General features: G+C 41.9%; 2 protein-coding genes across 2 annotated transcripts in view; one reads left to right on the top strand and one right to left on the bottom strand.

Annotated features, from left to right (window-relative positions):
• Positions 1-16,673: 16,673 nt before the first annotated feature.
• Cmpk1 (cytidine/uridine monophosphate kinase 1) lies at positions 16,674-48,169 on the bottom strand. The gene is made up of 6 exons (XM_050136216.1): positions 47,902-48,169; positions 26,386-26,532; positions 21,405-21,557; positions 20,145-20,221; positions 19,850-19,946; positions 16,674-18,902 (listed from the first exon to the last, which is right to left on the bottom strand). Exons 1-6 carry the CDS (start codon positions 48,067-48,069, stop codon positions 18,861-18,863), a joined length of 684 nt encoding a protein of 227 aa, XP_049992173.1. The 5' UTR covers positions 48,070-48,169; the 3' UTR covers positions 16,674-18,860.
• Positions 48,170-60,715: 12,546 nt separating this feature from the next.
• Stil (STIL centriolar assembly protein) overlaps positions 60,716-72,089 on the top strand; it is a 51,994-nt gene continuing 40,620 nt past the window's right edge. Inside the window, exons 1-4 of the mRNA XM_050136432.1 lie at positions 60,716-61,932; positions 64,917-65,001; positions 66,905-67,012; positions 71,905-72,017. Coding sequence (XP_049992389.1) covers positions 64,991-65,001; positions 66,905-67,012; positions 71,905-72,017 — 232 coding nt within the window. The 5' untranslated portion in view covers positions 60,716-61,932; positions 64,917-64,990. The remainder of the gene's footprint in view (positions 61,933-64,916; positions 65,002-66,904; positions 67,013-71,904; positions 72,018-72,089) is intronic.

Raw genomic sequence — 72,089 nt, 5'->3', positions numbered from 1 at the left:
GAGGGCGCCAGATCTCATTACAGATGGTTGTAAGCCACCATGTGGTTGCTGGGAATTGAACTCAGGACCTCTGGAAGAGCAGACGGTGCTCTAAACCACTGAGCCATCTCTCCAGCCCAATGTGGGCTCTTCTTAATTTTATTTTTGAATGTGCATTGGGTATTTCGCCTGCACACATATCTGTGTGAGGGTGTCAGGTGAACCACCATGTGGATGTTGGGAATAGAACCTTGGATCCTCTGGAAGAGCAGTCAGTGCTCTTAACTGCTGAGCCTCTCTCCAGCCCCTGCATGGGCCTTTCTTGACCTGCTTCAGTGCCCTTAGTGAACTCCCAAAGCAAAATTAGTCCCCTCCTTTTGTGACCCTTCCCTACTTTATTTCTGTTCCTAGTGCTTGTGCCCTTCTGAGACATATCTGCTGTGGTCAGCATTTAAAGGTCTCCTACAAGCTCTTGTGTTTGCATACTTGGTCCCTAACTGTTGACTAAGTTTAGGGAGGCTGTGGGCCTCTCTGGATGAAGTGGCCACTGGATCAGAGCTGTCTGTGTTATGGCCTGTCTGGATTTTCTCTCTGCTTCCCAGCCCACTGAGATGCAGGGGAAGCTGTACCATATATCCCTCATGCCACAGATCTGCACCATGCCTTCCCTGACAGACTGTATCCCCTGGACCAGGAGCCAAGATAAGCCTCTCCTCTTTAAGTGACTTCTTGTCAGGCATTTAACTACAGAACAAGAAAAGTCGGTACGTTAACACCATATTGCAAGAGTCCCTTTATTCCTGCCTCCTGTCTGTGCGCCTCCACTAGGAGATGAGCTCTAGGGAACAGGAACTTTTGTGAACCCCAACCCCACCCCTGTTGTTTCAAACATTTAGCTCAGTGCCTGTAGCATAGCGAGTGCCCAGTAGTAATAACTGTTGTTGTGTCCAGCTAGGGACAGCATTTATGTATGTCCCCATCTGCTCTTCATGCCCTTTTAGCTCAGATGTTGCAAGCAGCCTCAGCGGTTGGCATCTACCCTGATCCAAGCCTTCTTGAGACTCAAGTTTGATTCACCTTCCTGTAGGCACACCAGCCCTAGAGGGGAGGAGCAAGTCTACAAAACAAGAAAAAGAAAAACCACCGCCGCCTGCAGAATGTTCAGAACAGTGTTTGGCTGGGGTCAGGCACTCTGCGGAAAGAGTCCTGGGTTCCAGGGAGCCAAGGACAAAGCAGGCCAAGAACTCTTTGCCTTAATTTGTTGCCTCTAAATTCCTCCCAGAAATGAGGCGTGTCAGCCTTCAAACTCTGGGTTTTATGAGGTAATTATAGCGATTACTATAAATCTCCTGTGTGTTGTTTTCAAAGGGGCAATTTAGTGGAGGAACCAGGCACCATTTTCGTTTCTCATTAAGTGATTAGGTTTGTTTGGCAAATCCCAACACCAATGGCTGGAGGCAAAATCTGCTGGACTTGGCTGGGGCAGTTCCTAGCCTGCACACAGTTGAGCATCCAGCACTTTCCCATTGCCCTTGCCTCTCAGCCCCAAGGAGTTGGAAGACGCCTTTCATTAGGTAAAGGAGGAAACTGACTGCCCATATTACACGGAAGTAGAGCCAGATCCTGCCTCAGAGCACATCTGAGCCAAAGCAAAACCTTGCCTCTTTTTAAACTGCCCCTCGTAGTATTTGACCCTCAACAGAAAGTTGGACTGACACAGTGAGGTTCGAGGAAAGGGCCACAGCCCTTGGCCACCAGCTACTGCCCCACCAGCTACTGCCCCTCCAGCTACTGCCCCTCCAGCTACTGCCCCTCCAGCTACTGCCCCACCAGTACTGCCCCTCCAGCTACTGCCCCTCCAGCTACTGCCCCAGGCCTAGACGTGCCCTCTGGACTTGGTGGTGGGCAAACAAATAATGTCCCGGAAGATCAAGGCCAATGTGAACTTGGTTTTCTGTGAAAGTTCAGAACAGGGAGCAAACAGGATTAGAAGAGTTGAGACTTCAAGTGGACCTTGCAAGGCCCTTTCCAATTCCCAGACTTCCACATCAGGCACCGTCTGGTGCAAGTCTCATTCCTGCCACCACTGTCGTGGGTGAGCCTCTAAGCAAGTTAGCCCGGCAGAACCCCACTTTCCTCAGTGTGAGGGAGCTGACAGCTGCTTGTGGCTTCACGCTGAGGTTCCGGAGACGTGAGAACCACAGTCAGACTTGATCCTGAGGAGGAACTGATACGTGACCTGTAAGTCTATTGTCCTTTTTCAACCCCGCAGTTAAGTGAGATGAGGGAGGGGAATCCAGCCTATTCTGGGCGGTTCCTGGAGTCATGCTGGGAGCCCTGAGGAAAAGATTCAGCTGCATCTATACACCCAGCTCCCATCCCGTGGGTATTCAAGCAGAGCTGGGGGTGGGGGATAGTGAGGAAGGCTTGCAGATGGCAGTAGCTGGGCTGTCCATCACAGTTCAGAGATGAGGAAGAGCTAGGAGTGTACTGGTGTTTGAGGCTCACCAGGACCCTAAAAAGTTAGCTTAGAGTAGCTAGCACCAGCAGCTGGTACCAAAGTTTACTTTGTGGAAACTAACTTAGGGTTAGACAGACAGGGGACATGTCCTCTGCAGCTAGGGTAACAAACTTACACTTCTAAATCTTTCTGGATTTAGCACTGATATCCTCAAACGTAGGCAGATCAGGCTGACGGGCCATACCCTGTCTTCAGAGGATCCTTTAGACACAGCCATCTAGGATGCATAGAAGCCTGCTGTCCCATTCTTGGGGCATCACCCAGCCCAGCAGATCTGTCCATGAAGCTCTAGGATACAGAGCTACCTCTGGGGTGACCAGGCTTTATGATCCCATGGGCAGGGAACAGCAAGAAGCCCTCAGTGGCTGTAGGTTGTATAGCCCAGTATAAGGACAGAGGATGAAGAGCCAAGCACGAGTCCTTTTCAGTCATAGGTCTCAGCCCTTTGGCAGAGCCAGCTTTGGGGTAACTAGATGTTATTTTAAAAAGCGTTCTGATGCCTGAGACTGTGTTGGGATTATGTTTTGGATGCATAGAGCCGACAGCAGTCTCGGGGTACAGTTCTTTCTGGAGAACAAGTTTTTAAAAGTGAAGGAATGGTGCTTGGGTTGTGGGGAGGAAAGAAGCCTGGGGGCCTGGAGTTGTCCCTAGAGAGCCACCAGTGAAGTGAAGAGAGGAGAAAGATCTTTGGCCCATGCCCTGGCTGTGCTAAACCAACTGCTTGCTTTATCACCCTTCTCTTGAGAGCCTCCAAAAATATTTGAGGAATAAGGAGGTGTCCTAGTTAGTTTTAATTTCCAATTTGACATTATCTAGTGTCACCTGAGAGGAAACCCTTGATTGATCAGATTGGCCTGTGGCCATGTCAGTAGATGGGGTGGGGGTTGTCTTCCTTATCGGTTGATGCAAGAGGACCATACTGTGGGCAGCACCATCCCCAGATGGTCCTGGACTATATGAGAAAGCTGGGTGATGGATTACTCCAAGGAAAGAGTGTCCTCCAGACACAAGACCCACACATGTGTGAACTCACAGAGACTGCGGCAGCATGCACAGGACCTGCACAGGTGCCAGTCACATGGGTCCCAACACTGAGAAGGGAAAGTGGGCAGAGTCCCAGCCCTAACCGTGAAGCTATCTGCAGTAGGTGTTCACTGGCTAAGGAAAAGTGGGTTTTCTCCAATGCAATGTAGCTGGATATATCAACTACACTTCAGAGTAGCCAACACTAAATGAACTCAATGGTATTTTGTAGAGTTCTTTTTTTTCTCATTTTGCTTTGTTTTTGCTTTTTTTTTGTCTTATTGGTATTTTGCCTGTTTTTGATTTTCATTTTTGTGTTTTTGTGGGGTTTGTTTCTGTTTCTTGCTTTTTGTTTCGAAAAAGAGAGAGGGAAAGAATATGAAGATGGGTGGTTAGAGAGGTAGGGAGGATCTGGAAGTAGCTGGGGGAGAGGAAACATGATGAAAATATATTGTATGAAAAAATAATTAAATAAATATATACATTTAGAAAGGAAGGAAGGGAAAAAGAAAAAAGGAAGGAAGGAAGGAAAGAAGGAAGGAAGGGAGGAAGGAAGGAAGGAAGGAAGGAAGGAAGGAAGGAAGAAAGGAAGGAAGGAAGGAAAGTATGAGCCTATGAACAAGCTGGAGAGTTACCCAGCAAGCAGTATTCCTCCATGGCTCTGGCTCCAGGCTACCGCTTTTGAGTTCCTGCGCTGACTTCCCTCAATAATGGACTATGACCTAGAAGTATAGACCAAATAAACTTCTTTCTCCAAGTTGCTTTTGGTCAGAATATTTTACGACAGCCACAGAAAGGAAGCTAGAACAGAAGGGTACAAACTCACAACAATAAAGACAGTGGGTGAGGAGGCCTTAGTTGACAAGTTGTTGTAAGAGATTTTAGGACCATAACAGTGGTGGAAGACTAGGTTCCACACAGGAAGGCGGGGGTGTCTGTGTCTGGGGGTGCAGAGAAAGAAAGATACAGCTAAGAAAGGGTAATTGACCTCCCTGAGAAGAGCCAGAAAGTCCCCAGCTGTCCCCTGAATTAACAGTCTGTCCAGTCTGTCCAGGCAGTCCGTTCTCCTCTGCACAGAACACCAAAGGATCTGTATTGGCTCTCAAGGGGAGGCTACAGGCTTCTGAAGAACTTGACCATCCACAGAAGACCTTCCCTGGGTGGGGAGAGGAGAAGGAACTCAGCTGGCGGCTGACAGGAGGTGCAGTCACCAGCTCGTGGAGCCTTGGCTTGAGCATTGACTAACAAAGGTGACCACACAGTAGAGGAATGCCTCCAACCCAAAGGAAGACAAACACACAAAAAGACCTCAGGAGACAATGCAAGATGCAGAAAAGAACTAAAAGTAGACTTCTAAAATGCTATTAATACCCTCACAGAGGCTCAGTAAGAAACTGGACCCATCAAATAAAAACTGTTCAGCATGGAAGAGAGGAGAAGAAATAGCCAAGAATACTTAAAAATGCACACATTTTAAAATTTAACACAATGTTTTAAGACCAAATAACCTTCACATGACACTTATTTTTAAACACACAAAAGCAAAGGAGGGAAAAGCTGTGTATGGGTAATCAGAGACTGCCATATCCTGCCTGGTGTAGTTGTTTTCTATTGTTGCACAACAAACCACCAGCAGCAAGCAGCTCCAAACAGCATCGGCTCATGTCTCACAGTTCTGCCTGTCAGACTTTGGACAAGTTCACTGGATTCCACTCACTAGAGCCCAAAGGCAGGCTTTTATCTGGAAGCTCTGCGGAAGAGTCCACCAACAGGCTCGCAGGTGAAATCAGTTCCTTCGAGGTGTGGCCGGCTACCCCTGAGTCTTTGCTGTCAGCTGCAGGCCGCTCTCAGCTCCCAGACCTTCTCCCTTCCTGGCACAAGGTCCTCTCTGTCTTCTAAGCAAGCAACAAGCAAGTGTTCCTCGTGCCTGAACCTCTTTGACTTTCTTCTCTCCTGCCAACTAGAGAAACTTCTGGTTTATAAATGGGCTCTTACAGCTTGATTGGGTACAGTACGATAATCCACCCTTTGCCATAAAGCAGAATCGCACGCTCAGCGCACACTCAGAGGGGAAAGGACGCGTGAGGGTAAGGCCTGGGCAGAGTTCTGTCACGAACAGACCTTCACCCTTAGATAACTCCCTCCTCTGAGAACTACACAGTAAATGGGACTTAACAGTTGCAGCTGAGAAACTGGCCAGATAACTCGAGATGTGGAGATACTGAGCCCAACCCAATACTGTTACCTGAGCCTTTTAATTGAAAGCTGAGAATTTTGTCCAGTTGGCAATAGAGGTAACAGACACAAAACAAGAGGAGGGGTCTTCCTCCTTCGCTGTGCTTAAGATAGAAGGGCACGTGGAAAAGACCTGAGAGCAGCCAAGAACACCCGATGATCAGCACTCAGCAAGGGGATGAGGGCCTCTGCCCATCAACCATAAGGAAGAAGCTTGCAAGTGAATTGCCCAGGACCTCCAGGAAGAGCCTGCATCAGCTGACATCTTGATTTCAGGCTTATGACACTGTGGGCTGGGAAGCCAGCTAGCTCTACCTGGACTTCTGACCTGTACAACTTGAGGTAATAAGCGGGTGTTTTAAGTCACCTTAGTTGTGGTGACTTATTGTGAAGCCATAGAAACCAAACAACCTAGTGTGCCTTTGGCCTGTCAGTCTCAAGCACATCCTTGGTTTATGTCATAAGAGTCATTCTGGACTGGCGGTTAAACTTTGAGGCCTCAGACAAGCAGACCTGGGCTTCCTCTGTGAGGATCAACGAACAGGGATGCAATGCCCATTCCTCAGCTCTCCCTCCTTCAGCCCCACTGCTCCTGAAGGTTCCTCTACACTTGGTCTGCTGTTGCGTGTCCCATGCAGTACTGCTGACATGTGCACAACGGACCCTTACATCTTCGGAAGGGCATCACTCTTGTGTTTCCGGAGTTGTGCAGGCCCCTGTGGAAGTGTCTGTTGGAGGAGAAGTCTGAGCTATTTAGTGAGGAGGCAAGAGTGCTTCTGCCTGAGAATCTAAAAAACATCAAAGGTTTCATGACTTCTAGTCTTCCTGTCCCTACCTTGGGTGGGGGTTCATATGTGTATGTGATGTGTGTGAGTACTGGTATGTGTGCCACGGTGCATGTGTGTAGGTCAAGCAGCCTCATCTTGTTTGAGACAGGGTCTCTTTGTTCATTGCTGCATATGCCATGTCCTTGAGCTCCTGGGATGCTTCTGTTCTGCTCTCCTTTCTCCCAGTAGGAGAGCTGGGATTACAAGTGTGCCCTCTGTCGCACAGCGCCTTTGTTTAGGTCCTCAGGGGACTCAGGCCCTCAGCCTTGCACAATGAGTGCTTCACCTCCTGAGCCATCCCCTCAGCCCCTACCTTGTGCTTAGAAACCAACACCTGTTACCCTGAAACACAAAAGGCCAGGTGAGCATTGAAGGCCAGAGACCTCTTCATCCTGATGGTGTGTGTGTGTGTGTGTGTGTGTGTGTGTGTCTGTCTGTCTGTCTGTCTGTCTGTGTAGGCTGTATTTGGCTGGGCACAAGCTTTTTTACTCCATCACTTGAGTGTGTATTTGTGACTCTGGCAGTTCTGCACTGGAAGAGAGAGTCTGGGAGAGGCTGGAAACCTAGTGAGTTTGACAACTGCTTCCAGAGAGGGGTTAGATAGGAGTTCTATGTCTATCAAGATGTGACAAATCCACTTATGTAAGGTGCTTTGTTCTATTGGAGGGGACTTTGTTTCTGTAGTATGTTACAGGAAGAAGATAAATGAGTGCAGGGGACACTGGGAAAAGTCAGGGTTGGGCCCACAAAGCTCTGCACAGAGAATGAGAACAGGAAAGTGCCGGTTTGTGTACGTACAGAAACTGGAGCGCGAGGTAGATGGAGAATGGACCCTGGGCGCCCCTTGGTGGCTACGTTGATAACTACACCTAACCCAGACTAGATACAGCCTGAGCCCGTGACAAAGTGCTTCACTCAATTTCCAATTGTGAGTGCCACTCATTTATACAGGAACATCACTCGTGTGACTAGAAAGAAGATTTTTGTAAATGCCGTGGGTTTGGTGGTGTGTATCTGTGTGCTTTTGTTGCCCAGATATGTGGGCGTTTTCAAATACATATATGCATGTGCAATTTATGTTATGTACCTTGAGAGCCTGTATAGGTGCATAATGGGACTTGTGTGAGAGTTGTGTGCAAATATGCCCTAGGCGCTAGTACAAAAGCATGGATTTGTGTGAATTTGCGCCAAACCCTGCGTGTGTATGCTCTATCTGGTAGTATGATCGTGCCTGTGCTTGGTGCACTAGTGCCAAACCCTGCGTGTGTATGCTCTATCTGTTGGTATGATCGCTCGTGTGCTTATGTCTGAGCGCATGTGTTAATGTAACTTCTCAGGGCTTGGCTTTCTTTTCTGTTACACATTGAAACAGTTAAGCTCCATAATCTTATTGTTTGTTTAAAGTTTGCTCTTGGATGACGGCCTGTTCTAGAATAACTAGCAGATGCAAAAAGCATCCATTATGTATTTTTGCAATTAGCCAAAAACCCAGAAACTTTTCTTAAATAACAGACACAATTCTGTGGGTTTCTTATTGCTGGGACCCACCTCCTAGCCAGCTTGCCTTGGGCCCAGCCCCAACATAGGCCAAGCCAGAGAGGGTTTTCAAAATGTCCCAAGTGAGATGGAAAAACCCATTAAGGGTTTCAGAATAGAATTCAAGGGAGTTTACAGGGAGAAGGAAGAGAGGGGAGGTGGTGAAGGGGGTAGGGGAGAAGTGGGAGATAAACAGGAGGGCAGCCTCCAAAATCCAAAGTGCTTTGTGGCACTGACTCATACAGCCTAAGAGCTCCCCAGCTTTCTAGTCTGGGCTCAGTCACATAACCAGAGGACACCTTCTGCACGCCTTAACCTTTTACTAAAGACTTCCCAGTGCACTTATCTTTGCCGTCTTCCTCTTCACACGGACCTTCGCTCTCGCTTACCAGGAGGCTCTCCCATAGCCTTCCTTGCTGTCTTTTTCCGGTGCTAGTTTTCTATGGCAGCACACAGTTCCTCTTCTCCATTACAAAGTTGCCTCCCACCCAACCACTAATAGCAGCCCTTCCCGGAGCCTTTGCTGAGCAGGTGCCCTGGGAGACAGGAGAAGCCAAGGGAACATCTCAGCATTTAGGCTCCTATGAGAAGGCACACAACCCCATGCTGTCTTGACTCTTTCCCCCACTTCTATGGCTAGGGAAATCATGCGTCCTAGATCTCAAGAAGGCCTGAGAATATATCTGGGGTCCCAGCTGGACCTCAGACTCAGCTACAACTCAAACGTGATCGCCACTGAACCACGGAACCTCAGGGATAGAAGACTATTTGTATGTGTTTAGGGTGGGGGACCCATATCCTCGAGAAGCCCAACTCACTGCGGGGCCCCTTAGGCCTTCCTTGCACTGCTTCTGAACCATCACGCTGTCCTCAAGCCATGCTCAATACATCTACTCCACCTCCCTCTAGAGTTTTGGGGTCCCTTGTGCTCTTCCAGCCTTTATCTGACATCCTTTGGGCAACTCTCCTAGGGGAAGAACATTAGAGACCCTCTCACAGCCCCTTCCCAAGTCCTGGAGCTTCTGGAATGGCAGACTAGGTAACTGTTTCATTTGTGAGCTCTCATTAAGTGCCCACTGATTGTCAACCCATTCACACTGAGAACCTCCTCTGCCCTGGGCACTGTGGATAGACTTGGCCCCTTGCCCACAGGGCTGCATCGATCTTGGTTATCTTTAGTATAGAGATTCTCAGAGTACTAGCATCATCTAAAAGTTTGTAAGGAATACCAATTCTAATGTGTGAGTAATCCCAGTGCTGGGGAGAAGGAGACTAGTGGGTCCCTGGGCTCACTGGCAACTAATCTAGCCTGCTTGCTGAGTTCCTAGCCAATGAGCGACCTCTCTCAAAAAGCAAGATAGACAGCACCTGAGGAATGATGCCTGTCCTTTGTCCTTCACATGCACACATGTGTGTGCACGCGCGCACAGAGAGAGAGAGGGAGGGAGGGAGGGAGGGAGGGAGGGAGAGAGAGAGAGAGAGAGAGAGAGAGAGAGAGAGAGAGAGAGAGAGAGAGAGATTCTTGATCATACACTAGATTGACTCAGAAGCCCACATTGTGGGACATATTCTGAGTTTAACAGCCCTCACAAATGTCCTGTTTGAGAACCACTGGTTGGACTCATCCAAGGAGCCTTTAAAATTAAATTAGATTTCCTGGAGGTGGAGCCTGAGGCATTGCGCTTTGTTTTAAGTGTGATTTAAAATACATAAATTCAATAAATGCTCATGAAGTCCCGTAACGGCAGTTCTGGAGCATCATGGGATGACTGCTTCGCCTTTCCAAGTCCTTCACTGGAAGGTGGTGGGAAAAGTGCTGGCGCTGGAGGAAGAACCAGCAGACAGGAGAGCACAGTTCTCAGCCCAGCTCTGGTTCCAACCATCTGAACAGCCTCGAGGACACTTTCCTCTTCCACTACACAAAAGCTTACTAAGAGTCTGCACTGACCCCCACCCTGTCAGGAAGAGAATATGGAAGACATATAACTCATTCTTTTAAGCATCTTTCCACACTCAACAACAGAGCAAGATTCAGTGTTTGGGGGCTGGCTACATGGCTCAGCTAGTAAAAGAACTAGGTGTCGATCTAACAACCTGACTTCAATCCCTAGGACCCACACATTGGCAGAGCAAGGACACTGTACATAGTAATGCTCACCCTCACTCAATAAATAAATAAATCTATTCTTATTTATAGATAAATAAAATTTTGAATAAAAGAATCACAATGCTTGGAGAGATGTATTGGAGAGATGGCTCAGAGGTTAAGGGAGTCCTTCTTGCTCTTCCAGTGGGCCTGAGTTCAATTCTTAGCACTCACTTTGAGAAGCTCACAACCCTGAAGCCCCAGCTCCAGAAATTCTAACTGCACCCTCTCTGGCCTCCATGGGCACCTGGACACATGGAGCATACATGCAAACACACATACACATACATTAATTTTTTAAAAACATCAAGCCCGGCAATGATGGCACACACCTTTAATCCCAGCACGCAGGAGAGAGAGGCAGGTGGATCTCTGTGAGTTCAAGGCCAGCCTGGTCCATAAAATGAGTTCCAGGATAGCCAGGACACAGAGAAACCCCATCTCAAAATAAATAAATAAATAAATAAATAAATAAAATAAATAGATAAATAAATAAATAAAAAAGAAATAAAAGAAGTGCCAGCTGGGCATGGTGGAAATCCCAATACTCAGGAGACAACGGCAAGAGGATCGTTGTAAATTTAAGAGTAGCCTGGTCTACATATGAGTTCCAGACCGGCCAGGATTCCACAGCAAAATACTGTCTCAAAACAAAACAACAAAAATAAATACAACATAACATAAAGGACTAGAGAAGGAGAGTTCAGCAGGTAAAAGGTCTTGCCAACAAGGCCAACGACGTGAGTTCATTCAGCAGGGTCACAGAGTGGACGGACACAAACTGTCCTCTAACCTCCACATACAGACATGCATGAACATGCCCCCCCCCCAATAAATTTAGTGTAATAAAAACAGAAACACCACAGTGCCTGACTCAAGAGAGCAGGCTGCAAGCATGCCAGTCGGTTATTGCCTAGTTTTAATAAATACAATCATTGTTAAAGCCCTGAAGATATACTATAATTTTATAAGGTTTCAAGCAGACATTTGTACTAAATGGTTTCAACTCTAAACATAAAGCAGAAATTTGCCTTTGTACAGCAGAGATTTTCCATATCCCAACATAGTAATAGTGAAATAGAGGTGTGACAGGTCAAAACAAAACTGGCCAATAAGATTGCGGGTCAGGCACTTGCCACAAAAACCTGACGATCAGAGATCCGTCACTAGAATTCAGATAAAGGTAGAGAGAGCTAACTCCACAAAGACATCCGTTGGCCTCCACATGCACACTGTGACAAGTCCCAGTCTCTCTCTCTCTCTCTCTCTCTCTCTCTCTCTCTCTCTCCCTCCCTCCCTCCCTCCTTCCCCCTTACACACACACACACACAATACATTTTTTAAAAATCTAACATGGATGATGTCTGCCAGAATGGAGTTTTCTGGTTGTGGTTCCTTTTTTTAACCTCTGAGGGTCACATTTGAAATCTTTCTGAATTGTATGCTACAAGCAGAGTGGAGCTGATGGTGTCCAAAGTCCACTTCCCTTTCTACTCCTACTTTATGTCCAACCACTCCCAACCTTCAGGGGCAATGACAATAAAATCCTGAGGGGATCACAAGCAGACCCTTCTGGGACCAAAGTTCAGACATGAACCTCGAAGCCACAGTTACTGCCAATCTTTTTTCTTTTCGGTGTCTTCTTTCCAACGGGTATTGAGTGTCCACTATGAACTGTGTTGGGTCCTGAGAGACAGGACTTATAAACTGATGTGAGTTTGGGGTGTTGGTTTTGTTGTTTTGTTTTTGGGACAAGGTCTCTCTCACCTTGTAGCTTTGGCTGATGTGGAACTCACCATGTAAACCAGGCTGGCCTAGAACTCACAGGAATGCACCTGTCTCTGCCTCTCTGGTGCTGGAACTAAGGCATGCACCACCATGACTGACCATAAAACTGATGTTTTTGATTGTGGCATAAACATATGGAACTTTCAAAGAATAAAAAATACCAAATAAAAATAATAAAAGACTGGTGCCTTTATTCTCCTGGCTCTTAAATCTAGCATGATGTCAGCAATAAGGAAAAAAAGTTACATCTTATAGTGAAACACTAGACCCCATCTCATAACAACACAAGAAATGTGAGATCTTTCTTGGACCGACAAGGTAGCTCAGCAGGCAGGGACAACTGCCTCCAAGAATGATGAGCTGAGTTTAAGCCGGAACCTACATGGTGGAAGGACACACTGGACTTCCAGAGGTTGTCCTCTAACTTCTACGTAAGCTATGGCAGTGTGTGTGTGTGTGTGTGTGTGTGTGTGTGTGTGTGTGCACAGCACAACTAAGTAAGACTGTTATTTGTTTTTTTGAGAGTTTCACTGTAGTCTTGGCTAGCTTCAAACTCACAGAGATCCACCTACTTCTGTCCCCTTCCCTGAGTTCTGGTATTAAAGTCATGCATTACCATGTCCAGCATAATATAAAAGGAACGGAGGGAGGGAGGGAGCCAGGCATGGTAGCTCAGGTTTATAATCCCAGCATTCAGAAGGTAAGAGGACCAGAATTTGAGGGTCAAACTCAATGATGCGTTGGAATTTGAGGCTGGTTTAGACTACAAAAGACCCTGTCACTCAGTCAACCAGCCAATGGGAAAAGATGGAAGAATAAGGGGGTAGGTGGGCAGTAGGTAGAGGAGGAGACTCAAGGTGAATGCATCAGTTGTACCTCAGTTCCAAACCCCCAGCTGCCCACTTGTAAAGTTCATTAGGTAGTTTACTCGGACTTCTGGGCCTCGCTTTCATTGTCCTTGCAAAAGGAAAATGACTCCCAAAGTGCCTCAGAATTGCTAGAAAAACAAAATAAGACCACAGTAAAAGCCAGACAGCATTAAAAGCAGACTGGCTGGGTGCAGCAGCTCACACTTGTAAACCCAGAACTCAGGAGGTTGAGGCAGGAAAGAGGACTGCAGCACGTTGGGGTCACCTAGGATACACAGGGAGCTCCAGGCTAGCCTGGACTACAAAAAAAAAAAAAAAAAAAAAAAGAGGGAGGGTGACTCAATGGATAAGGGACTTAAATGAGGATGAATTCAGAGCCCCAGAACCTATGTCAAAGTCAGGAATGGTGACTGCCTACACTCTCAGCACTCAGGAGGCAGAGATGGGATCCCTGGGGCAAGCTCCAGGTTCAGCAGGAGCTGACTGAGAAAAATCCATTGGCTTTCCACTTTCACATTCACAAGCATATATACATGTGTACAAGCATCCTCATATATATGAACCCCCTCACATATGAATACGCCTAAGACATCCATACATATGCAGAAAAAGCATTTTCAAAAGTGTGGTTAAGAAACCACTGGACCTGAGTTTGGCTGGTAAGCTTGTAGGGATTGGGTATAGCTGATTGACGGTTGTATCTTTTTCTCAACAGCCTTTTTTTTTTTTTTTTTTTTTTCTTGGAATGAATAGCAGACCAGTTCTTGTAACATGAAAATTTTGGTGCTGTTACCATCCTTTGGAACCAAGCCTCGGAATCAACACCCCTGAAAATCGGCTTGTGAGTGACCAGCTAGCCGAAACTAAGAGGGCATACTCTTGTATAAATGTCAGTAGACTGAGATACTCAAGCCTATGTGTATACAGTTATATGTGGTCACGTAAGACAGTGGTTTAGCTCTGAGTAACTACTTTGAGTCAAATTCATAAATATCCATAAAATCACTCAAAACATAAAGAGAAATGAAGACAGACGGTGTTAAGATGAAGTACCTTCCTGAAGAGGTTCTTGTCACTAAACAGCCAGGAAATGGGTGGGAATGTGGTCCACAAACACGAGCATTTGGGGAATAGAACAAGAAGTGGCGCCTGATGAGTGACGCTGGGAGGACAAACCAGCCCCAGCAAGGACCATAATGTAAGTACAGTGAAAAAGAATTTTACTCTCCTTGCCCAGTGCCATTCCAGCCCCCAGATTTTGTATTTTTCCATTAGCAAGTAGCAGCAGACTCAGGCCCATGCCTGGTGTTCACCTTCCTTTCTGAAAGAGCACTTATCAAACCTAAGTAAAGGCTCTAAGCAGACGAAGGGATACACTCTGCTCAATCATGCTGGACACTGTACGACACATTCGGACACTATTTGAGGTAGCTGGCTTTATTGCTCAGGCTTACTGTATTGCTCAGGTTGTCCTCCTGGACTCACATGATCCTTTCCTCTTGCCTGAGTCTCCAATATAACCAGGATGATAGGCACCTGGCTATATATACCCAGCTGTTTTAACCCGGTCATTTTATTTAGTTCTCGTGGTGCTGGAAATTGAACCCAGGACCTTGATCATGCTAAATAAATGCTCTATTACAGAGCTACACCCTGAGGTCAACAACTTAGTCATTCTAAAGTCAAAGTACTCTCTCCCAATCTAAAAGCTAGCCAACTAAACTTTATTTTTACCTTCTACATAATGTAAAGAATGTGTCCATTTAGACCGCCATCCCAAATGAGGACATGGCAATGACAGTGTTTGCTGTGCTCTTGGTGGAGAGCAAGCGGCCTGACATCATGAGGCCACTTCGGTACTGTCTTACCAACGTCAAGTTCTACCAAGTTCTAAGAGCTTGTAAAAAATGTTTCTTTAAAAAGCCTATAAACCACTCATGGTGAGCCAGGGCATGTAGCTTTGTGCCTTTTAAGGTACTGATTGTTGAACCTGGCCAATAGCTTTGCCCTCTGGCTCTGGAAGTCCTCAGAGCCAAGCAGTTGGCAGGAGGCCACTTCAGCTGCATCCTTACAGGGATCCAAGAGTTTAGAACTCCCAACACAACTTAATGAAAAAGTTTTCTTGGAAGCGCATCTTAAATTCAGGAGTCAGGAGTGATGGTACACCTCTTTTATCCCAGCACTTACTCAGTAGGCAGAGGCAGACAGGTCCTGTGAAATCGAGGCCAGTCAAGACTATATAGCGAGACATTGTAAAAAAAAAAATACTGTATGAGTATTTCCAAAGCTCAGAAACATGTTTTTAAGAAAGATAATTCTTAACTAGGCAGTGGTGGCATACTCCTTTAATCCCAGCACTCAGGAGGCAGAAGCAGGCAGATCTGAGTATAAAATAATGTGGTCTACAGAGCAAGTTCCAGAACAGTCAGGGCTACAAAAAAACCCTGTCTCAAACAACCAAAAAAAAATTTTTTTTAAATTTATGCATGTGTATGTATCTGAGTCTGTGCATCTACAGGGTGGTGTGTGTGTGTACACACACCTGCTCACACATGGAGGCCCAAAGAGGAAACCAGATCCCTCAGAGCTGGAATCACATTTGCAGAACGCTGGGATCCAAACTTGTGCTTTTTCAATAAGTGCTCTTAATTGGTGCTGTTCATGAGCACACTAAAGGCTAGAATATGGTATTGTATTTGGTGACCTACCAAGAAAGACCTCTTTGAAGAAAGACTCAAGAAAAGTGAGTTTTTCTCTGATGGGTCTGGTAGGCAAGGACCTGCAAAAGCCTGAGCCTGGCAGCCTGGAGCTAGGATGGTTAACCCTAGTATAAAATTCAACTTGAATTTTCCTATCTCCCAACAACACAAGAAAAAATGGTGAAACACAGAGTCTGAAGAACACCCAGATTATTACATCAACATACAACGGCACTGGCTTCAAGGATGAGAAAGGAAAGGGACAGGGGATTAGAACTGTTGTTTTTCTTTGTCTTTGGCACATAGGCTTCCTTTTTACTAAAAATAAATGATTAGAATTAAAGAATATTTGATTTAGCTGAAGATACGAGGTATTAGGATACCTGAACTAAGTAACAATAACTGAACCAGTGTGGTGGTACAGACCTATGATCCCAGCACAGAAGAGGCAGCAGGAGGGGGGTGAGTTTGAGATCAGCCTGGCTATACAGCTGAAATTCTGTCTTACAGGAGACAAAAACAAAACAAAAACAAAGGTAGATATTAATAGAAGATATCTGAACACCTATATCAGTGTTCTAGACAGAAAACCAGAAGGCAAAGAATTTGCTGGTAGCACAATGGCTTGTGTCATTAGTGCCCATTTGAAGATGATGACCCAAATCTCCAAGGAAGGGGTGCTAACCTATGGTCTAATCTTTCAATCACCATTACCTCCAGTTACTTCTTCAATGAAAGCAAATACTAAAGTGATAACATAGCCAGTCTACAGAAAGCCCACATTTTGAGACACTCCCTCTGTTAAGTTCCATGCCAAGAAGCAAGCAAGAAATGCTTCCCACAGGTGGTGAAACAGGTTCCATGTGCTCTGCCCAGATCAGCTACTGAAGAAATGGGATACTGTTTCATGTTCTGTTTAAGTCCAGACACCCAAACACAAGGCAGAGCAGAAAATTCTGCCCTGAACTCTGCTTCTGCTGTGTGATGGCTCACATGTTATACTGTCTTATCTTCAATACCCTTAAGAGGACAGAAATCAGGACCAGCAAAGACAGCAAAGGCATCAGCACATTTATTGGGATTATTAAATAATTCATATACACTCAACACTAATACACAGAAATGACATTAACTTTTAAGATACAGCAATGCTCAAAGTAAGGTCCTTCAAGAATCACAAAAGCTTCTTAGTACTGCATCTTTAATAAATGGAATGACTACGCTAGCAATGTCAGATGTATCTCAATCAACTCTAAAACTCAATACTGTAAACATGTTTTCTACTTAAAAAGCAAACAAAAATATACCCATAATTTAGAAATATTCGTTTTTTGGTTCATATGTAAATGCCAGGGAGATATTTGATAAAGGAAAACACCTAGTCCCCTCAAAACCCAAAAAGGGTGTTCTCGTGGTCATCAGTAAGAATATTTACATTCCCAGCTGACAGATTTCTTCTCTAGCATGAACAGGAAGTCTCACCGCATTTCATAGCTGTGTGATAAACCAACAAAGCCTCTCCTCTACTGGGTTAAAATACTAGGCACACACTCACTATAATCACCCAAGAGCCAAGGCAGACCCAATGTCAGTTGTGGTGGGCAATTTCTATTGTATAGTATACTACTGTATGGAGGGATACTTTGTTTTCTAATGACAAGTATGTGGAAATTGGTCTCATTAGTAAGTGAATTTTGTAAGACACATAGCAATGTATTATAAAAAAAAAAAACTGTTTACGTGTTCCTACTCTTGATAAGTTTAAATATAAAATCTAATTATGCAAAGTCTGTGTTCTATTTAACCCTGTGTACCAAATAATGTAAATGCTGAAAATGAGGAACATTTAAAGAAATCTCTCTATAAAGAACCTCAGGTACAGGGCTGAAGAGATGTGAAGAGATAACTCACTCAGAGCAAGTGCAGAACATTTGTTACTCTTGCAGAGGATCTAGGTTGTTCCCAGCATCCACATGGCAGCTCACAACTTTCTGTAACTCTAGTGGCAGAGGATCCAACACCTTCTTCTGACTTCTGTGGGCACCAGGCATACACATGGTACATAAACATTCATAAACATAATTCAAAATAAAGGAGAAGAACTTTAGGTATCACTCAGCTTTAGGGATAGACAGGACAAAAAAAATAAAAAGAAAAAGAAAACAAATTTTAATTTTTTAAAGAAAGAAAATCATTCAGACTCTCAGACTTTACTGAACAAAGCAGGCAGAAAAGGAATCAAACATTTATAAGATATATTTATTATTTTTCTGACCAAAGTGCAATGATTTTTAAAATCTTTTTAAAACAAGTAACCATGAAACAATGTATTCCAGAAAATAAAATACAAATGGGAATTTTTTACTATTAGATTGCTTTTCCTAATTTATTCTAACTTTGTATTTAGTCTAAGAAACAAACAAAACAAAAAAACCCTGAAGTATTATTAAAATAAGAATGAATCATATCAACATAAACTAGCACATGCATGTCGGGGTCTACTACTAAGAACCGTGTTAACATCAGTTAAATGATGACTAGCCCTATGTCACAGGGCATAGGAACACAAGTCATTTTCCCTTGCCCCACAGATTATGTCAGAAGAAAGCTGGCAATCTTGTCAGGCTCTGAAGCCCCGACTCAAGCCTTGAAAACAAAGACTATGCCCTGTCATAATCTTTGCCTATGCTGTAATAAGTTAACGCCTAAGTTTTAACTTTCGATAGAAAATGGTCAGTCATTTGATAAATACTAGAACATTGCTAGGAATCCATTTTGTGAGTTCGTTTACTAAATACCTTGTGCAAGAACTGACTAGACATAAATTTCTTTTAAATTTGGTCCACAGATTCACTTAACAGGTTGGAAATCTTAATGTTCAGCAAAAGAATTTCCAAATCCTAACACGGTGCAATTACAAAAGGGATATACATGCATACTAAACAATTTTGCTCACAGAAGGCACAAACAGAAAAGGGACAGTCTTGTAACACAAACAACAACTAGCTGAAACCCTTCTTCATTTGGTGAGCACCATAATACCTAAGATGATCAAACCTGAATTTACTGTGTACTGTGACCACAAATTAAAAATAGCACATAATTTGTCTTACTATATATTTCTAGACATTAATTGAGATGTAATTTTGAAAGATTAAAATTGCCTTAAAAGGGGGCTGTGATAGCAGCTATAAAGCAATATTCAAGCATGATTTAAAAATGTTTTTTCAAGGTTAGTTAGCCTTCTTTGTCAAAAATCTTCACAACTTCACCAAAAACCTATAAAGGAAAAACACAATTTTAAAGCAGATATTATTAAAAATATTGTATAGCATATGTGAGATCCTGGGTTCAATTCCCAACATCAAAATTAAAAGTAAAACAAACTATACATAAAAGATTGTACAGCTAAGTTCCTATTAAAAACATCAATTTTATATTAATTTTAAACATTATAATTTCTTAATCTATTTCACTTTACCAATGATACAAATGAAACACACAAAATTATGAACATGTTGCCTTCAATTTTATGAATGCTTTCCTGACAAAATGCACTTCTTGATGGGCTGCTAGTAGTCTAGTAAAATGTAAACTCAAGAGGCTAATCTCATTTTTGACTTTAAAACTAAGTCCTCTCACGTGCTGCCTCACCACTACAGTGAAGTGCCAATGGGAACTACTCAATGAGCCTGCCTCTGGGCCTTGCTTTTCTGTCCCTTGATTACAAGAGGAAGAAGATGGAGAGGATCAGGGGAAGGGAGAGTAGATGAACTCAGAAGCACTAGGGATACCTGCAGACAGATTCACAGACACGGAAGCATAGACATGGAAGCACGGGCATGAAGTATGAACAAGACAGAGGCCAGAGTCCTGGGAGCCCTGCACCTCTGAAGCTGTATGTTCTGTAAGAGAGAATAGCTGGGCCCTTGGCTATGACATGCCAGTTGTGCTACAGATCTGAACAAACAAGATCTAAATCAGTGTACTGAAAATACCAACCTTCCACTGAGGAAATAGGTTTGGAATTAATAAACCACCCACTTCTAAAAAAAATCAGGTCTGAAGTTGTAAAACCCATTTTAGACTTTAAAAAATGAAATGGGGGGAAAAACAAAAACAAAACAAAACCCAAAATCAAAAAGACAACTAATTTCACAGTTTGCCTCAAATGTCTCCCACCTACCCACTTCTGCATGCTACAAAGGCAAGCTTAGTGCACTCACCTCATCAACAGACCTAGAAGCATCTACTTTCTTGACTTTCCCCATTTCTTCATATAAGTCAATAATTGGTTTTGTTGACTGAAGATACGTCTGAATTCTGCAAAGGAAACATGTATTTCAAGACTGTAGGTAATTTGTCCTCCCTCTTCCACGTTATTGAAGGTGACGACAGAGTCTGACTCACATACTTTGTTTTTACAAGCCACTGTGCCTATACAAGCATGATGTTCTTTTCTGGACATCTGTCACCCAATGCCTACACCAGGACTGAGGCAGAATAAAACCTGCAGAGTACCTCTTTTCCAGGCTCTCTCTGTTGTCGTCACTTCTACCACTGCTTTTTCCCCTTTCAAGACATCGCTCAATACAGATCTAAAAAGAGACACAAGTAATAAATTATGCTTAAAAAAAACTCAAAAGGAAATATTTTGAAGAGACTAAAACAAAACAGAAAAAAAAAATCCTACACTAAACTCAATGTGTCTAACTCATTAATCAACATGCAAATCTTTTTAAATTTAAACATGTGGTTCAATTTATATAAACTAGGTTAAATAAGTACAGATCATAATAAGGATTCATTCATGACTCAGTTTTTCCTCTAATTTTTTTCAAGCTGCAATGAAAAGAAGCTCTGTGTGGGTGTGGCTTCATCTCAGACATATTATTAACTCATTAGGTATGAATTACATTCCTCAAACTTTGTATCATTTTTGGTTACTTTATAATAACTCCATAAATATCCAAATATTTGAGTCAACACATTTGAATAAAGCATCTCTTTTTAATCGTGAATAAACATTCCTTAGTTATAAAGCTGTGGTGACATTCTAAAGTTAACTTTGAAGAATAAGTGAAAACATATTTTTAAGAGTTGGGAGAAGAGAGTTACATTTTAAAACAACTCAAAGCCTGTGGCAAGTCTTTACCAGAGGCACATGTACAATCCAACCTAAGAATAGCCAACTTCCTTCAAGGCACTACTTCAGATTCAGACTGTTGGCATTAATTTAATGAAATTTATAGCATAGTGGTTGTCAAACAGAGTCAAGCTTTTTAATTAAATGGTTCTGAGAAATGTACTTACTCAAAGGTATACCTGGGTATGCTATTAGAAGTGTGGGAGGTGGGGGAAGGATGTGTTCTTACTATTTCCAAGTAATTTTATCCTTAGAAGATATTCTCCTACATTTCTTTAAAATAGTAGGCTTCTCCACTTTTTCAGATATGTATCTTCTAGTAAACAATACACTGTTCCAAGTAGCTTCATTACTTGACATTACTGTGTATATCAATGCTTACTAAAACAAAAGTCAACTTAACTCTTGTTATATTGAAAATAGAGCAAGCCTTAGGGTCACAAAGCAGCCAATGCCAAGAGCCCTCAATATTCTATTAGCAAGAAGTGCTGCTCTGCCCACCCAATCTATTCACTTACTAAATATATATACTGCTGCCAATAGAAAATGTAAATGAAAAAAAAATCACTGTTTTTCTCTAACCACTGATTATCTATAGCTTGAAGCCCATGTGGGCAGATGAAGATGTTTATTACCTCATTATTACAGTCAAAAAACAGAACAAAAGATACATCTGCCTTCCCATCCATGGTCTTGTTCCAACCTTGAAGGTTATCTTGATTTCTTGGAAATCCATCAATCAAGAATTTATTCTTCTGAGCATTGGCAGCCATTGTTTGGTCCATTTCCTAAAGAAAAAAGACTTAGGCTCAATACTGTATCACCAAACGACAATTTCTTAAGCAGCATAGTGGGCAGAGGACTATGCTATTATTCCTAAAACACAAGAGTGGAAGGTACATAGTGAAACAGACTAGACAGAAATGAGCCAACTTCTTGACATGGTTGCCTCAGCTGGCAAGACTCTAGCATGTGCTCCCCTATTCTCGCCACCTCCCCTCTGCAGCTTCCGTATCTTATGATAACACATCCTATAGTGTACCTGTTGACTGTCCTCTGAAGGTTCATGTGTTTGCTGAAAGCCTGACCTTTAGGACAGTGGCCTCACGGATCATTAGGAATACATTTTTTTTTCAACACAGTTTGTCGCCCAGATTTTTTTTTTAATCTTAGTGAGCCACAGTGGTTTTGTTTGTTGTTTTTGTTAAGATTTATTTATTTATCAACTTTATGCCAGAAGAGGGCATCAGATCCCACTATAGATGGCTGTGAGCCACCATGTGGCTGCTGGGAATTGAACTCAGGACCTCTAGAAGAGCAGTCAGTGCCCGTAACCACTGAGCCATCTCTCCAGCCCCTGGGGAATAAATTTCTAAAGAGGATTGTGGGATCCTGGCCCTTTTATCTCCTTACTTCCTGCCCAAGAAGTAAGCAGTCTGTTTCACCGTGTACATTACTGCCATCTAGCACCACTCCCAGGAGGCTGAACCCACGTGAAAGTAGAATGATGGTACAGTGACAGCTGATCAGCACAGTGAATATCACCTTCTCATGCAAATTACCACTAACCCAGAGCTTGGCTCCCGCATCTAGAGATCCCATGTCGCCCTCGTGTTTCCCTCTCTAAATCACTGTGCTGTAGGAGGTGCAGGCAAGGACTCACTATGTAACTTGGGCTGGTTTCTAACTTGAAATCTTCCTGTCTTAGTCTCTCGAGAGCTAGGGCTGTGGGTGTGCACCACCACCCCCTGCTGAAAGCACACTCCTTCTATAGGAGCTCAAATTCACTGTACTTCAGATCGAATAGCTAGAATAGAATAGAAGCTGGGAAAGCACTCTATTACTGCGTAATATTCCCAGTTTTTTTTTTTTTTTTTTACTTTTTTGATTGTTTGTTTTGAGACAGGGTCCCAATTAATTCTCCAAGTTGGCTTTCAACTCTTTTGGTAGCTCAGGTCAGTCTTGACTGAAATTCCTCTGGCTTTGGCTTCCTAAGCACAGGCCTGTGTTACCAGGCCTGCCTGGTTGTTAACATTATTTAGGATTCAATATTTTAAAAAAAAATCTGGCCAGGTGTGGTAATGCATGCCTTTAATCCCAGCACTTGGGAGGCAGAGACAGGCAGATCTATGAGTTTGAGACCAGCCTGGTTTATATAGAGTTCCAAAACAGTCAGTATTATATAAACAAAGTAGTAAAAAAAAAAAAAAAACTCAAACTAATTTTATCTAAATGGAATTGGCTGCACCCAAACACAGACGCACAAGATGTAATACATTCAGAAAGACTACAAAAACACTCTCACCATCCTTCCCAAAGCCTGAACTTATGCAGAATATGGGAGTAACACGAACAGGAGATGTAATCTCTAGTCTGTCTAAATCCTTGGCACCTCCGCTCACCAGTTGCACACCTCTGACAAGCTTTAGAGGGTCCTTTAGTCCAAAGCAAACCGACATGCATTGCTCTCCAGTTGCCAAGTTTCCTTGTTCCACAAGAACACTGCCAGGACCTATTTTCTTTAAGAGTTAGCTTTATCTCAGAATCTAACTGCTCTAATTTCACAAAACTTTTACAGTGTTAAGTTCCTGCTACAGCATTTCTACCCCAATTATGATAGAAGGTCTCTAAGAAGCCACGTCAAACATGTTCCCTTAGTATACATTCGTTTGAGATCTACTATCAGAGTGAGGTCACTGCCTTGGCTCCTGGAGGGTTCACAGTCTACTGGGTAACATATAACCTGCGAAGTCCTAGGACACCAAAGGATGTTCCTAAAATAAGAAATACAAAGTGCCTAGAGACTATGAGAAAACTTGACCAAAGAGTTGGCAGTGAAGTTGTTTCCTAAACAGTAAAGCAGCATGCCAACAGGGATCAGCCAACAGACAGCTAGAATCAGGGATATAAAGGTTGGGAATGAGAAAGCATGACGGCTTTGATGAATCTGAAGCAAGCTGGTAGAAATGAATCTTAGGGCGTGCATAAATAGTTGTGGGAGATAAGATGGAAAGGAAAGAGGGTTAAAAGGCTCAAGTGATGGTAGAGATAGACAGATGAACAGGAGTGGATGAGAGAGCCTCTCACTAAAGAGTTAGGTAGTTAACCCAACCAATAGCCAAGACAGGAAATAAAGACACATACTTTAAATGACAGTTAACCTCTGGCATGACTTTGACACATATATGAGAAGTTTAGATAGAGACCTGATAGAAACATACCTGGGACCTAGAACAAAGGTTTATGTGCACTGTAGAGTTCACCAGCATTGGCACAGTGAAAACATAAGGCATAGTTTAAAACAACCCAGCAAGGAATATATGAAATGAGAGCTGAAGAAAACCAAACTCTAAGAAGCATAGTGATTTAGAAAACTTGCAAAAGGGCAGAAAAATCAAGAGACTGAAAACAGCAGCTCCTACAATAGAGAATGAACAGATGATGTTACAAGAAACGGGTAAAGGGCTGGAGAAATGGCTCAGTGGTTAAGAGCATTGCCTGCTCTTCTAAAGGTCCTGAGTTCAATTCCCAGCAACCACATGGTGGCTCACAACCATCTGTAGTAAGGTTTGGTGCCCTTTTCTGGCCTGCAGACATACACACAGACAGAATATTGTACACTAAATAAATAAATAAACAAACAAACAAACAAGCAAACAAACATTTAAAAAAAGGAAACGGGTAGAATTAGTTTCAAAGAGACCTGCTTTGTTTTTCAAGACAGTTTCTCTGTGTAGTCCTGGCTGTCCTGGGACTCTCTTTGTAGACCAGGCTGGCCTCAAACTCAGAGATCCACCTGCTTCTGCCTCCCTTATGCTGGCATTGAAGGCATGAGCCATCACTCCCAGCTCGACAGAGACATTTATTAATTAAGATTTAAATGCTACAGGAAAAATAAAGACTAGACATATTTTCTGGGCTACACAGGCAAGATCACTGATACATACAAGAAGAGTTCTGCCTGTAATCACAGGTAAGGTTGAGAATGAGGTTGGAAGATTCCAAGTTTAAGGACTACCTGGGCTACAGACTGAGTTCAAAGCCACCTGGTAAGAGCCTATCTCAAAGATAGCAAGTATAAAAAAGGTTGAGGACAGCTCACTGACCGGGTGCTTGCTGAACATATTCAAAGCCCTATATTCAATCCCCAGTACTGCACACAAGAAAGACCAGTTTTAATGGAGATGTCGACTACCCTTTAATAACGCTCACCACCTATAATGCATTGGAGCCAGAAGACAGGACTGCAGATTTATTTACTCTTAAAAGGAAGTTGGTCTCCAGACTGAGGCAAGAGGCAGACTATGTAAGAGCCACTCTATAATGGTCTGCTCTGTCCCTTTAAGAGACAAGGCACACCCACTCCCCACCTAGGCAAGCTGATCTTCAGCTTCTAGCCTGAGTCCTTCTCCCTCTCAGCCTGAGTCCTCCCTCTCAGAGGCAGCTTCTGTCTCTCCCCACTTCTCCCCTTCTGTTTCTCTCTTTCTCTCTCTCTCCCTCCCTCCCTTTTTGCTCTTCTCCCCTTCTCTCTTTCCCCTCCATAACCCACTAAATAAATATCCAACCTCACTCTGCATGGCGTGCCTATCCATGTCTCTGTCTCTCATTCTCTGTGTGGCTCCCTGCTGGGGACCAGCCACCTTTGGAGACCTGGGGTCTTGTGACATGCCCATCTGTCTGTCTCTCCTTGTGGGACTGGCTGCCCCATCAAGGTCTCTTACCCACCACGTGGCTCCCTGCCTGGGACTTGCTGCCCCTTGTGGCCCCCTGCAGCCACTTGGGGATATGCACTGTTCCTGCCTGGGACTGGCTGCTCTTGGGACCTGCTGCCTGCTGCTGCTCAGGGATCTGCGGTGTGGTCTTATGGCCCGCGGCCCCTTGGGGAACCTGCAGCATTTTTACTCAATCCATTACACACTCTATACCCCAAGTGTCTCCAGTTATTCCCAGGATTCACTGGAATCTGCTTATTGCTTCCTGTTCCTAACACTACAATTCCATCTCACTGGTTCTTTTATGTCAAGATACTTGTTACTGACTAGCGTTGGGGATCTACAGCAAAGCAATACCCACCAACATATAATTTTTAGATCTCAGAGTGAAAATGGCAATGTGTTCATCAAGTAAAAAAGGAGACTTCAAAACAGAGAACATCAACAATGAGAAAAACACAAATGGGAGGCAAGGAAGGAGAGAACAAAGATTTCCAGGAAAAAAGAGGAAAGTGCAAAGAAAGGGGTGAATAACCCAATGGAAGAAGAATAACTGAATAACTGAATGCTGGGACGGATGGGCCAAGTACCTGTAATCCTAACAGGCAGATGTAGGAAGATCCTGGACAGTATAACTTCCAGGCCAGCTACATGAGACTTTTTCAAAAACAAAAAATTCTACAAGTACCTTAGACTGGACTACAGCTAGTCTTAGACCAAAGCAGAGAGTACTTGCTACTGCCAATTTCGTCATAGTGAAAGCAGTTCCCGTCATTTTCAAAGACCACAACTACCTTCCATAATCAAGAAATTTAACATTCTAATTTTTTGTTATACAAATGAAAGTATATTTAGCTTCTTGTGTCCTTGTTAGTTCCAATAGGTTGATATTCCTGCTCCTTACCCTCTTTAATAAACTGATGGTTATCTCAACCGGCACAATCTTTCCTTCTTTAATGTACTTTTCAATAAGTTCACCAAACTGTGAATCTGGATTCTTCCTTTCATCACGAAGAAGCTCTCCAGCCGAAAGGTGTGTGTAGCCATATTTCTGGAACAAACAACATATATTCAATTCAGTGATAGGAGTACACATAATTGTGTTAATTTCTATATTAGAATTTCTCTTCAATAAAGTAGTTTTGCTTATGGGGCAAATAATACTAAGAATAATTTAAGAGATTTCATACAGTCCAGTTTGCCTATTAGTAAATAGCCTTGCCCCTTAACCGTGTCTGCACAATGAAATCATCTCAACATTGATCTAGTTGAAGCACTGACATCTCACTATGTTCCTTCACAAATACAGAGTTTAAATGCAAGAATGAAAATGTCTACCAAAAATCTGAGACTCAAGTCAAAAAAGTCAAAAAGTCTAATCTGAATTCATCTCCACTTCTGCCAACTTCATTCTTCTGTCCTCTTTCTTTTCCCTGCAAACAGCGCATGGCCACCTATACCAGGAGAGGAGCTTCTTGACTTCTCGGAACACCTAAACAATCTGTCACACCACTCAGGCCAGTCTCTTCAAACCCATTTCCTAACTTTGTACTCCTAAGAAGTCTCGAATAATAAAATGAGAATATAGATACCTATTTTGTAAGCTTGTGGTCATGGCTAAATAAGATAATGTACATAAATCACCTAACATATATTATAAAAGGATAAGAGCCATCAATTGCTTCCTTGACATCATAATTACTGCGTGCACGAATCTGTATGTGTGCACACGTGCGTGCATGTTAAACATGCAAGTGGCACACACATCTGTGTGTAAGCTAGAGAGCATACAGACTAGAGAGCTCTGTCATACTCAAACATCTTATACATTCATGTTTACCTTTTCTGCAGCAAGGTTCTTTCACTGGCCCGGAGCTTGCTATGTAAGCTAGGCTGTCTGACCAGTAAGTCCCAGGGATCTGCTTGTCTCTGCCTCTCCAGTGTTGGGATAACAAACACCCACCATTATACCCAGCTTTTTTACCTGGGCTCTGGGGTCAAACTCATATCCTCATGCTTGTACTTTACACTGACCAAACTGTCTCCCCAGCCCAAGATACTTAGCTTCAAATAATGTTTTTTATATTATACAGTCATATACCTCATATCAATTATCTATCTTAAATAAATATTTGAGACAAAGTTTCTCTGTGTAGCTTTTGTTCCTGTCATGGAACCAGCCCTTGTAGACCAGGCTGGCCTTGAACTCACAGATATCCACCTGCCTCTGCCTCCCAAGTGCTAGGATTAAAGGCAGGTGCCACCACCACCACCACCTGACTTAAATAATATTTTTATATTATATAGTCATATACCTCATTTTAATGTTTTGATCAATAAGAACCACATATACAGTGGTGGTCCCAAAACATTATAATGAAGCTACAAATTGCTATCACCTCGTGACATCTAGGCTGTCACAGCACAATTTACACTCATACACTGTAGTGATGCCAGTATAGTAACACTAATGTACTGCCAGTCATATAAAACTATTGCATACAGTTAGGAACAGAGCACAATACTTGATAGCAAATGCTCTATTACTGCTCTGTTTACTATACTTTTATTGTTATTTTATATTGTTATTATACCTTCAATTATAAAATAAAGAACTCCACTGAATAAGAGCATGTCACATTACTCAAGCATCAGACTCATATATCTCATGCATTTCATGGTTACCTTTACTGCAGCAAGGGACCACATCAAGTATCTGACCTATCTATCATATGGTTTTGTACAAGTTCAAACAATCTTATGATGTTTAAACAAAATAGCCTAGTGGTGCATAGCTCCATCATTAAATGACACACGCTATAAGGACAAGGAGAGAACGGAAATGTTGCTGAGTTAACACCATAAAGTATATCTATAAAAATTAAAATGATGGAACCAATCGAAGAGAGGCAGGAGGGAATATATGAGCAAGGGAGTCCAATATCATGATGGAGAAATCTACAGAGACAGCTGAACCCGGCTCGTGCAAACTCATGAACTCTAGACTGACAGCTGTGGAGCCTCCATTGGGACTGAACGAGGCCCTCCATATGTGGGAGACAGTGGTGAAGCCTGGACTATCTGAGGGGCCCCTTGCAGTGGGACCAGGATCCATCCCTGGTGCATGAGCTAGCTTGTTGGAGTCCATTCCTATGGCAGGATGCCATGCTCAGCCTTAATGCAGTGGAGAGGGGCTTAGCCCTGCTCCAACTTAATGTGCCAGACTTTGTTGACTTCCTAGGGGAGTCCTTACCAGTTGGGAGGAATGGATAAGCAGTGGACTCAGGGGAGAGGGGAGAGGGAAGATGAGGGGAGGAGAAGGTGGGGGGAGAGAACTGTGAATGGAATGTAAGATGAAATTAAAAAAATAAAATTAAAAATTTTTTTTAAAAAAGAAAAAAATTAAAATGACTATAATACCATTAGGTGATATGATCTTTTGAGGCTTAAATGTGGCCTCGTGACTAACTAAAATTATAATGTAGTACACAGATATACACACATACATACATACACACTAAAGGTTTTACTTAAAAAAAAATCAGGCAATGGGCTTCGGTTAGACAACGTCAACGGCAATGACAAGACTCCTGATGAGATACTAGGGGAGAGTGACAACTAAGCTAAATCACAGGGTACTGAACTGCCACTTCTTTGTTTTGTTTTTGTTTGTTTGTTTTTTGTTTTTTGAGACAAGGTTTCTCTCTGCAACAGTTCTGGCTGTCCAGGCTTTGTAGCTCAGGCTGACCTTGAACTCACTATGATCTGCCAGCTTCCCAAGTGCTGGGAAAATGGGCACTTCCTGAGTACAATAAGGAGCCAACAGTCTTATGTGAAGATCCTGAATAATGAAAAGCTTCCCCACAAGAATTGACATGTTGGGGGCTGGAAGAAACAGCTCAGAGGTTAAGATCACTGACTCTTCTTCCATAGGACCAGGGCTCAATTCCCAGCATCCACATGGCAGCTCACAACTGTCTGAACCTCCAGTTCTAGAGAACCCAATCTGACACCCATGACAAAACACCAATGCACATAAAATTAGAAAAAACAAATTAAAATAAAATTAAAAAAAAGAATTTGCTGGGAGGTGGTGATGCATGCATTTAATACCAGTACTTTGGAGGCAGAAGCAAGTGGATCTCTGTGAGTTCAAGGCTAGCCTGGTCTACAAGAGCTAGTTCCAAAACAGCTAGGACTGTTACAAAGATAAATCCTGTCTCCAAAAACCAATAAAAAAATTTTACGTGTCTACTATTAAACCAAAAGAATGACACAACCTAGTCTCAATATTAGGATATTCATATTCAATACATATTCATACAACACATCTCACTCCAAATCTTAAGACCCCTTCAATGAGGTTTTATCTTGCATGTATATAACTTAAATGAACATTAGGGTGTGAGGCAGTCCACACTATCACCCCACTTGTGAAGTGTCAGTGTGGTAGTATATGTCTGTAATTCTAGCTACTCAAGAGACTGAATCGGGAGAACACTGAGTTTAAGGCAATTAAAAAGAAAAGCATTTCAACTGATTTTTTTTTTTAAAATCTCCCATGGGGGGGCTGGAGGGATGGCTCAGTGGTTAAGAGCACAGGCTGTTCTTCCAGAGGTCCTGAGTTCAATTCCCAGCAACCACAACCCCAGTGGCTCACAACCATCTAGAATGAGATCTGGTGCCCTCTTCTGGCCTGCAGACATACATGCAGACAGAACACTGCATGTTTTTAAAAAAATATTTATTTACTTATTTTGTATACAATATTCTGTCTGTGCATATGCCTGCAGGGCAGAAGAGGGCACCAGACCCCATTACAGATGGTTGTGAGCCACCATGTGGTTGCTGGGAATTGAACTCAGGACCTTTAGAAGAGCAGGCAGTGCTCTTAACCTCTGAGCCATCTCTCCAGCCCCAATCAATCTTTAAAAAGAAAAAAATCTCCAAATGACCAAGGTTATGAGCTTTCCAATGTATCTTTATTCCCATTCCATTTCCCAAAAGTATTGGCTAAATTTCTTGCTCACAAAATAGTAAGGTAGCAATAACACTGTCAGCATAGAAAAGAAACTCTAAAGGGGATTTACTAACTAAACTTGGATATAAAGTTGGATGAAAATAAATAAAAATCATAGCATCACCATGTTTCTGTCTCATTCCTTTAAGTGTTTCTGGTAAGAGAAATTATCAGAAGTATTAAAATTGCAATTGCTTTAAAAAAAAACTCCCATTATTCACAGAAACTAGAAATATAAAATTGTTCAATTACGTCCATACTGGTTGCTCGATGCCTACTTGATCACCCAGTATACAGGTGCAGGACCTTATGAAAAACGAACTGTGACCTACTTTCCCATTTACTATGTACAATTTTCAAAAAGCATTGTGCAACTACTGTCCACAGAACTTTAAAGCAGCTTCAGCGCCCACTGTTTATTTTGGCTTTTACTTGGAAGCCCCTGCTTGCCGGATGCTTTCCTCTGGCCTAGAGCGTATGCACATGGTGATACTGAACAAAGGCAGAGGCCAGTAGCCCTAATGATGGCAAGTGCTCCGTGACAGCACCACAGTGCCAACCATGCAAGTTCAGAAACCTGGCTACTGACACTGAAGAACTCAAACTGGCAAGATTTATATTGTCTTAAAATGGGCTTACATCATTTTTTTTGGAAAAGAACTAGCTATAAAGCAGATCTACATATATATATATATATTATGCACATCAATGGTATTTGTAAAAACAATTTTTAAATTTTATTTTTAATTTAAAATTTTGTGTGTATGTGTGAGTGTGGCTTTGTGTATGTGAGCGCTGTACCTGCAAAGGCCAGAAGAGTGTTGGATCCTCGTAGTTGACATTATAGACGGCTGCCAGCAGTCAACATAGGTGCTAGAAACCAAACTAAGGTCCTCTAGAAAAGCAATAAGCACTCCAGCCACCAATGTAAGACAACTTTATAGCTTGTCTAAAGAAATACCATTTTCTACAAAGTCAAAGTACACAAGAACTATAACTCAGCACAGCCATGTCAATGCTGCAGGTCCATGTCTCACTTCCTCGCGGATATTCTACTTTGCAGTCTATTGACCAGGTCTGTCTACTACATTCTTCATACAGAGTTTGCTGAAGCCATCCTCTTACCAGAGTTTCAACAGCAGCAAAGTAACTGTCACTTAAATACTAGCTACCATGGCATTTTAATAATAACTGGGCTTTAAAAGCACAACTTTCAAAGCATTCTGCTATCATTAAGTCCGTTATGCCATCTTTAAGAAAAGCAAGTATAGATATTTCCAGTCTTAGCCATTTCTTTCTTACACTCTGTGTGATTTTCTAGCAGTTAAAATCAAGTGGTTCTCACAGGCAACACTGTGTTCAAAAGCACATCAGCTTATAAATCCTATAGACGACAAGGACTGTAATTTTAAGTTATTGTTCAACTAAGATAGTTTTCTAGTGACAAATAACCAAGCCCAATTTATTGAGGGTATGTGTCTAAGCTTTAATTTTTCATTTTTCTTCTTTAAGAAAATGAAAAGGGGGTTGGTGAGATGCTTCAGCCATTAACAGCACTCGCAAAGGACCTGGGTTCAATTTCCAGCCCAATATAAAGGCTCACAACTGTCTGACTCCAGCTCCAATGGATCTGATGCCCTCTTCTGGCCTCCACAGGCACTGCATGAATGTGGTACAGACACATAAATTTTTTAAAATTAAATTTAAAAAAAAAATGAAAAGCCAAGTGTGGGTGACAGTATAGCTCAGTTGGCAGAGTGCTTGTCTACCATGTGTGAAGTCCAACATTCACTACAGAATGTCCTGTAAAAACAAGGTATAGTGATAAAGGCCTCTAATTTCCACACTCAGAAGGTGGAAGCAGAAGAATCATAAATTCAAGGACATCCTCAGTAACTAACAACTTTGAATCAAGTCTAAGATACATGAGACTCCGTTTCAAAAAAAAAAAAGGTCAGCTCATGACGTGGCTCAGTGGGTAACAGTGTGCTTGTCATCAATCTTGCTGACCTGAGTTTGAATCCAGGATCTACAAGGTGGAAGGAGAGAACCAATACCACAAGCTGACCTCTGAACTTCACGCATGCATCATGTGCAAACACACACACACACACACAATTCGGATATAGAAGCACTCACGTTTATAATCTTAGTGCTCAGGAGAAAGAAGCAGGAGAACCACTACAAGTTTGAGGACTGCACACACAGTAAGACCCTGTCTTAAAAATAACAACAAAAATTACTTGAAAAGCAACATTTATGAAACAAGAAACAGGGTTCAGAGAGATGAAAATGCACCACGGTCTCAGTAAGAACAAAACAATATTCTCTTTTACCAAAGCAGGCAGATGTCAATTTATGGCATCTACTCAAACAACTATGGCCTAGTCACTGTCCTCCTGCTGTGAAGAGACACCATGACCAAGCCAACTTTGTTAAGAGAAAACATTAAATGAGGACTTGCTCAGTTTCAGAGGGTTAGTACAGAATCAAGGCAGGAAGGGGAGAGAGAGGGGCATGGCATTGAAGCAGCGGCTGAGAGCTTTACATCCTGAGGTGAACCTCAAAGCCACTCCCAATGCCATACTCCTCCTAACCCTTCCCCAAACAGTCCACCAACCAGGGACTTGACATTCAAATGCACGAGCTTATGGAGGCCACTGTCACTCAAATCACCACACATTTTGATACACATTTCTCACTTTTTAGCAACCGCCTTGCTTCCCTTTCAAAATTTAGGTAATGTTGGGGCCTGGGATGTTCTTCAGAGGTACAACACTTAAGCTGGCATGTACAAGGCTGTGGGCTCAACCCTTAATACCACACACTCGCACACAAACACACATACACACAAAATCTAAAACTTGGATAATATAGTTCTATATAAACCACAAAAACAAACTTAAAAAAATTAGAGTTGTATACACCTGTAATCCCAGGACCCAGGAAGCAATAGAAGCAGGAAGCATCCGGAGTTTGAAATGAGTCTTGACAATATAAAAACACTGTCTTAAAGGAAAAAGAAAAAGGCGAGTTCAAGGCACAGTGATGGATAAACACAAGGACCTTGAAAGCAGAAGATCCAAATGCCAAGCACATCTTCTTCCTGTTAATGTGGGATTTAGAAAATGCCACTAGATTGCTACAGGGCCTCTCAATTTCACAAAAGAAAAACAGCAGAAATATAAGCTACAAATACAGCTTTAAAGCAACTGACCAAATAAAATTATTCATTGTCTTAAAAAAAAACCAAAAACAAAAAATACTTCTTGCTTGATATAGTTGTACAACCCCTTTAATCCCAACACTTAAAAGATAAAAACTGAGTTGGGCTCTGTTGAGTTCAAAGCCAGTTTGGGCAACAAAGAGAGACCCCATCTCAAAAAACAAACAAACAAAAAAACATTTATTATATCTATATATATATATATATGTATGTGGCAGGTGTGTGCAGGTCAGAGGACAACTTGTGAAAACTGGTTCTCTTCTACCATATGCATGCCAAGGATCAAACTCTGGTCAGGCTTGCTAGCAAGCACTTTACCGACTAAGCCACCTCTCTGACCCTCAAGTCCTTATTATTTTGAGAGATGACTCAGTGAGCAAGTGCTTGCCTTACCATCAGGAGGACCTGAGTTCAGATCCTAAGTACCCATATAAAAGTGGGGCATTACCATGGAGAGTCTATAATCCTAGGAAGGGGACCAGAAGGCAGTCACAATCTAACCAAAATGGCAAACTCCAGGTTCAATGAAAAACCATCTAAAAAGAATAGGCTGTACTCTGGACATGGGGGCACACACCTTTAATCCAGCACTTGGGAGGCAGAAGCAGATTTCTTTGAATTTCAGCCATTTTGGACTACACAGTAAGACCCTGTCTCAAACTAAAATCAAAACCAAACAAAAGTCGCACAAAGCCTTAAACAGAGTAGCTCCAAAAACTGGCATCACAAATTATTTTGTCTTTTTGTAAACAAACAAAAAAACATGAGACCCAATGAGAATTTATTCCTCTTGTTTGTTTATATTTTCTGTTTATTCCTTTCATAGATGGTTCAAGAGCTCTTCAATCAACTAGCAGTGATTAATCAGAAAATATTCATCTGGAGAGGGGAGTAGTGTTGGCTCACTGGATCATAAGTATTTGCTACACAAGCCTGACAACCTGAGTTCAGTCTCCAGAGCCCATGCTGGAAGGAGATAACTGATTCCTAAAAGCTATCCTTTGATCTTCACACTTAGGTCTTTGGATTTATTCTACGTGTGCACAATTGTTTACCCGTCACACACACATACCCTAATAAAAAATTTAAAAAATTAAAAGAAGATATACATTTAAAAATATCTCATTAGAGCCAGGTGGTGGTGGTGGCACATCCTTTTAACACCTGCACCAGTAGAAGCAGGCAGATCTGAGTTTAAGGCCAGCCTGAACTACAGAATGTGTTCCAGGATAGCCAAGGCTACACAGAGAAATCTATCTTGAAAGAAAAAAAAACAAAACAAAACCATCTCATTAAAACAGCAATAAAAGAACAGTGAGATGGCCCAGTGGGTAAAAGTGCTTGCTGCTAAGCCTGAGGACCTGAGGTCAATCTCTAGAACCCACTCAGTGGAAGACGAGAACCAACTCCAGCAAGCTGCCCTCTCATTTCTGCACACAAGCACACAGACATATATAAATCTTTAAAATGTAATAAGAATAGTGATTAAAAAATTAAATTTAGGAATAAACCTAAAATGTACTGTGTACATTTTAGAATTACATGAAGAAGCCAGATGGTAACGGCACGTGCCTTCAATCCCAGCACTCAGGAGGCAGAGGCAGGAGGATCTCTGTGAGTTCAAGGCCAGCCTAGTCTGCAGAGCAACCTCTAGGACAGTCTGGGAGGGCTACAAAGAGAACCCTGTTTTGAAAAGCCACACACACACACACACACACACACACACACACACACACACACACACACAAAGAAATTACATGAAGAAACAAAACACTATATTTACGGCATGAATAAAAGCCAAATCATAAAAGGGAGCATTCTTCAATGGCTGATACCACGCCCCTGTTCATATGGCAGCATCAAGTATATTCAGTGGACTACTCAAGAGAGAAGGGACATGAAGTTGGGAAGGAGATGGGTTGGGGGAAAATACCAGGAAATTGAAAGGAGGGAGTCAGATACATTGTATACATGTGTGAAATTTTCAAAGACTAAAGAAAGAAAACATTCTGTATCCTAGGAAAGATTCCTACTGAAGCATTTGGTTTTCTTGTTTTGTTTTGCTTAGTTTTCTTAAATAATGAAAAAATTTTCCAGGCAGTGGCGGCACATGCCTTTAATTCCAGCACTTGGGAGGCAGAGACAGGTGGATCTCTGTAAACTTGAGGCCAGCCTGGTCTACAAAGCAAGATCCAGAACAGCCAGAGCTGTTACACAGAGAAACCCTGTCTCTAGAAAAACAAACAAACAAACAAAAAAAAAAACAACCTCCTGCTGGGTGAAGGCAAAGGTGATGGATCAATGTGAGCTCCAGGCCAGTGAGGGCTACATAGTCAGACCCTCTAAATAAATAAATAAAATCTGATTAGAATTGTCTGTGCTTGTTATATGGTGCCGGGGATCAAACCCAAAGCCCCTGAACATGGTAGACAAGGGGCTCTGCCACTGAACTAGCTGCACACCAGCCATGTTTGTTTATGAAAAAAAAAAAAAAAAAAACTTGGGAAATTTATTGTCAGGTTAACCAGAAATAAGCATGAGTAAAATATTCAAAATTGAAAATAATAATAGCAACTACAAATGAGGACATGGAATAAAATATTACACACTACAATAACTAAAATAGTGTTACTGGTATATAAAGTAGGCATAACAATGCAGTCTTGAAACAGAACCCAAAAACAGGTCCAAGTACAAATGGGAATTCAGTAAGTGATAGCCAACATCCGAGATACAGACAAGCATTGCTAAGAAAGCAAAAAGCTATCATTTGTGTTTGATCCCAGAAAAATTTTTGAACCAAGCAAGGCTTCATAAGTATAAATAATTTGCTGGGGGTATGGCTTATGATTGCCTATGATCCCAACACTCAAGAAACTGGAGCAGAAAGGTCAATGGTTTAAGGCCACATAGCAAGACTGTGTCTCAAAAAAGCAAAATGAATTTGGTGTGTTGGCTTTTAACTACAATCCTAGTCCTAAAGAGGCTGAAGCAAGAAGACTACCTCAAGTTTGAGACCAGCCTGTGCTACCTAGTAGGCTCAGGTCAGCCTGGGCTAAAAAGTAAGTCCCTAACTCAAAATAAAAGCAAAAACAAACAAAGGATAGGTAACAGCTTGGAAGAAATTTTATATACAAGATATATTCACTATACAGTATACTATATACAATGTATATAAAGAAAAACTAGTAATAAATTAAAACATTATATACAAATAGGCAAGCTGGTAATGTGCCATCCACCTACAGTCAGAAGCTAAAACAGGAAAACCTCTTCAGCCCAGGGTCGGAGATCAGTCTGAGTCTTTAAAAGAGGGAGAAAGGGGGAAGCATTAAAAACAAACTATTCAAAGGAGAGTTAAAATATGAAAACAAAAACACGGAGCTAGGTGGTACTGGCAGATGCCTTTAATCTCAGCACTCAGGAGGCCAAGGCAAGTGGATCTCTGTGAGTTTGAGGCCAGCCTGGTCTACACAGTGAGTTCCAGGACAGCGAGGACTACTCAAAAAAACTCCACGCCACTAGTAATCTTGAAAATGTAAATTAAGACAAAAATGATTCCAGTTTCTACCCATCATATTGGTCCAAGTATTTTAAAAAGCAGTAATGGCAAGAACAGGGAGACACTAATATCAATATAATTTGTACAAGTATTCAAGCTTTAAAGAGGGTCAACATGTCTAAGGTTCAGTTTGCACATCTTCTTTTTTTTTTTTTTGGCTTTTCGAGACAGGGTTTCTCTGTTTAACAGTCCCAGCTGTCCTGGACTCAATTTGTAGACCAGGCTGGCCTCAGACTCACTGAGATCCATGTGTCTCTGCCTCCCAAGTGCTAGGATTAAAAGCATGTGCCACCACCACCCAGTGGTTTGCACCTGTTTTCCACTCAATAATTCAACTTCTGGGCTGGTGAGTAGGCTCAGCAGTAAAGCCACTTGCCGCCAGGCCTGGAGACCTGTCTGTATTCAGTCCCTACCACCAGCACAGTAGAAGGAAAGAACCAACTCCTGCAAACTGTCCTTCGACTTCCACATAACCACACCCATACACAATAAAACACTTTTAAAAGTTAACAGCTTTCTCATAGCAGTAAATTCAGCTCACTAGTGTTTAATGGTACATCCCCAACACCACCTGATTCCCAGAGAAATGGAAAGTGAGCCTGCACAATGAAAACTTACTTCAAGGTGAAAGACGATCATTTAGAAAATGATAGCTTCAGGGTCGGAGAGATGGCTCAGCAGTTTAGAGTATGGTCTGCTCTTGTAGAGGACCCAGGTTCAGATTCTAGCACCCACATGGTGGCTCATGACTTTCCTGAACTCCAGTGTCAGGGGATCTGACATCCTTTTCTGATTTCCAGAGGTACCAGGCAAGCACATGGCACACAGGCATATATGCAGGCAAAACACTTAAACATTAAAATAAAAACTAAATACAACTTAAAAGAAAAGAAAATAACAGCTTTAGAGAAAGGTCTCCATGAACTTCCCCCAAACCAAAAATCAACTCAAATGTTTAGATAAAATTTTCTCTGAAAAGTGATCCATCCCATAAACAAAGGAGAAACCAAAGTATAATACAGCCACACAGAAACACACCACATGGGCGTGGAGTCAAGAGTTACAGACAGAGACAGAAAACAGTCCAGTTTCACAGCCCAGAAACAGATGAAAAGTTAGAATTCAGATTACCCAAAGGTTTAAAAGGAAACATATTTAATGAACCCTGACTCCAGACACCAGAGTTCAAAACTATAAACAAAACGTTTGAGAAATACCATGTGTATGGAGTGGACAATATCCCCACACCACCTTAAGCTCCAAAATGACCTATCAGAACAACCATGTATTGTCCTAAGCAACCTTTCTCAACAACAACAAAATAATCAAACCCTACTTAGACAGTAAAGAATCACCTTCGCTTTTCATTCAAAACCTCTCTTACCAGAAAATATGAGAAAAGTCATTTGGCTTTGAGAAACTGTACATATTTACCTTCATAAATACATTTTTCTTATTCTAAAATTAAAGTCAATCTAGAAATATATGTTTTGTTTTGACACAAGGTGTCAACATGTAGCCCCGGCCATCCTGGAACTCTCTTATGTATACCAGGCTGGCCTGACTCACAGCAATTCACTTGTCTCTGCCTCCCGAGTGCTGGGATTAAAGATGTGCACTACTATGCCCAGCCCGGGAATATATGTTTTTATTTACACAGCAATCAGTCCTAATCCAATCTAGGATCTAATGTTGAATATAGATAACTATGTCTACTTTTATACTGCAAACAGGTTCTTGATTGGAGTCTCAGTTCAAGTGAAATGCCATAAAGTGTGATAAACTCATAGAAAATGTTTTCTATAAAATTTCCTTCCATGGTTACACGCTGAAAAGATCTCTGGAAACCATTTGTGAAACGGACAGCATCAAACTGATCTGACATAACTTGAACCTACTCTACCCCCTCTTCCTTTCTATATATGTTATCCCTTCTTTATCTGTCCCCAACTCCAATACAAACATTTATCAGTTATTATCTCTTTTGTAGTCCTGGGCTAACTTATCAAGTTTTTAGTGCCTGCATCACAAGCAAAGAAAAAAAAAAGACAACCCGCAGGATGAGATCATGTTTTACAATTTAAAATTTTAAGTGCAGCAATGGTGAGATGGCTCAGTGGTTAAAGACACTGTTTGCTCTTCCAGAGGACCCAGTTCTATTCCCACCACCCACATGGCAGCTCACAACAGTCTATATCCAGTTACAGGGGAACCTGAGACGTGCTGATTTCCTAGTTAATACAGAGAAAATTTGATTCAAGTCTCCTGACCTCCACTGAGTATTTTTCCTTAATGGACCTCAGTGGTGACCAATGCAGATATTCAGTCTTTAGCCTTCAAGCTTCTATAGCCTAGGTGGGAGTTGATAGTAAGAAGAAAGGAAGTAAGGGAGGGAGGGAGGGAGGGAGGGGATGGGAAGGGAGCGGGAGGGAGGGAAGGAGGGAGGGAAGGAGAATATTTACTGAGAAAGAAATCCCAGGAGGAAAGCTTCCATAAATGAAACTAGGGTTTATGAAAATTATGTCCTTCCTGTGCTTGGATGATACTTCTGGAACAAGTGCTAATGCTGATTTTAGCACCTAGCAATAAGTTCCCAGATACAGGCAAAAAATCAAGAATGAATTAACAACAGAGTAGTTCAGGGATTGTTCTAGAACTCTAACAACTTACCTTTCCAAAGGGGGTTGCTTCCTCATCATTAATATTGTACTCGTAGTGCACAGGTGAGACTGTATTAATACATTCTGTATTAGTACAGTAAAGCCCTTAGCAATGAACTGTCTGAAAGAAGGTGAACCCTCCCAGTTGCCAAGCTGTACATATGTACTACTCAAGTTTGGCTAGGTTCTTAGTTGGCAATCCCCCAAACTCAATGGCATAAAATAATGAAGTTTTATTTCTTGCTCACACTACCTATCTGCAAAGAATGGATGGGTTGCTATGACATTTGGACCACAAACTCTGCTAGTGCACATTTAAAAGGAGACTTAAAAGCCACCAGAAATGTGTGACATGGGGATGAACCAAGAACTCCACCACACACAAAGAACCAGGTGTATTTGACCCATGTTGATCCTGCCAGACTCTGGACAACCTCACTGCTTCTGGCCAGTCTCCCCATTTGTTTCATTCTTGCTTTTCTCCACTTCTGAAACACAGACATTCCTACTTGCATTGCCCAACAGACGTTAAATTAATAACAAAGACGATCTTCCACCATCTGATAACCTAAATTAACCATTAAGTCAATTACACGATCAAACATCTTCTAAAGTGCCTTTATACTCCCAGCAGACACCAAGAAAATGGAAATTCATATTCTTAACGACCTAAACCATATGTAAACTATGTAAGTAAATCCTGTGGCTTTAACACATGCACTTTTCAATAGTACACGCCAACGACTAGTAATCCATTCTGCAAGCTCCAAACAAAGTGGGCAGGAAGCAGTCTTCCACCCACCCCAATATGAGTACATCTGCTTATTAGTATGGGATATACTCTAATGGTGAATGGAACCAACTTACAAATCTTTTGGAAAGGACAGACAGAAACCAGGCATAGAGCATATGTTTCACCATGGACCTGTCCTCTCAAAGTGACAGATTCTGGGAGTAGTAAGCTACAACTAGTGCTTTTTCTTTTATCCAACTGATGTTTTGTTAGCTTTATTTTCCAGGCAGAACAAAACTGTCAGCAGAGTCTTTCAGGCTACACCTGCTCTCTATTAACTTTGAAATGCTCTTATCACATGTTTAGTCTGTAAAAATGTTCTTGATTTGACAGGTTAAAGCAACTGAATTGTTACAGTAAATACACTTTCATGTAGCAGCTGAGCTAAGGTATTAGCTTAAAAGTAACAAGACCTGGAACACAGCATAAATAAAACAGCTAGCCTCTGCACTTGTACTCTCTCTCTTTATCACCTGGTCAAGAGAGAGATGTCTAGAGTGATTTCTTTTCCTTTTTTAAAAAAGTTTAGTTTATTACTTTTTATTTCATTTGTATCAGTGGCTGCTAGCACATGTATGTGTGTACACCATATCATGTAGCTTCTTGGCCTTTATAATTTTGAGTAAGTTCCCCAAATAAAAACACTTTTATATGTTTATGTCTGTATCTATCGCTTAATAGCCCTGCTCCTCTGGAAAACTCAAATGTTTCCCCAAGTTATCATAACTAATTATCAATAAAAATAAAATGCACATAGTCTGAGGAAACAGTCCACTTTTAAGAACCCTATAGACAAAACATCCATATGCAAAATTGTATTTACAAGAAAGCTCACTGAAACAGTTAACATCAAAACCACCCCTAGAGACTGTCCTAAATAGCCACCAAGTGAAATGGCTCAACTATGCTATGACAATATCCAGAATAGTCTGCAACTACAAATAAAAATCTATTAAATATGTAGGAAAAACACTGAAAGAATAGACATGATTTAGTTTGAAAAAAAAAAACCTAGATAGTGAATAACCTTACCAGATATAAAAATTTTAAATTTGTGGATTTTGTGATATTGAGAACAAGGAGACTAAAGAGATGGCTTGGCTCATTTGCTACTCTTATAGAGGACCCCAGCTTGGTTCCTGCACCTACAGGGCTGCTCACAACTGTCTATAATTCTAGTTCGAGAGACAACATTCTTCTGGACTCAAAGGCAGCAGGCCTGTATGTAATACACATATATACATGCAGGCAAACACTCATCATACACATAAAAATTAAAACAAAAAAATAGAGATGAGAAAGCAACCTCCAGATAAGAAGAAACTGAGCTTGTCTCAACAGACATATTACTTTTGTAACTTAAAATGGAAAGAAAAAAAGTATAGCAGATAATCTGAAGCTCTTCTGGTCTCTTTTAAAAACCCTATGTTACAAGCATCCTTAAAGAAAGGGTGGTTCAGCACAGGGAACCACTTCCTAAATAGAACCGCAGCAGCACAGACACTGAGAGAAACAATTAATAAATGGGACCTCCTGAAACTGAAAAGCTTCTGTAAAGCAAAGGACACATCAACAAGACAAAACGACAGCCTACAGAATGGGAAAAGATCTTCACTAACCCTACATCAGACAGAGGTCTGATCTCCAAAATATACAAAGAACTCAAAAAATTGGAAACCAAAAGACCACATAATCCAATTAAAAAAAAAAATGGGAGTACAGACCTAAACATAGAACTCTCAACAGAGGAACATAAAATGGCTGAAAGACACTCAAGGAAATGTTTAACATTCTTAGTCATCAGAGAAATGCAAATCAAAACAACTCTGAGATTCCATTGTATACCTGTAAGAATGGCCAAGATCAAAAATACTGATGGCAACTTATGCTGGAGAGGTGGTGGGGAAAAGGGAACACTTCTGCATTGCTGGTGGGAATGCAAGCTGGTACAACCCCTTTGGATGTCAGTGTGGTGATTTCTCAGAAAATTAGGAAACAACCTTCCTCAAAACCCAGTAATACCACTTTGGGGTATATATCCAAAGGATGCTCAATCGTGCCACATGGACATGTGCTCAACTATGTTCATAGCAGCTTTGTTTGTCATAGCCAGAACCTGGAAACAACCTAAATGCCCCTAGATCGAAGAATGGATAAGGAAAATGTGGTACATTTACACAATGGAGTAATACTCAGCAGAAAAAAAATGATGACATCTTGAAATTTGCAAGAAAATGGATGGAACTAGAAAACATTATTTTGAGTGAGGTAACCCAGACACAGAAAGAAAATTATCACATGTACTCACTCATAGGTGTTTTTTAAACACAAAGCAAAGAAAGCGAGCCTACAAACCATAATCCCAGAGAATTTAGACAACAATGTGGACACTAAGAGAGACTTACATAGATTTAATCTACATGGGAAGTAGAAAGTAGAAGACAAGCTCTCCTGAGTAAATTGGGAGCAGGGGTACCTTGGGGGAGGGTTGAACGGGGGAGGAGAGAGGCAGGGAGGGGAGCAAAGAAAAATGTAGAACTCAATAAATATCAATAAAAAACAATAACAAAAAAAAGAAAGTGTTTTTTTAATTTATTTATTTTATGTGCATTGGTGTTTTGCCTGCATGTGTCTGTATAAGGGTGTCAGATCTTGGAGTTACAGACAGTTGTGAGCTGCCATGTGGGTCCTGGGAATTAAAACCGGGTCCTCTGGATGAGCAGACAGTGCTCTTAAACACTGAGCCATCTCTCCAGCCCCCAAAATAGTGGTTCTTTAATAGAGTCAAGTTTTGTTGCTTTTTAAATTCACATGGGTGTTTTTCCAGCATGTATGTATGTGCACGTCTAGTGCTGTGGAGGACAAAACAGGATTCAGATCCCCTGGAACTGAAGTTACGGATGGTGTTAGCACCATATGGGTACCAGGAATTTAACTGGGTCCTCTGACAGTGCTCTTAACCACAGAGTCATCTCTCTATCCCCAAGAGGCAAGTATTTTGTAGGCCATATCTTTTATAGAGTCTTTTTTTTATTTTTTTTCTTTTATAGAGTCTTTAAAGCTTTTAAATTATCCTTTAAAAAATAAATCTTTAACTATACCCTCCCAAGAAGAAAAAGTCCTATTCTTAAAAGGCCAGACCTTAAGGTCGACCAGACTTTTCCTAGCTCATTCCTTCTGAGGGTACAGGATGAGTTCCGGATTTTGAAACTGAAAGTTCTGCTCAGCATACTCACCATTCATTCACTCAGAGTAAACAAAAGCACCCCAAAGACTGGCTTCACTCATGCTTAAGGTCCAGAAAGCTACTTGGGTGCCCCCTAGGGAACAAATTTTTAAGATGTATACAGTTTCAGGATACATTAATATCTCTATCATCAATATTTACTCAAGTACCTACTATATGCTAGGTACAATGCTCAACAACAGAGACAAAAAGGTAAATAAAATCAAATTTCTGATTTCTGTATGCTCAAATTCAATCTCACTCAAAACTTTTAAAACTGGGGCTGGAGAGATGGCTCAGAGGTTAAGAGCATTGCCTGCTCTTTCAAAGGTCCTGAGTTCAATTCCCAGCAACCACATGGTGGCTCACAACCATCTGTTGAGGGTCTGGTGCCCTCTTCTGGCCAGCAGACATACAGACAGACTATTGTATACATAATAAATAAATATTAAAAAAAAAACTTTTAAAACTTTTTAAAGCATGGTATGAGTCAGCCATTCAGATAATTAAATATGCTGGGCGGTGGTGTCGCACGCCTTTAATCCCAGCACTCGGGAGGCAGATGCAGGCGGATCTCTGTGAGTTCGAGGCCAGCCTGGTCTACAAAGGGAGTTCCAGGACAGGCTCCAAAGCTACAGAGAAACCCTGTCTCGAAAAACAAAACAACAAAAAAAATTATCTCTCCAAAAACCAATGCAAAATTGTGGATGTATTTTTGAAGAGAAGTTTAGATTACAGAATTCTATTTTTTTTGGACCAAAATAAATATAAAGCTTACTTTTTAAAAATTCACAAATGAGCCTGATTCCCATCCCTGAGCTCACATATAAGTTAAAGGAGAAAAGCAACTCCACAAAGTTATCCTCTGACTTCCACACATGTGCCATAGCATATGCACACATACACATATGTATACACAACATAAGGAAGTAGGAAATGTTTTACATGATACAGCATCCCTGAGTTTTAGAAATGTATCATTATTCAATAATTCCACTGAGTATTTAATTCAAATAAAAGTATTACACTGACTTAGAAAATGGCTAATTAAAAAAAATAGTACAAGAGGACATGGATTTCGAATTAATTAGAAAATAAAATTAAACTGAAAAGGACTATTAAAATAAATGAGTTAAGTCAATTCCCAAAGCTCCCCCAAAATTTCTCTTCCAATTAGGAGATACCTTAAAGGGTTCTCAATCAGATCTGTTCTTTTCTGCCCATGGAGCATTAAAAAAGTGGAGTGACTCAGAAAAAACTACCGGCTTCCCTTCAACACACTCCCTTACCTACTAACTCCAATCCTCCATGACAGGAGGGCAAGGTACCCTCAGACTGTAAATCCCTAAAACCAAGCTGTACTTCTGACAGCACCCGGCAGCACAAATCCTAACAGGAGGAAGGCTGAGGCAGGAGAACAGAGTTTGAGGACGGCCTGGGTTAACATAAGGAGACCATTCCCCAAAATAAACAAACAATACAGCACAACTTCTGGAAACCTGAGTCAGAAACCAAAATAACTTCTCTCCAAAAAACAATTCTATAGTCGGCCACATTTCAGGTACCCTGTGAACTAAATTCTTTTTGGCATAAGAGTTGGAGAATTTAACATTGAGTTATATAACTTTTTCCCTACAGAAAAAAATTAATTTTAAAACTTGCTATCTTTGGGGATTAAGTTCATAGCTGCCTACATGATGAAACAGTGAGTCAAAATACAGACTCACAGAGGGGAAAACACCTGACTGACCCAAACCACAGGCATTCCAGTGTTTGTTTAATCAGCTAAGGAACAGTGACTCTTAAATTATACATTTGAAATTGGCAGATTATCAGTTGAATGTTTATGGTAACTAGAATCAACAGCAAACACTTCAAAAGAGTTTATTCTAGATGGTTTGGTGGAAGAGGTCTATAATCACAGCTATTTATGAAGTTGAGCCAGGAAGACCACAAGCTCAAGGCTTGCTTTGGTTACAGAGTAAGTGCAGGGACAACTTATTGAGAACTTTAAAGTAAAAAGTACAAAGAGAGATGCTCTGTAGCAGAGTGCATATCTTTCATGTTTGAGACCTGGGTTCCGAAGTTCCTATAGCTGCCATCTTAAACAGTAAGTAAAAGAAGCACTCAAAAAAACAAAACAAAACAAAACAAAAACCTCATCATGGACTCTTGTAGTTGATAATGAGCAGGTTTAAGTATTACCAGCTATCAATTCATGAAACAGAAATACTAAATACTGAACACAGAGACTTTGAATCCAGTAGAGTATCTGCGCAGTTCGGCTGAGTGTGGCCCTTTAAGGACACATTATAAACTCAGAAACACAGTATCTGGGTGCACTCAAAAATGAAAGTAATATGTCAAGTTTTAAAATGTTAACCCACCTTCAAAATAAAAATTACCAGCTTCAGATAATACTCTTATTAATGCCCAGCCTGCTGCTCTTACAGTACATTAAATAAACCTGTTGTCTTTCTAAACATAAATGAAATGACCAATATAATAAAACCAGGAAGCTTAAAGGAGAAAGCATCTACATTTGCCAGGTGTCAGGCCTCATTTAATAGTCACAAATACAAAACAGATTCTATTTTCTCCATTCTTAAAAGGGAACTCAAGCTAAAAGTAACTTCTCTGGGGTTAGAAAAACAACAGTAGCAGAATCAAGCCTTGAACCGTTATTTGTTTTGACTATAAAGTTCCTGCTCCTTCTTTTACCACGCTATGCTATTTATATTTTAATCATCGTGCTTATAACATAAACCTGAAACTATCCACTTGTCATTTCGCTTTTAAAAAGTGAAAACCAACAGCAAGAAAAATGAGGAAAATGCTATGTACTTTTTGACAGACCTGGTTTTCAGAAGCTGCCTCTAATTATAAACCCAACTTTTAGAACACACTCTATTTGTGGGTGTTCTTTAGAGAACAGAGTATAGGACAAGAGTTGAATGCATGAACGTGGAAAACTCCAAAGCAAATACAGGCCATAACCTAGGAAAATAAATTATTTATCAAGTTCTGGGTCAAAAACTTTTGCCAAGCACTCCATTTAATGGTGAACGTTTGGTGTTTGACCCCAACTCTGGTTGCCTGTTGTTTCTAACTGCTTTGTTTTCCTTTCAAACACTGCCCAAGACTGCCCATTAAGCCTTCTTCACCGTATCATTACTGCTCCCAGAGGATAGAAAAACGGGGTGTGAACCCAATACCTACCTCTTTCCGTGTACATGCCAACCGGACCTCAAATACTAACAGAATGGAACTGGCAAACTTATGTCAAAACTTTTATTGTAGTAATTTATTTGTGTGGGCAAACTCTCAGCCACAGCTCGAGTATAAAAATCAGAGGACAACTCGCGGGGGTTAGTGCTCTCCTTCCATGTGGGTCTTTGGGATGGAACTTTGTGGCAAGCGACTTAACCCGCTGAGCCATCGCTCCAGTCCTACAGCAAACATTTTTTTTTAATAAGGAGATTTTAGACTTGGGTGGTGTCTTACTTTCTCAGTTAACAGGAGAGCAGAGTTTCTTATCTGATTAGATAATTGAGGTTCAGAGAGCGGGTGACTCACTCACCCAAAGAAAAGTGTGAGCTGGCAGCTGGGCCAAAGGTTAGCACCTCGGCTCACACGGCTCCGATACTTTAACTACCACAAGATCCGGGTTAGGATTAGCCGAGGACTGACAGGCCGGGACCGAGCGAGGAGACAAGACCCCGGTACCGGGAGTGGAAGCAAGCGCGCGGGAACAAAGCGGACAACGCCGCGCGCGCCCGCAGACTCGACGCCCCTCGGCCCCGGCGCGCGGTGGCCGTCGGGATTCGTAGTCCGCTGCCCACGGCGGGGGGCGCGGCAGCCAACGCGGCAGCTCCCGCTGGCCCGGGCCCGCTCAGCCCCGGAGCTCTCCGTCACCCTCCCGCACGGCCTCACCTCGACAATGCGCGCGCACTGGGTCCCCTTGCCCGCACCGGGCCCGCCCAGAACGAACACGACCAACGGCTTCATGAGGTGGCCGGGACAGAGTCGCAGTCCACGGGTCAGCGGCGGGAAGCTCGGGACCAGGACGTGCAGCAGCCGGCGACGACAGCTGCTCAGCATACACCGCACCTCTGACAGCGGCCGGCGCGGCGGGGCGGGCGGGGCAGCAGAGAGGGGGCGGGCTGAGCGGGCGCCGGGCCCCGCCGCCAGCTGCGGGCCGCCGCAACCGGAAGGGGCGGGGCCTCCTGCTAGGGGCCAGCTTCCGCTCGCGCTTCCGGTCCTTCCCAACGTGTCAGGAGACCCGGAGATTTTTGGTTTTGGATGCTGGGTGAATCCTTAGCCTGACCTATCGTTTTGTCGTTCAGAGTTCCCTTCCCACGAGAAGTGGCTGAACTGAATAAGCAAACACAGGAATCAATAGGAACAACGTCACTGCTGGGAACGAAACCAAAGGAGAAACAGGAACAGTTTGGTTGAAGTCTGCCGAGACGGCCTCTGAAGAGGTGACCTTGGAACCAAGACTTTGGAGACTGGGAAGAGCAGAGACTAGGGGTGCAGTAGCCCACCAAAAGAGGAGGGCGTGTGGGAAGGTTAAGACTCGATAAAGGGATTGGAAAGTGATAGATGGAGAGTTGAGCCGGCTACGGAAAAGCATTTAGGATTACATTCTAGCCGCCGGGAAAGTCTTTAAGCATAGCCCTGCTGGCCATTAGGGAAAAATCTTAACAGAAAAGGACGAGTCTAAAAAGTGAGCCTGGATGAAGACAAACCTTTGAAAGTTGTAGTCAACAGTGGTAGCATTTTCATGAGGTTTTTATCACAGAACAGAGCTATACATCGCGGCTTTTTTCAGATAAGTTAGTGGAAATGGTTTATAGCAGAGCTGGTCATCTCTGCCATAGGCCTCAGACGCTATAAGAATTCATTCTTAGCCTTTGGGTCTGGAAACTAGGGTTCTGTTTGTACATTACAAAGGACTTACCTAATAGTCACAGGAATGTTAGGTCACACACAGAGGTGGGCAGTAAATAGCTGTTTAGGGACTAAGATAGCCTGGGTTTGGCTCTGGACCTGCAGCAATCCAGCTCTCCAAAATCACTGGAGTTCTGATTAGTTAGCCTTGTAGAATGTTTAACACAGAAGTGCCTCTTTTTCTTCAGACTTCTGTTGACAGGAGGAAAATCTGGAGAATGTGGTGTTCCCAAAAAGCTCACGTGGGGTCTGAGACCATGAATTCACTTAACTGAAGCTGCTTAGTAGTTCCAGTGTAGGTAGAGAAAGCAGATGGTTGTGATCTTTCAGGGTTGAGTTTCCATGGTAAGTACAACAGAGAGGGCGAGAGGTTCAGAGAGTTGAGGGTGTTTATGACAATGTTTAATGGAAAGCATACAGGAAAGCAAACAGTGGCATTTGTGGAGTGGGAGTGGAAGGTGGCAGGGAAAGGAACCAGGATATTTGAGCATTGACTAGGAAGTGGATACCGTGGCAGGTGCTCGATCAAGTGAACTAGCAGCATAGAGGCTAGGGATCTGTACAGGATGTTGGGAAATGAGGTTTCAGAGATTGTGAGTTTGTGTGATGCCCATCCAACGTGTAACCATGTGACTAAGACTAGAAGGCTGAGGAAGAGTGCATGTCCGTTTTTAGAACCGAGTGACCAGGGTGGGCATTAGCTTTATCATCCAGGTGAAAGGTGGAGTCAGTTACCATTGTGATAAAGGTGCCCAGAGGTTGAGAGAAAAGCTGGCATGCGTGAAGGTGGCAGTGCAGCCCTCTGATTACCCTCTCTCTTTGTTCCTTGTGTTGCCCTTTTCTTCGTCCTATTCCCCGGCCTCCTACACCTCTCCTGCTGTCCTTTCCTGCCTGCTGTTCCCTGTGTTTTGTTCTCCCTAACTGATTCCCTTCCCTCTTCCTGTCCCCTTTGTGACTTTCTGGCATTCTCCCTCTCACCTTCTGTTTTCCCTTCTTTCATTTCACCCTCTTATCTCTTTGCCTTTGGTGTGGAGGCGGGGACAGACTATAACCTTTATTGAGCTTATCCACCAGAATGGAGGTAAAGTCTATGAAAACCCAAATGCTTGTTACTAAACTCCAATACAATTAAGATTCAAACAGTTTTTAAAAAGTCAACTCAATCAAAAATTTCTCCAGAATCGATAGCTTCTTTGATGACACAGGAACATTTAAATATGCCATGCACTCAATGCAGAAATTTGGTGGGTTAGAAAGCAAATTAAAACTTCCAACTTTCTCAAAAAAAATTACAAAAGGCAAAATTTGTGGGATTTGCAGAGAGGCTGGAATCCTCAAAATTAGGCAGCTGAGGATAGCAGTCGTACGGTGATTAGAGATCCGGCATCCTCCCACAGACGCTCTTCTGGGCTCTTTTCTTCCCACTCAGCTCTGTGCTTCTCTCAAGTTCCTTCCTCCCTCACTTCCACCATGTCTCTCTTCCTTCCGACAAGGAAAGAGGAATGGGATATTCCCATTTGTTGCCAGAGAAGAAGTATAATTAATATTTTATCATTGATATTTCTGTAATATCATATACTGCTTATTGAGCCCTGTCATAGCTAAATCTCCTGTATAGCAACGTGACTATTGTTCAGTAAACTTATCTTACCGAAGAAACCTGAAGTCAAAAGCTGAAGCAGGAAGATGATGAGTTTTAGGCAAGACCCTTTATTCCCAGGACTCGGGAGGCAGAGGCAGGTGGATCTCTGTAAATTCAAGGCCACCCTGCTCTGGTCTACACTGTAAATTCCAGACCTGCCAGAGCTACATAGTGAGACCTCCATCTCCAATTAGAGAGCTTGATACACAATTGTAATTGTAACAGCTGGGAGATGGAAGTAAGAAAAGCAATTCTTCAAGGCTACCTTCTACTATATAGCAAGTTCCAAGTCAGCTTAGGTTACATGACACCCTGCTTTAGGGGAAAAAAAAAAACTCAGCAGTGGTGGGACAGGCCTTTAATCCCAGCATTAAGGAGGCAGAGGCAGGTAGATCTCTGTGAGTTTGAAGCCAGCATGGTCTATAGAATAAGTTCCCGGACAGCTAGGACTATACAAAGAAACCCTGTTTTGGGGGGCAAAAAAATCTGAAACTAAAATCAGCCCAAGGCTATTTAGCAATAAGAAGCTAGGAGTTACTAAGCCTGAAGACTCTTCACCCCACTGAATTCTGTCTCTTCCCCCTTATAGCCCTCTCTGCCTAGCCCAGAGCTTCCCTGAAGATCAGAGGGCAAAGCACCAAGCTAGTCCGGGCCAGGGAGTGGTGGCACACACCTTTAATCCCAGGACTTGGGACAGGCAGGCAGATCTCTGTTAGTTCAAGGCCACTTTCATTTCTAGGAAAGATCAGTCTGGAAAAGGCATATTTGATTTCTAGTTGGTTCTTTGAGCAGGTTAGTATCTTGCTATTTAGCAAAAAATAAGTTAAACTGTAAGAAAAATTTTACTTAGGACCTCCAATTTGGGTTACAGCTTATCTTTGTTCCATATGATATCAGTTAATTTCTTCCAAAAAGGCTCATTCACATGACTGATAATTTTATGTTGGCTTCTCTCCAGTTGCTCTGCTAGAACTATGAGTTTCACCAAAAGTTGCTTGGATTTCTTTCGACCACATGATGGCTGGTTCTGATAGTAAACATCTAAGCAGTGGAGAATGAAAACTATAAGAGTTTACAAGCTGGACTCAGGAACTTCCACCACATCCAGTCCACCAGGCACAGAAGCCTCACAGAAAGAGCACATAAATCTTTGTTGTTGATAGGATAGCATCAGAGAATCTTAACCTGTGTTGTTTTCTTACTCTCTTTGTGCATGAATGTGTGTGTGCAATGTGGAGGTCAGGTGCTGGCATCAGGCATCTTCCTCAATCACTCTCTACTTAGCTATTTATCTACTTATTTTTTTTTTTTAAGTTCTAGATGTATTGGAACTCTGTATAGCCCGTGCTGTCCTCAAACTCACAGAGATCCACTTGCTTCTGCTGGGATTAATGGTGTATGCCACTATACCCAGTGCTACCGTATTTTTTGAGGCAGAGCCTCAATAAACCTTGAGCTCACAAATTCAGCTAGACTGGCTGGCCATTGAGCCCAGGGATTCCCCCAGTGCTGGGATTACAGGCAGGGTACTGGCAGTTGAACTCAGTTTCTCACACTTGCATAGAAGCACTTTATTGCCTGGGGCATCTCTCCAGTTATGAACCATGCTTATTAAAGCTGCCACAGGTTCCAAAACTGTGGTACCCAGGCTTTGTTAAGCTGTGCTGGATTATGCAGTATGCAGAGAGATCCCTTGTGTAATCAGAACAGAATCAGAAAACCTTCCTTCCATGAAACAAGATTCATGAGACACCAGCATACACTGGTGCTTAATATTTAAGCCACCTGCTTACCCACAGTGAAGGGTCAACCTCAGCATCTTAGTTTTAATTTGTCCCCAAAGAATCCATATTCTCTTACAGATCCCTTTTATCTCAGTCTTGGAGAGGAAGCAGTAAGCTAAGTACAAACAATTAGACGTGCAGTAACATTAGTACCAAATAAATACAGAATAGATGAGTGTCGCCTCATAAAGGGTCGTTCCCTATCTAAATCCATAGGATAAAGAGGGAGGGAACTCTGTGGTCAAGTCACTTATTTATTAATAAGTGCCAATCAATAAGACCCACAATACAGAACGAAGCTGCTGCCACTACAGATTCTTCATCGTTTCCGCAGTCACCGCTCCTTCCCAAAGGGAACCCAGCCGCCAGGCATGCATGCTCTATGCCTCGCCGCCAGCTCACCTGCACCCAAGAGAGCATGTACCTCTTCTTTCCGGATTTTATCATGTCATGTACCTCCAGAGAAGACCACACCCATTGGGCCTAGCTACCCCAATACCATTGGCTTATATGACCTAATTCCCACATTTTCCTCTTTTTGTCTAATTAAGAAGGTTCTAATCCTAGCATAAAACTATATGCAATAAGAACTATTACCAAGTATTGTCCAGTAGAAAGAAAAGGTAATAACCTAAACAAAAATGAAACTACAAACAAGGACAGTATCAAGTATGAAGCAAATTCTAGATGTCTAGACTATGGCTAATTGGCAAATTATACAGATATTTCAATAGTTGTTTTTTGAAAAAAATCTTAGTTTTGTGCCTAAGATGTCCTTTGCTAAGATTTGGGAGAACTGTGCTGGAGAGGCGGCTCAGTGGTTAAGAACACTGGCTGCTCATGCAGAGGCCCTGAGTTCAGTTTCCAGTAACCACATAATGGCTCACAACTATCCATAATGAGATCTGGTTCCCTCCAGATATGGACTGCAGTCATATATACAGGCAGAACACTGTTTACATAATAAATAAATCTTTTATTAAAAAAAAAGGTTCAGGAGAACAGTAACTGTAGCTGTCTAGTCTTAAACCCCATCAAAGACCTGAGAAGGGAAATAATATCACCTGAGTAAGCAGGAAGTGCAAATAAGCAACTTTTTAAAAATGCAAGAAATGATAGAAACAGCTGGCTGACTGGACAGTCACCCAAGGTTTCTCTGCAATGTTGGGACATTCAACTTTGGCTATAGGCCTAGAATATCTGACAGACCGTTTTCAGAAGCAGGAAATTTTAAAGGATTTTTCTACCCTGTCTTGGCAAAGTTCGGGAGTCTCTTTTCTTTGTGTCCTGCTGGTCCAGATTGAACAGTGTAGTTACTGTCAGCAGCCAAAGCAAGGGCAGTTTCTTGCCCAATGGGACAGTTTTGCCAGAAGGGAAACACACTCCTTATAGAGTGTCTTTGGTGCCCAATCATCCTTGGAAGTAGATCGGTGCTGCTAGGAGCAAACATGTCTCACGTCAAAAGAATTCTAGCCAGGCAGAGGCGTACACCTTTAATCCCAGCACTTGGGCAGCAGAGGCAGGCAGATCTCTGTGAGTTCTAGAACAGCCTGGTCTACAGAGCTATTGCCAGGACAGGCACCAAAGCTTCACAGAGAAACCCTATCTTCAAAAACAAAATAGAAGAATTCTAAGTTATTAAAACATTTAAAATACCATATTCTGTAGGTCTTTGAAGATAACCTATCTATTTGGAACATATCTCTGTATGACTCAAAACCTAACTACCACGACTTTAACTTTGACAAATGGATGACTATTAACCTGTAGTTCTTATTAACCTATAAAGCATAAGGACTAAAGCTTCACTTAACAAAATTAAACAGGCTGGAGAGGTAATGCTTATGCAAAAATAGAAACAGATGTACAGTATAACTTGGAATTTATAACAATATACAAAAATGTCTTAACCACAGGTAGAAATGTATGATTCAATAAGACAAAAATAACCTTAGTTTGGAACAATATGCAAAAAATATCCTAGACAGAAACATATACAGTATAACAAACGTAATCTTAATTTGTATCAATATACAAAAGTATCTTAAACAGAAGTAGGGACATATCCCGCAACAATAATTCATAAATTGACAAAAATACACTTGAATATTTTTGAATACCCATTATATACCAGCTTCTTTGCTTATGTTAACTATTTCTGGATGATATTAAAACATAAAATATTAGTTGGGCAGTGGTGGTACACACCTTTATTCCCAGCACTTGGGAGGCAGAGAGAGGCGGATCTCTGTGAGTTTGAGGCCAGCCCGGTCTACAGAGTGAGTTCCAGGATAGGTTCCAAAGCTACACAGAGAAACCCTGTCTTGGAAAACAAAACAAAAACCCATGAAATATTTTTTTCAAGATTTATTTATTTATTATGTATACAACTTTCTGCCTCCATGTATACCCACCCACCAGAGGAGGGCGCCAGATCTCATTACAGATGGTTTGGAGCCACCATATGGTTGCTGGGAATTGAACTCAGGACCTCTGGGAGAGCAGCCAGTGCTCTTAACCACTGAGCCATCTCTCCAGCCCAAACCCATGAAATATTAAAACAATCAGGATTCTGTCATATTTCTGTGCCAGACTTTTTCTCTACCAGATATCCTTTAACTGCTGAGTCACAGGAAGGGCCAAAGTGCTGAGTGTAGTGGTATTGGTAGTATTCTTGAAGGAGCTGTATGTATGTCAATCCATACATAAATGTCTGCATTTTAATTGTTTGTTTTTGAGACAGGGATTCTGTGTAGCCTCGGCTGTCCTGGAACTTAGTATTTAAGTTTAGGGCCATTTTCATTCAGCTCGCCACACTCCTCATCTCAAGTGGGGCCCTGTGCCATTTCTGCTGTGTTGGCGTATCAGCTGGCGCCACATTGTGCAGCTCTTGACTAGGTGACCATATTTTTGGAGATTTCATTGGTGCATCTTCCCTGTAATATACATGATTTTATCTCACAGCAGACCATCTTCTGGCTTTTACAGTCTGTCTCCCAGCCCTCACTTCCGTGGTGTTCCGAGTCTTGTGGTAGGGTTGTGTTGTCGGTGTTTCAGTTACTGTTGAGCACCCGGGTCAGTGTTCTCAGTATGTTGATTAGTTAGGGATTCCTGTAAAGGTCTTGGTCTGCTGAGAAAAGCTTCCTTGGTGAGGGGTGAGGTCTACACTTATATGTGGATATAATAAAACGTACTTAGAATGCAGTTAGAAAATATATTGGTTCAGGAAAGGAGAACCTCCTATTGAAAGGTTTTATCAGATTCTGGGAGGCAGGTGGAGGCAGGAGGATGAAGAGAACAAACCAATCCAGGAATACTGTTTCATACAATAACATTTTAAAAGGGCAATATAGCAGTTGCATTTAGTGTTTGTTTGTTTTCCAGGACGTGGTTTCTCTGTGTAGCTCTGGCTGTCCTGAAACTAACTCTGTAAACCAGGCTGGCCTTGAACTCAGAGATCACCTGTCTTTGCCTCCTGAGTGCTGGGATTAAAGGTGTGTGTGTGCCCTCCAATCCCTGGCTTGCTTTTTTTTTTGTATTACAGTGTGTGTATGTGTGTGTGTGTGCATGTGTGTGTACACATGGGTGTACATGCCACAGTGCAGGTATGCTCACAGAACAACTTTCAGGAGTCATTTCTCTCCTCCCAACATCTGGGGCCCAGAGATCAAACTCAAGTCGTTAGGCATAGTAGTAGGTGTCTGCCCACTGAGCCATCTACAAAGCACAAGTATTTGTTTTTTAAAAAAGCAGTAGTAAAACTTAGAAGTCAAAACTGAAAGGGGAAAGTTGGGTGTTTGGAGGTTTAGAAGAGTGCATAAAAGAACACGGAAGAAGAAAAACTATTGATTCCAACTTCCTCTTTCCTGATAGCAGTAGCCTTTGTTCTCCTGGTGAGAGTACCTTCAGATAGAACACTTACCTGGTCTCATCATGGTGACCATGCTACAGGTATGTGTATATGTTTAGGGCTGACCACTTGGAACTGGTGTCTGTTCTAATCTGCTTCTCAGCTGCTGTGATAAACACCAGGACCAAAAGCAACCTGGGGAGGAAAGGATTAGATGTGGTGTTGCATGCCCTCAATCCCAGAAGGCAGAGGCAGATGGATATTCATGAGTTCATTGCCAGCCAGGAATACATAGTATGACCCTGCTTTTAAAATGAGCAAAAAACCAGAACAGTGGTGGTACAGGCCTTTAATCCCAACACTTGGGAGGCAGAGGCAGACAGATCTCCATGAGTCTGAGGCTAGTCTAGTCTACAGAGAATTCCAGGACAGCCAGCAACACAAGGAAATTGTCTCAAAAAAAAAATAGGTAAATAAATAAATGGATTTCAAGGCTTACATGATACAACAGCCCATGATCAAGTGATATCAGAGGCAGGAACTAAAGCAGAGGCCAGGGAGGAAAGCTCTTGTGGAATGCTGCTTACTGGCTGGCTCAGCTACCTTTCTTCCAACCCAGGCTGACCTGCCTAGGGATGGTACCACCCATAGTCGGCTGGGCCCTCTTACCTTAATTAAGAAGTAATAAAATTCTTCACAGACATGGCCTATGGACAAACTGATCAGAGCAATAATTTGAATTTCCTTCTTTCCAGGTGACGGCAGGTTTGTGTAGAGTTCACAGCTAAAACTAACTGGCAGGATGAAAAGAGATTAAGAAAATTTCTTAGCTAGGCGTGGTGATTCGGGTATTTAATTCCAGTCCTCAAGAGGTTCGCTGTGAGTTTGGGGCCAGTCTGGTCTACATATGACAGTGAGTTTCAGGACAGCTAGGGCTACATAGAGAGACCCTGTCTCAAAAAAGAAAAGAATTTCCAAACTGGATATAGCAGATACATGCCCATAAGGAGGCAGGAGGACCAGCCATTTGAGGTTGTCCTAACCTACATCTGTTTGAGGAAAGCCTGAGAAAATTCATTCTCTAAAACGCAAAACTAATTGATGTTAGTATCTTTGGCCATTTGGGCCACTATAATAGAATACCACAGACTGGGTAGCTTTTAAATTATGTTTCTCAGTTATGGAGGGAATGAAACCTAAGATGGCACTGGCTAATTCAGTATCAGCTAAGGGCCAGTTTCCATGTTCCTGTGACTTGAGAGGGTACCAAGGAGAAGGAAAGTACTCTGAGGCTCTTGTGTAAGAGCAGGACTCCTCATAAGTGCTGTCGTTCACGGTCTATTCATCTGTTTCCTGCCACCACACAGGAGGCTAAGATTTAACCGCTCCTTCACCCCAGCACTTAGGATGCAGTAGCGGGCAAACTCTGAATTTCAGGCCAGCCAGGGCTACGGAATAAGACATTGCTCAAAAAACATCTTTTTAACATGAATTTTGGCTTGGACACAGTTACTCTACAACAGGGTAAGAACTGTGGATGAATTTCCCCTTTATAATGAGCCTTGTACAGCGTATAATTGTAATACATTATGTATTCAATTAAAAATTATAATTTGCATTTTAGTTTTTGTTTTTTATCCAGTGCTTCAACATTTCTGGTCTCATGCATGCTAAGCAAGTACTGTACCACTCAAGTATACCTACAGACCAAATTAATGCATTTATAAAAGTGTGATGCACTTGGAATGGTTCTCTATGAAGCAAATTAAAGCATGAAGGCAGTCTTTCTCTGTAAAGGTCAGTAGCCATAGGAACGCCAGTGTCTCGATGGACAATACATATATAAACAAGGATCAAGGAACAGTACAATATGAAGTCATGCTATTTAACCTGGCAGGCAATCCACGAATAATTCCTATTGGTTTTGGGTAATTACCTCTTATTACCTAGCCTATAAACAGTACTTTCCTTGTTTCCCTCTTGCCACATCATTGAAACTTTCCCTATCATTTAACACTTAGTGCATAACAGGCTCCTGGTAGCATTTGTAACTCTTATTTCATTAAATGTCTGCCTTTTCTAACTTGGCAAATCAGATCGCTTAATCTCTACAAATATAGGATGGCGTTGTTCCTTTATTAGTAACGTTAACTACAGTGTACCTAGAGTAATAGCATTTGACAGCCTCTTACTGACACACGCTCACTCGATCATAGTAGTGTACAATATGGAGATAAAGAGAATGAATTTCAGAGAGACTAAATGGGGCTTGTTGTACTATACCATTACTCAAAGAAAATGTTTTAAAATACCCGGAAATACAAGCTTTCCTAAATATAAGTCGGGTCATCCCGTTTCTAAAATAAAGCTATTAAAATTCTTATTTTTCAGAAGCCTTTTATTGGGCCTCATTTTGCAACACCAGGGGGCAGCACAGAAGAGTGCCTTCACAGTTGATTCAAAAAATAAGAGACAATCCTGGTAATAGAGCAAGGAGGACTGTGGGGAAGTGGCATGCAAAGGAAGAATTATATTGGCACCAGTCACGACAGTATTTCAAGTTCCACCAGTTCCAGGCCTCATTTTGCACCAATTATGAGCTTTCTGCTGAGCCATAGAGGAAATGCCTCCCCATATGACCTAGGTGAGCCAGATCTTTGGTGTTCTCTGAGGTTTGTCTTAAATTATTCTCCAGGGCTGGTACAGGTTTTTTTTTTTTTTTTTTTTTTTTTTTTGTGTGCAGTCATGCTAGAGAAAAGCTCTCTGTGTTGTTCAGAGTGGCAGTAGAGAATCTAAAAGAGGTGGGCCAGATGGGCATGATGAAATATGCCAGGAACACCAGCCACTCAGGAGGCTGAGTCTAGACTGCAAGTTCTGGCCAACCTAAGTAATTTACCAAGACCTTGTCTCGAAACAATAAAAAGGGGCTGAGGCCAGAGCTAGCACCAGAGCACTTTCTTAAACATGCCCAGGGTTCTGAGGCCAATCCCCAGGACTGCACAGAAAACAAAGTAAATAAAAATGAGCACCATGGCTGCCTTCAGGGCAGTCTTGTTTGCCAAGAATTTGGTCAAAAGTATTTATGCACTGGGGCTGGGTATGTAGCTCAGCAGGCAAGAATGCTGATATAACATATACACTAGCCCTGGGTTTGAGCCCCATAATGGCATAGCAGGCGTGGGGGCCCATGCCTATAATCCCAACACTCGAGAGGCAGAGGCAGGAGGATCTAGGTCATCCTTGAGTGAACAGTGAATTCAGAATCAACCTGGGCTATATGAGACCCTGTCTCAAAACAACTATTTATGCATAGCATTAAATACACATTCTGCTTACAAATCCAGTGTCAATAAAATGTTTAATTCACAACTTCCTGATATTTAATTTGTCATGCTGTTTTTGTTGTCCAAAAGACAATAATATGCTTCAACTCCTCCTTTATTGCTATCTATCTATCTATCTATCTATCTATCTATCTATCTATCTATCTATCTACTTATTTATTTATTTTGGTCTTTCAAGTCAGTTTCTTTTTGTGGCATTGACTATAACTAGCTCTGTAGATCAGACTGGCCTCGAACTCACAAAGATCTACCTCCTTGTGCCTCTGCCTCCAGAGTGCTGGTATTAAAGGCATGCACTGCCCAAGGAGACCAGAAGGGGTCCCCTGGAGCTAAAGACAACTGTGATCCACCCAGTCAAGCCCAGGTCCTCTGTAAGAGCAGTTAAGTGCCTTTAACCACTGAGCCATCTCTACAGCCCCAGATTTTACATTTTACTTTATTTTGGTTTTTTGAGACAGGGTTTCTCTGGGTAGCTTTGGTGCCTGCCTGGCCTCAGATTCACAGAGATCCGCCTACCTCTGCCTCCCAAGTGCTGGTATTAAAGGTGTGTACCACAACCACCCGGCAGATTTTACTTTTAAAGTGTTTACTTATTAGGTGGTGCTAGTGACTCAACGGAGGACCCTGCGTATGCGGAGCAGGTGCACTACCTCTATGCTGTATAGCCAGCCTGCATCCCAAAACAGTCTCATATTTACAGGGGGAAAAAAGAAAAAGATGAGGATACAGCACCTCCCATCCACTTTCCCTTATTTTTAGCATCCTATATTAGTATGCACATATGTTTCAGTTAATCCAATATTGATACATTATTACCTACAATCTTTAATGCATTTAGGTTAGTTTTCACCTGCCTTTTAAAAGATACACAAATCTTAATGTTACATGAACTAATCGTTAAGCTTGCTACCTTCCCCTAACATTATAGATGTACTTTCTTCTTTTTGATTTTTAAAGATTTTTACAATGCCTGATCATCTCTTAAAAATAGCCAATATCGCCGGGCGGTGGTGGCGCACGCCTTTAATCCCAGCACTCGGGAGGCAGAGGCAGGTGGATCTCTGTGAGTTCGAGACCAGCCTCGTCTACAGAGCTAGTTCCAGGACAGGCTCCAAAGCCACAGAGAAAGCCTGTCTCAAAAAAGAAAAAAAATTAGCCAATATGGAGCCGGGCAGTGGTGGCTCACACCTTTAATCCTAGCACTCAGGAGGCAGAGACAGACGGATCTCTGTGAGTTCGAGGTCAGACTGGTCTACAAGAGGTGGTTCTAGGACAGGCCCCAAAGTTACAGAGAGAGAAACCCTGTCTCGAAAAACAAAACAAAACAATTATCAAAATAGCCAACATGGACGTCTGGTTTCCACGTACGAACACAAAGGTCCACGCACACAAATCACACACCACAACTATCCCCAATATTATTAGCACTGGAAGTAAGTATAAACTCCACAGGTTTTCTTGTTCAACGAGAATTTCTCAAAATTGATGAGTCTACTTAGGAAACAAATTGGAACAAACATAACCTTCTTTATCTTTATCTCTGTCCATTAAAGATCTTGAAAACACTTCTTTTAAATCCTAAGACAGGGTTGTAAACCAGGTTGTTTTTGGATTTGCTACGTAGACGCCTTGAACTCCGTGCAGATCCTTCTGCGTCCACCCACCTCTCGAAGGCCGGGATTATCGCCGCGGTACCCTACTACACCCGACGCTAGTCTTTTTGAGGCAGGGTCTCTAAAACAATCCCAATCTGTTTGCCTGGAACTCGCGGCGATCCCCCTGCCTCAGCACCTGTCTCCAGAGAGTGCAAGAATAACAGGAAAAGAAACACCAAGTTCGGTTGAGAGGATCCTAGCCATTAAAGCACAATCAGTGCAGGAAGCAATTCTGGCTAGTCAGCCGGGATTTTTTTTTTTTTTAATTGCGCATGCGTTTGGGTTTGGCCAACCCATCCCGGAACTTAACCGTTGATGAAATGTAGTTTTAAATCACCGGAGTTGTGATCCGGTTCCTTCTTGGCGCTCTCGGCTCTCCAAAGAGCCTTGGGATTGGACAAACGAACCCCAGGCCGGGATCCGATTGGTTATCACAGCAGAGGGCCGCGGAGACTTTGCGTGACGCTACAAGACCGCCCTGTCGCGGGACTGGCCGGGCTTCCAGCCAATCAGCAGGCGCGGCGCGCCCTTCGGTTTCCTGCTGCTGGCTTTTGCCGCCTGGGTTCCCGCGACCCCAACGTCCCAGAGGCGGGGCCACAGTCATCTGGGACGCTTCTTGGAGCCGGCCTTAGGGTGCCTAGAAACAAACCCCGGCTTGGCGGCGGCCGTGACGATAGCGACGGTGGATCTTCGTGCTCCTGGTCCCCCGAGGCGCCCGCAGGGCCCGGGAAGCACGGTGAGTAACAAGTGGCCTGGGAGGGACGGTCCGCGTTAGCGCGCTGGGACCGGTGACCACAGGGCCGCCAGGGGAGAAAGAAAGCGGACGGACGTCAGAACCTTGCCTCTTGTCTGCTAAAGAACGTGAAAGAGGTTTACATTTGTGACGTGTCTCAGATTGCTTTCACTGTAAAAAAATTCTTGGGGACTGAAACCTTGGTCCTTGTTCTTGCATTCTTGATCGGACTGTTAGTGTTTATAGTCGGTGACCTACAGGAAGTAGACCTCTGTCAGAAGCGAGGTGTGAAATACTGTGTCAGAACACAGGGGCAGTGATGTCACCATAAGAGATTTAACATTCGAGGTGGAAGTTGGATAATAGGGTTTAGTAGGAAATTCGAAGTAAAGGAGGAGGACCGCCTGTGCAGTCCTATCGAAGACTGCTGATAGATGGAGGATGAATGACGAGGAGTTTCGGGTGCAGATTGGGTAGGGCTGTAACTATGAAGGCCTTTTTTATTCTGTATATGAAGAAAAACCATTGACTTTCTAAGCAGGAGAAAACCTGTTGTTCGTAGACACTTTTGTGTCTTCCCTGGAGGGACTTGTCCTTGAATCCGGGAGGCTGACGGGGTCAACTGAGGTGGGAGGTTGGAAAGAACTTACTCTGGGTAAGAGGGAGAAGAGGTGAGGACGACCCACTGGTTCTTGTTTGCTATACGATGATAACATCTACCCGAGGAGAGTATTTTTATACTCTATTTTATATAGCTGGGTATATGTTTTGTGCAGTTTTGGTCATTAGCTCTACATAATACTGTCAAGGTAAACTAGTTTATCAAATCTCATTTGATCGTTTTCAAATGAAAAAGGCCTAATGCATGAAAGAGGAGAGACAGATAAGGCCTTTAAAAACATTCCTGTTAGTGAAGGAAAATGGCACTTTATATGCTACTTTGTGGAGGTAGCGGTAATCAGTGTGATTACTGTTGCCATGACAACCAAGTGCTAAAGAAAGGCTTTTCTTCTTCTTCTTCTTCTTCTTCTTCTTCTTCTTCTTCTTCTTCTTCTTCTTCTTCTTCTTCTTCTTCTTCTTCTTCTTCTTCTTCTTCCTCCTCCTCCTCCTCCTCCTCCTCCTCNCTTCTTCTTCTTCTTCTTCTTCTTCTTCTTCTTCTTCTTCTTCTTCTTCCTCCTCCTCCTCCTCCTCCTCCTCCTCCTCCTCCTCCTCCTCCTCTTGTTAAAGCCTGTATTTCAAGAAGCTGAAATATCTCTATAGGGGACATTTAGTTGATCTTTAAAGGTCATATCCTGCAGAATTTTGTTCTCGCAGGTATTTTCAGCCTTGGGTGTTATGGAAAAGGTATCTTCTAAATGACTTAATTTTTGTGTTAGTTATCCTTTAGTAATTGAGTCAGATAATTCCTTTTAAAATTTTTATTAGAGTTTAAAATTTACTCTCTCTGTGTGTATGCCTGTGTACCGCTCGCATACTACAGTGTAATTGGGAGATCTGAGGATAACTTGCAGGAGTTGTTTGGTACTCAGGTTCCCAGTTGTTTTGGCAGCAAGCACCCGTATCCTCTGAGCCATGTTATTTGCCATAGATTTTTATCTATTGTTATCATTACTGTTGTTGTTGTTGTTGTTGTGTGTGTGTGTGTGTGTGATATGTGTGTGTGAGAGCAGGAAACCATGTATGTCCCTCAGAGTGTGTGGTGGGAGGGTGTCAGAATACAACTTCCCAGAGTCTGTTCTTTGTTCCATCTTGCCTTCTGGGAATTGAACTCAGGTCCCTAGCCTTGTTCAGCAAGTTCTAAGCCTCCTCATCTGCCTCAGACAGTATCTTTTTTGCTAAAATTGAAACAATGCACAAAGGTTAAAAATTAAGACTTAAAAAATACAATGAATGCTAGCTAGCCTTGGTGGTGCATACCTGTAACCCAGAACTTGAGAGACAAGCCTCATAACCCCTAGGAAACCACACACACACACACACACACCAAACAGGAAAATCTATGAGTGAATTTATAAACAGCTATAATGAACTCAACAAACTCATTCTTGGGATGATAAGCAGGAAATCTCTGTCCCCACAAACTGACTTGTGAAAGACTCTGTGTTCATAGTTTGGATCCAAATACACACTTGCTGGGTATTCTAATATTTTGTGCCCTTTCATTCACACAGCAAACCTTTAGTTTCTGCCTCTCTTGGGGTTCAAATCCATATGTCTAAAACCCTACTGGATAGTTTCATTAATTACTAATGAAGCAAACAAAGTACAGACTGTCTAGTCCTTTCTACATAGGTCAGCATTTACTATTTTGTCTAGGTTTTTTTTTTTTTTTTTTTTTTNTTTTTTTTTTTTTTTTTTTTTTTGAGCAGGGTCTCTGCAAACACTGTCTACCTCGGAACTCACTGTGTAGACCAGGCTGGCTTCAAACTCACAGAGATCCATCTCTTTCAGCCTCCCAAATTCTGGGATTAAGTCCTGTGCACCCTGAGACCTTGTCTTTTTTGTTTTTCAAGACAGGCTTTTTCTGTGTAACAGCCCTGGCTATCCTGGAACTCACTCTTTTTTACCATGCTGGCTTCAAACTCACAGAGATCCACCAGCCTCTGCCTCCCAAGTGCTGGGATTAAAGTTTTGTTCCACCATCACCATCAGGACCTTGTCTTATAAAAAAGAAAACGATTTTGGGATAAAACATACGCCTTGTTTAATGAATATGTATACCAAATTAAATATTAAAGTTAGTGTATAGACTGAATGACTTAAGTATGAAAGCAATCAAAACCTATTGCTGACATTTAATCTTTTATTTTTCTGTGTATTGAACATCTGACCTTGCATTTGTAGGCAGGAACAATATATACCAAGATTTACAGTACTTAATTTTATTATTCCATAGTTACTTTTCATAGAAGCAGATTAATTTTGTCATTATGTATTTAAGTAATGTTTCTTTTTCTATGTTTAACAATATCCTTTTATTTTTGTAGGGTACTGAGTACCAGAAACTGAATAAATCACTCACCAAGTATAGAGCCTGTAGTTCCTCTATAAAAAGCACCAGATGAATACCAGGTATAGACACGTTATTTGATTGATTATGTATTTAACTCTTTCTTTTTATTATATTTATGAATGTTTTGCCTGTATGTATGTATTTGTACCACATACCTACTTGGTGCCTAAGGAGGCCTGAAGAGAGTATCTGATACCTTGAAATAGGAGCTACAGATGGTTGTGAACTGCCATACATGTGCTAAGAGTAAATCTGGGTCCTCTGCTATTTGAAGCAAGTACTCTTAATCGATAAGCCATCTCTCCAGGTCCTATTTTATTTTTTTGAGTCAAGATTTTGATATATAGCCCTAACTGGCCTCACACTCACCCAGTTCTTCTCCTTCATTCTCCCAGATGCTAAGATTATAGGCATGTTTCACTGTACCTGACTGTTTAGTTATTTGAGATGGAGGTCTTGCTGTGTTACTGAGGCTGGTCTTGAAATGCGGGACTCATTTAAATACTCTTTCCTTAGCCTCTCAAGCTTTGGGACCTCAGGCACATGCCACCATGCCTGGCTTTAAAATATTTTTCATGCAGTGTTTTACTACAGCTACCCACATTAACTTGAGACAGAATACTGGAAGAGAAAAGAGAACACAGGCTTCGGAATCAGGAATATCTGCTCCTACTTTAATTACGTGGATCCCTTGATCTAGTTCATTCACTGTAAGAATTTTTAAATCTTTTAATCAATTACCAGGAAGGTATTAAATATGCTGATTAAACTAAAGGATTGGGCATATAGTGAGCACTTAGTAAATATTAGCTCTCTCTTCTCTCTCACTTAATGACATTGATGTTTTATTGGTGAGAAATCACTTGAACTGAGGTTGTAAATTAGAAGATTGCTTACTTCCATCCTAGAGGAATGGAAGTGTTGGTTCCTTCTGTCTGAGCACTGAGTCCTTGCAGGTAACCATCTCACATTGGTTATCCCAGTTTTCCTCATGTTTCCCTAAGCCATGTTTTCCTAAGTGGAGTAGGAAGGAGGAGCTGGCCACCTGTCCCTGCTTTTCTTAGTCTGTTATTACATGGAGGACCTGACACACTGACTGGGTGATTTAGTTCTTTGGATCATTTTATTGCCCCTAGAGAGGAACAATTAATGCTGGCATATGGATTTTCTTTTTCTTATAAACTACAGTTATGCCCATGGGTAGCTTTTCTATTCCCTGTTGCTTCCTCTGTGCCAGATGTTCTTGATAAAGACAATAGGAAACATGATCAGGGAGGCTATCACATTCCTTTTAATCTTGACCCTTCTGTCGTATCACACTACTGAAATATTTTTATTCGTTCTCTCTCTCTCTCTCTCTCTCTCTCTCTCTCTCTCTCTCTCTCTCTCTCTCTCTCATGTATTTTGAGCAGAGTCTCCCTACATAGCTCTTGCTTTATTGGAACTCACTATGTAGACAAGGCTGGCCTTGAACTCGTAGACCTGCTTGGTTCTGCCTCCCAAGTGTGTGCCACCATGCCTGGTTCTATGCAGTATTTTTTAATTAATAAACTACAACATAGAGGTATTGATCAATCTATTATATAGTTAATAAAAGTTATAGTTAGGATTTCAGATGGCATGACCCTTTCTTTACTGTGCTGAGGAGAGTATTATTATAGACTGATCTTTAAAGGTACTGTAGAGTGGAAAATGAAAGAAAAAGACATTAAATACTTATCAACGAATTAGAAATAATTTTGAAGCATTTTACATATGTGTTCAACATTCAACATAACTCTTCAGAGAAAGCACTGCTGTTCAAGACCTTCTTCACATTGCTGCCTTCAGCTGTTTTTAGGCTAGCCTGGAATTCCTAGTCTTGGCCTCTTAAGGACTTGGAATGCCTGGCAAAGAGAATTAACTGTTTCTTATAAAATTTATCCTGTTTGCTTTTCCTTGTACTTTAATTTTTTTTTAAAGGTTTACTTCAAGCAAGATGGTACCTTTTCACTTTCCCCCATCAAAATTGGCTCTTTGGAACCCAATGCCAATTGGAGATTTCATCTGCTTGCATCTCTGTTACTACAGGTATGTTTCTCTTTTCAAATCAAACCAGTATAGCATCAATCATTAAAGAATATTAAGACAGACTTGATTGTTATTACTAATTATAAGTTGGACTGCCTAAATCCCCAAGTCCACTGTTTTTCCCTTTGATTTGTGTGTGTGTCCACTTGTAGAAGGCAGAGGTTGATGTCCAGTGTCTTCCCTCTTGCTCTCCACTTGAGCTTTTGAAACAGGATCTCACTGAATCTGTAACTTGCCTTTTCAGCTAGACTGCTGGCCAGCCTACCCCCGCACTCCACTCCTCCAAATGCTGGGTGATACAGATAGTGCCACTGTTCCTATCTTTATGAGATCCAAACTCAGGTCTTTGTGCTTGCCTGGTAGGAACCATTTCCCCAGATTCTAGAGTCTGAAACTTGAACTGACAAGATGGTCGAGCTGGCAAAGGCACGTGCCCTCAAAATGAGAAACTTGCTGACTGTCACCAAGATACTAAAAGTGCTCCATTCTGCATCTTACTCATGTATAAAATACAGCCGTATGAAATTACCTTCAGACTATAGGTGTTTATAAACATAAGTGAATCTCATATTTAGATTTGAGTTCTATCGCCACGATTTTGTATATGCAAATATTCCCAAACCTGAAGTACTGTGGTCTTGATGATTTCAGATATGCTACGTTTAACTGTATTCATTTTTCTTTACTTTTTCACTAAAAGTTCCTATCAGATAAAAATTTCATCTGCGTGTTAAATCGTCCATATATTTTTGAGAAAGAATCCTAATTTCATAGTTAAAATGTTCTGCATATCTAAGGTTCTGAATATCGTAGGAATGTCTCTTGTGCTTCAGCATGACGTTTGTGTGGAACACAGAGCTGAGACGGCATTGGTCAAGTTAGAAGGCATATAATGTAGTCCTCTTTGGGACTTTGGAGGAAGTTTAAACTTAAAAGCAATAGTAATCCATTGAGATGTTATGTCTAAGGACTTACTTGCTAAAAGAAGTGTCCTACAGAGGATAGGTTATAGTGTAGAGGGCTAAGTCTGTGTTTGTAGGTATTTATCAGGAATCATGGGCTGGTTTTGTTTTTTCGAGACAGGTTTCTTGGTGTCCTGGCTGTCCTGGATTTTGATATGTAGACCAGGCTGGGCTCTGCCTCCAGAGTGCTGAGATTAAAACCATGTGGCACCGCCACCCATCTTAGATTTTGCCTTGGTGATTTAAGTTATTCTCAACTGGAGTCAGGCAGTCTGGACCCTCAGTTCCTGAGCCTACCTTTTTTTTTTTATTTTCAAAACAGGGTTGATCCTAACCAATTCTTACTTAAATAACTTTAATAAAGTAGTCAATTATCAGTTTACTGATTTATGAAATAAATTTAAATACCTTGAAAGGATCACATGTAGCCTTTGGAATGTTTCATGTACTTGAGCATGCTAAACACTCTCCTATAGGGGCAACATATGATCCTTTCCTGGTACTTTAAAATTTTTTTCCATATAAGATCTTACTACACATCCCCAGGTGGCCCAGAACTCACCATGTAGACCAGACTGGCCTTAATTATTAATTAAGGTCACAGAGATCTGCCTGTCTCAGGGTGTGTGCCACCATCCTGGTCTTTTAGTTTGTTTCTATGAGACAGGATCTCACTATTTAAGCTAGAGTTGAACTTACTATGTAGCTCAGGCTAACCTTAAACTTTTGATCCTCTTGCCTTGGCCTCTTGAATGCTAATATTATAACATGCCCCACCATTCTTGGCCTCATAGACTTTTACAAAGATTACATGAGAAAGGCTTTCTAAAATAGTTAGCACGGTACCTGGAGTATAAATTACTAAATAGTGTTTATTATATGTAATAAGAATAATCAGCAGTATTCAGATCAGAAGAAAAAGTAAAACAAGGGTTTTGTTGTTGTTGTTTGTTTGTTTTCTGAGACAGGGTCTAATGCAGCCCAGGTTACGCTCATATTTTCTGTGTAGCTAGGATGACTTTGAACAGTCTCCTGCCTGTCTACCAACCAAATGCTGGGACAGGCATATGTCACTATACCTGGTTAAAACAAGGTATTTTGAAAACGTTTTATGGCATTTGATGATTGATTGGAGAATAGAGGATATACAAGTCAAAATATTCAAGTTCTAAGGTAGTTTGCAGGGAGGAATGCTACCATTGACAAGAAAAGGAAGGGCTTTGATCCAGTGAGATAGCTCAATAGAAGGGCTTTTGCTACCAAGCCTGATGACCTAAGTTAGATCCCTTGGACCCACATGGTGGTGGGAGAGAACTAATTCCTGCAAATTGTCTTTTTTTCCCTCCTTACACATTATATTAGATGTGCAGGACCACCTCTGCCCCAATTCCACAAATAAGTAAGTGTAATAAAAAAAATTAAAGAGAGTCTTGGGGCTAGAAAGATTGCTTAGTGGTTAAGAGTACTTGCTTCTCTTACAGAGGACCCTGTTCAGTCCTTAGTACCCATATCAGCAGCTAACAACCATCTGTAACTTCAGTTCCAGGGCATCTGTTGCTTTATTCTGGCCTCCATGGATACCAGGCACACACACGGCTCACATATGCATGCAGCCATTCCCACACACATGAACAACGACCTGTAGACGTTTAAGTATTTGTTATGCTTGCCTTCCCCCATTTCTTTTTCTTTTTCAAGACAGGATTTATCTCTGTAACAGTTCTGGCTGTCCTGGAACTCACTTTATAGACCAGGCTGACCTTGAAATCACACAGAGATCCACCTGCCTCTGCCTCCTGAGTGCTGAGACTAAAGGTGTGTGCACCACCACCCAGCTCCCCCATTTTTAAATCTTTTGTCAGATTTTTGTGCTAATGTATTTTGAATAATTTATTTTTAGTTCTACTGATTTTTCTCTTTAGTTGAGCTTATACATTCAGGTGGTTTGTGCCTTACTCTTTGTTTTTTTTTTTTAGCATCTTTAGTATCCCACCAGAGCCTTTGCAGGCTAAGCAAATGTTCTACCATTAAGTTTTAAGTGACTTTTTTTCTTTTTCTTCTTCTTTTTTAGATTATTTATTTATTTATTTATTTATTTATTTATTTATGATGTATACAGAGTGCTGCCTGCATAACAGAAGAGGGCACCAGATCTCATTACAGATGATAGTGAACCACCATGTGGTTGTTGGGTATCGAACTCAGGACCTCTGGAAGAGCAGCCTGTGCTCTTAACCTCTGAGCCATCGCTCTAGCCCCTTAGGTTGCTTTTTAAATATGGAAGTAGATATACCATATGTATGAAGGAATGTTTATAATATATATGTATAGTTTATCAAATAATAAACAGTTGTATACCTGTTTCCAGTTGATTATGTAATCATTTGAATATTTATTTTATGTGCATTGGTGTTTTGCCAGTGTATATGTATGTGTGAAGATGTTGGGTCCCCTGGAATGGGAATTACAGACAGTGTGAGCTGGGAATTGAACCCCAGTCCTGTAGAAGAGCAGTCAGTGCTCTTAACTGCTGAGCTATCTCTCTAGCCCCAACCCTTTGAATTTTTAATCAATTTAATCTTTTATTTCTATAAGTTCTGAATTATTCTTTTTCAAGCATGTCTAAACTTGGCTGGGGTTGTTGCTCATTGGTAGAATGCTTTCCTTACCTGCGTGAAGCTCTGGTCGATCTGTAACACCACATAAAACACCTGCTGGTGCATGCCTTAATCTCAGGAGGAGGCAGGAGGATCAGAAGTTCACGGTCATCCTTGGCTACACAGGGAGTTTGAGGCCAGTCTGGGGTGTAGATACCCTGACTCAAAAAATTAAAATATGAAAGAGAGAAAGTAAAATAAACACTATAGAGTTCATTTGCTTAGGAAGGGTACTCACTCTGTAGACCAGACTGACCTTGAATTCAGAGATCTCCCTGCCTCTGTCTCCCGAGTGCTGGGGTCAATGGTGTATGTAACCACCGCCTGGAGATTTATTTTATTTTAATCATGTTAGTGCTCATTTTTAATCCTGTTAGTGCAGTTGCCAAAAGAGGCTAGATCACTTGGAACTGGAATTACAGGTGATTGTGAGCCACCTGATGGTGCTGGGATTGAACTCGGGACCTCTGGAAGAACAGGCTGAGCTCTTAACCACTGAGCCATCACTCCACACACACACACATACACACACACATACACACACACCTTTTTTAAAGATAGGGACTACATAGCTCTGCCTGGCCTGAACTTACTATGTAGACCAGCTTGGCCTCAAACTTATAGAAGTCTGCACCTCCTGAGCTCTGAGATTAAGGGTATATGCCACCATGACCAGATCTTTTGTTTTAAATATATTTATTTATGTTTGGTATTCAGGAATATTGTTATTGGACATAAATGATATATAAACAAGTGAATGTGACTATTTCTCTTAAACTTTATTTACAGAAACCTGTTGTCCTCTTGGTTTATCAATTTGTGCTCTGGTCCAGGTTAGGCCTGGGGGACATTTGTACCTTTCTTGTCAGTTTATGGCCAATATGGTTTTCAGGTGGCCTTGTCTATTATGGGGTTACTTGGCAATAACTAGGGATCTCCTGATGGTAATCTTTGTGTACTTTTTTATATTCTGTGATATATATATATATATATNATATATATATGGTTTTTGTTTGTTTGTTTTGTTTTGTTTTTCGAGACAGGATTTCTATGTTTCTTTGTAGCCTGTCCTGGAACTAGCTCTTGTAGACCAGGCTGGCCTCGAACTCAAAGAGATCCGCCTGCCTCTGCCTCCCGACTGCTAGGATTGATTAAAGGCGTGCGCCACCACCGCCTGGCCAAACTCTGTGTAATATTAGTCAGTCCTTTATAGAAGGGTTTTATTTTTAGGGAATCAGGTATGCCACATTCATAAGAGACTTTTATTTTTCAGAAAGCCAAAACTTGTGGTAACTGAAAAGGCCATCCGACTTGCTTATCGTCATGCTAAGCAGAATAAAAACAATGCGCCATGCTTCTTACTTGGTTCTCTCACAGTGGATGAAGGTATTATGTTGTAAAAAAAAAATATTGTGTTGCTATTATAGAATGTACATTTGTTCAGCCAGCTGCTGTATA

Source organism: Alexandromys fortis, unplaced genomic scaffold (genome assembly GCF_014885135.2).
Source record: "Alexandromys fortis isolate MF-2015 unplaced genomic scaffold, M_Fortis_MF-2015_v1.1 scaffold_13, whole genome shotgun sequence".
Taxonomy (NCBI): domain Eukaryota; kingdom Metazoa; phylum Chordata; class Mammalia; order Rodentia; family Cricetidae; genus Alexandromys; species Alexandromys fortis.
The sequence above is the reverse complement of the archived record's forward strand: the minus strand, read 5'-3'. Positions and strand labels throughout refer to the sequence as shown.

Coding starts and splice junctions, on each gene's coding strand:
- Cmpk1 (XM_050136216.1), bottom strand. CDS start 48,069: ATGCTGAGCAGCTGTCGTCGCCGGCTGCTGCACGTCCTGGTCCCGAGC. Junction 21,558..26,385: donor CCATCAGTTTATTAAAGAGG/GTAAGGAGCAGG, acceptor TTTTTTCTTTAG/GAAATGGACCAAACAATGGC. Junction 20,222..21,404: donor TTTTTGACTGTAATAATGAG/GTAATAAACATC, acceptor GTCTCTTTTTAG/ATCTGTATTGAGCGATGTCT.